The sequence below is a fragment of the Hyperolius riggenbachi genome, chromosome 5 (genome assembly GCF_040937935.1).
Source record: "Hyperolius riggenbachi isolate aHypRig1 chromosome 5, aHypRig1.pri, whole genome shotgun sequence".
NCBI lineage: Eukaryota > Metazoa > Chordata > Amphibia > Anura > Hyperoliidae > Hyperolius > Hyperolius riggenbachi.
The window spans coordinates 363,361,579-363,433,667 of NC_090650.1; the positions used below are offsets into that span (position 1 = coordinate 363,361,579).

General features: G+C 47.1%; 1 protein-coding gene across 1 annotated transcript; it reads left to right on the plus strand.

Moving 5' to 3' along the window:
- Nucleotides 1-2,371: 2,371 nt before the first annotated feature.
- Nucleotides 2,372-17,187, plus strand: GDAP1 (ganglioside induced differentiation associated protein 1). Its single transcript, XM_068234828.1, has 6 exons — nucleotides 2,372-2,524; nucleotides 6,038-6,230; nucleotides 8,142-8,315; nucleotides 10,400-10,494; nucleotides 12,143-12,257; nucleotides 16,612-17,187. Exons 1-6 carry the CDS (start codon nucleotides 2,423-2,425, stop codon nucleotides 16,995-16,997), a joined length of 1,065 nt encoding a protein of 354 aa, XP_068090929.1. The 5' UTR covers nucleotides 2,372-2,422; the 3' UTR covers nucleotides 16,998-17,187.
- Nucleotides 17,188-72,089: the final 54,902 nt, after the last annotated feature.

The following is a 72,089-nucleotide window of genomic DNA, read 5'->3' on the forward strand; positions in this document are numbered from 1 at the left end:
ACACTATCTCAATATAACATATTTACTGTTGTCAATAAATTATTATATCTTAGTCTGTAAAAATATAACGTGAAAGGTGGGAAACACTGGTATGGGGGCCCCATAATCTCCTAATGCCCGGGGGCCCCATGAGTTGTCAGTCCGCCCCTGTCTCAGTCCATATCCCTCAGTGTCCTCTAAATTACTCCCCCAGTTAACTTCAGTATTACATTAACAGAGGAGGTTAACCCAGGGCATACCAGGAGGCACTGTACCCACTATATGAAGTAAAGGATAGCAACAACCATGATCACAGATCTAGAGCATTATGCTACAGATTTGTGCATCAAAAGTCAATCTGTATTGCACTGCAGCAGTTTTGGGTTGGGCACTGTCTGTATATAACTTTGCTTTCTTAAAACAGAAGGTATTTGTGATAATTCAGCTTCAAAGTGTACCTTGGAGTTTGGAGTGGTGCAGGACATTGGATTTCTCCCCCATGCTGTGATAGTTTGTGGGGGGTGTGGATGGTTCCGGGCTGGACACTTTTTGCTCGGATGTGGTAGGGGTATTTTTATTTCCTCGTGCATCATCTTGTTGACGTTTGGTGGGTCCCTGACTGTGTCGGTTCTTGTCGGGAAGTTGCTAGCTGGTTGGATGGGGGTGACTTTGGGTTGGGGTTTGCCAGGGGTGTGGGTGATTGTGGGCAGCACTGTATGGGTGTGTGGATATGGGGTTTGCCAGGGGTGTGTGGATAGGGATGATGTGTAGAGTATTATTTATTCCAATATTTGGTATGAAAAGAGAGAATCTCTGTATCGCCTCATGTTGGCTGTTTTTCTTTTTCTTTGTTTTGTTGATTATCATTAACAAAACACGATTCTTCAAACTGTGATGCAATTTTACCTGACATAAGGAGCACTGCTGTGAAGCCTTAAAATGAGTTGGGCTATTCCCTGAAGGTATGCTGAGTTTGAAAAAATAAATAAATAAAGTGTACCTGAGACAATACAAGTCTCAGGTTTTATACTTACCTGCGGCTTCCTCCAGCCCCCTTGAGGCCGATCGGTCCCTCATCATCTCTCGAGCCTCTCTGGTTCCCACTGGACGACCGTATAAATTGGTCGGGTTGCGCTTCGTTGCACATAGCCGGGAGCATTGTGCGCCTGTGCAGTACTACACGGCTGGGCATGCGCAACAAAGAGCGACTCGGCCAGTATACCGGGGAGACAGCAAGGGACCGAGCGGCCTCGAGGGGGCTGGAGGAAGCCCCAGGTAAGTATAAAGCCTGAGACTTGTATTGTCTTAGGTTTCCTTTAAGTGTTTAAAAAAGTACTGTAACCTGCAAAAAAAAAAAAAAAGAAAGAGTTCAACTTACTTGGGGCTTCTACGCATCCCCCTTCCCCCCCCCCCCCCCGAAGTCCTGTGCCTGCGCCAGCCAAAACGATTCTTCAGTCCCTGCCGTGGCTCGCTTCTGGTTTTTGCGACTTTAATGTCGCAAACAACTGCTCCTGCGTGCGTCCTCGCTCCCGCTGATGTTGCTGTCACAATACTGATGAGCCTATTCACAATACATTTTACTGAGCCACACTAACCCATACCTCCCAACTTTTTGAAATGAGAAAAAGGGACACTTAAGCCACACCCCTGCCACATCCCTGATCACGGCTAGTCAGGCATACCATAAAGACTTCATAACAAAAATATGTTGTTTTATAATTCAAACCACATTGGTCCTTTCTATTCTGGTTCATTTTCCTTCATACCGTATTAACATTTTAAAATTAGCAATATATCAGTTTAAAGGATGGGAAAAAAGTTTAGAGTCAATCAAACACATTTTTTTAGTAGAGAAATATAAATATTTACATAGAAAGTGGGACAAAGTCCTGAAAGAGGGACAAATGAGGAAAGAGGGACAGTCCCTCCAAAAGAGGGACAGTTGGGAGCTATGCTAACCCAAAATGCATTCAGCCTGTTTGCTTGACACATTTATGCTTTATCAGAGATCACTGACAGGCATGTTGCCAAATAAAATGTGTAGTTTGGGCTGCTGTAGTCATCATGGTGTCAGATGCCATCCTGCAGACAGTGCTCGATAAGTCAGCTTGTCTCATGGCATACTTGAGGCTAAATACACCAAACAATTTCCAGCATAAAATGTATGCAACCTATGTATAAATATATGAGACATATGCATGCATACACCTTATATTTGCGTATATACATAGAATGCAGCGATGCTCCAGAAACTGCAATAATTGCAGCCAAAATTCAACAATATTGTCAGACCATCGATTATAACCCAATGATCAGACCAGACACCAAGCCCCTAGCCACGCTTTTCCTACACGGACCAGCTGATGTGCGCTCCCACAATGCTTTGCGGCAGCCAACAGCCCCAGTGACAGGCAGCAGCAGAGCATCCGTCCTCCCGGCAGAGATGGGTGATGATCTGCAGCTCGATGCTCTGGCCGCAGCCCGATCGCCCACAGACGACAAGCTGATCCTCTACCACTGGACGCACTCCTTCACTTCCCAGAAGGTGAGAGAGCGGAGCGGCTGCAGCGCTGCAGCTTCAGCACCGGGACAGCGCCGTACAGGGCCGCTATTATCAGCCATGCGGTTACAGTAACAGCACTGAGCATCCAGGGCTGTGCAATACGACCTGCTGCAAACGTTCACATTGCACTGGGTTGGGAGAACACTGATGCATAGGAAGTGGGATCCAAGGCAAGGCATTCGTTTCCCCTTATTGTCTTATTGGTAAACATAAAGGACTGCGGAAGCGAGAGGGCTATGGATGCTGCCATATTTGTCTTCTTTTAAACAATACCAGCTGCCTGGCAGCCCTGCTGATCTCTTTGGCTGCAGTAGTGTCTGAACCACTCACCTGTAACAAGCATGCAGCTAATCTTGTCAAATATTTGTCAGGAACATCTTATCTAAATGCTTGTTAGGGTGAATAGCTACAAGTATTAGAAGCAGTGGACCAGCAGGGCAGCCATGCAATGTGCATTTTTCAAAGGACAGAAATATGGCAGCCTCCATATAACTGTACCTTCAGTTGTCCTTTAAGTGGGAGAGTGGTCACAGAAGGTTGCAGCTGGGCCACTTGTCACCCACTAGGCCTAGGTTGTCTTGTGGAAGATTATGCTCTGCTAACGTACATCTGCTAAGAGTCCTTATCACTGATAGCTGATACTTGACATGGTGATTGTTTTCCCTTTTACTGTATCTCCTCACTCTCATCCTCGCCACTTCTCCAGACCTTCATGTTATTATTGTTTATGACTGGATCTGGTAATGCTGTGTGCATGGAGGATAGCCTTATCCTAATGACTTCTTTTTATATTAGCCCAAGTGCCACGATCTATAGCTAACCCTTCAGCCCAAAGACCCAGACACACTTGAAACAATGGTCTTCAAAACCATCTTTTTTAATCATTTTAAAATTGCCTTTTCCAGTCCAAACGTAACATTCATCCCTCTGCCAATCAGAATGTTTTGCACTTTTGAGCGGGAGGAAGGATGAGCAGGGGCAACATTTTTGCCCAGTGGAATCGCATAACAATAGCAATGGGGCATGGCTTGCCAGCATGTCAGTATACAGTTGGAAAAGGCACCGGAAATATACCCTAAACAATCATGTCAGCCGCCCTAAGGCTTTGTTCTCAGTCGGGGGCTGCTTATGCCCAGAATCTAGTGTGTTCAGTATAGCCCTGCCAAATCATCTCATCTGAGTGCATGCCGAGGCTGTTCTCCTCTTTACCCCACTCTTTCCATCGCGCTCTGCACTGCCATCCCTCTGCTCCTTCCATAGCAACAAGATGAGACACGAGTCTGTAGACTAGCATACCTTTTGTACATCACTCAGACGCAATCCATCCCACAAGGGATTAACTCCTGAGCCCTGCAGCTGACAGTCCTTGTACATAGTCCTTGCACATCTGTACGAGACTTGAGTTTCAAATATGTTCTGTCCTTTAGCTATAAACATATAGTAAACATTTTGTTGCCTTTGCAATTTGATAACAGATTGCCACTTAATCCTTACTCTTACAAATCTGATCACCACTGCCTGGCCCATTGACGGAAGCTGCATACTGCTGCTGGTACTTGGCATCAAGCTGGCAAAAAGGGCGTTTGGAACAAACCCTACCATTCTCTGTGATTTTGCTAAAATGAAAGGAGACAATGCAAATATACTAATCAGTTGAGTGCTGGTCAACCTGATCATGATTGCTACTAAAGTACTGCTAAAGCTCCCCTGCACACTCCTTCGTAACGGCCTGAGTCGGCGGTTCATGCGCGAGCATGTCACTTGTGGTTCTGCGCGAGCGGCGTGCTCATGCATGCACAGAAGTCACCAACCTGGCAGGGTTGATGGCTTTTACGGACCCCAGGACAGTAGCTGAGAGTGGAGTTGCGGCGAGGGACACATAGGCTTCTAGGAAAGCTGGAGGAAGCCCCAGGCAAGTAAACCTGCTATAGATAATTTCACCTCGTATCCTTTAAGAAAGGTCTAAGAAATTACTTCTGGTGTACAGTATATATTATAAAATGGTGTATGCCCCTCTTAAAGGATACTTGTATCCACCAAGGGAAGAAAAAGTTACATACTCGACGTAAGAAGAGGGAAGGCTTGGGATCCCTCAGAGCTTTCCTGGTCCTCTGTGCATCCTCTCGTTCCACCGCTGGGAACCACCTTTCCATCTTCTGACTTAAGTGTCGAAGTACATAAGCAGTATGCACTGTTCATGCGCGAGCGTGGGTTCATTAGTCTTTGGAAGTAATCGGAGACCCAAGTACATCCGAGGAGAACCGAAGATGCACCTGGCATGGGCTCTGTCCACTCCCTCTCCCTATAATTTTGTGCTCCTGTCCAGGTGCACGTGTATACTTGACAAGTACTGCTCATACACAAGCATCATGTCTCAAATATACATGCCCAGAACACTATCTGTTGCTGTGCCAATTCAGGAAGGAGCACACAATTACAGGGAGCATGAGTGAAAAGAGCATGCACTGCTTGTTTGCTGAATTGGGGGCAGAGCAGCACTTCAGAGGGGAACTACTTCAAACCAGTGATCACTGGTCAGGGCGTTGGACAGAATGGTGTTGGGTGGGGCGGTTGGTGACAGCAGGCCTTGGTTGCTGAAAAGTACCAATCTTATACCTCTCAATGGGCTGTCAATATGCCTGGTGTGGATCATGCTGTTTGGTTAATTTTGGGAAAGTTGTGCATGCACTTTAGTACAGTTTATAGATAAAGAAAAAAGTTACCTTATAAGTAGGGGTGGCAATACTTAGGAGAACTCAATCAGAACCTTACAAATCTATCAACTGATTAAATGGATAACATGTTTCTCCATGAGTTCTCCTAAGCATTACCATCCCTACTTATAAGGTAATCTTCTTTCTGTGGAGAAGCATGTGATCAGTTTGATCAGCTGATAGATTTGTAAGGTTCTGATTTGCTGGTCATGATCATGTGTTAAACCAGGAAGTCATCACTGCAAATCAGAACCTTCCAAATCTCTCAGCTGATCAAACTGATCACATGCTTCTCCAGAGAAAGAAGAAAATTACCTTATAAGTAGGGATGGCAAGGTTTAGGAGAACTCATGGAGAAGCATGTGATCAGTTTGATCAGCTGATAGATTTGTAAGGTTCTGATTTGCTGTAATGACTTCCTGGTTTAACATATGATCATGACCAGCAATTCAAACCATACAAATCTGTCAGCTGATGAAACTGATTACATGCGTCTCCATGAGTTCTCCTAAGCATTGCCATCCCTACTTATAAGGTGTTATGCCTAGGGTGCTGGAAATTTCTAGAAAGAGATAGACTGTCTTTAATGCTTGTCTGAAGGCAGCAGTAGCAAGCGGGGAAATCTGGGCAGTGTGGCCTGTGTAGCCATGGTCTACATCTAATAATCTTTTATCATCATGTTCAAGCACTGAATATGGTAATATGTCTACATGGCAAAAGTCCTAAATAGGATATAGAAGAATATTCTCTGTCTGAAATTCCCCTTGCTGATTCATTCCAGGTGCGGCTGGTGATTGCGGAGAAGGGTCTGAAATGTGAAGAGCATGACGTCAGTCTCCCTTTGAATGAGCACAATGAGCCCTGGTTTATGCGCCTGAATCCATCGGGGGAGGTACCAGTCCTTGTGCATGGAGAACATATCATCTGTGAAGCCACACAAATTATTGACTATCTGGAACAAACATTTCTTGATGGTAAAACCTTATATCTATGGCATAGATGAGTTATATAAAATCTCCTATTGTGATAAGAAGTTATTTAAAATTGTGAGTTTAAGCCTTTTGACCAATCTGCTTCCTCTCTGCCATGCCCCATTTTTCAGGAGGGCCTATAGAGGCACTTCTGTCTTCCTACTGATTTGGGAGTTGGGATACAGCTCCTTGTCCAATGGCATAGCAATAGGGAATGCAGAGGTAATGACCGTGCCAGTGCCCCAGGACCAGAGGTGCCCAGCAGGGACCCTCCTTCAACTTTATTACCTCTTTATTGGTGCTAAGCTGGTGATGATCACCTCTATATGATCTTTGATTAGTTGTACCCATTAATAGACTGTTCTCCTTCCCAGTCTACACCTCTCTGGCACTGCAGTTGTCCTTGGTAGGCTTTGGTGCTCCATATTAATTGCTGTGTATCGAGCGCTTGCGGGGTTTGGGGAATGTAAATCTTGCACTGGGACCCAGAGCTCCTAAGCTAGGCTACTGTCTTTGTCCATATAAGCTGCCTGTGCTGGAGAGAGAGGGTTCACAGGTCCAGCACAGAAGGCTGTGCTGGAATAGTAGTATGACTGCAATGTAAAGCAGATACCCAGGAATAGATTTTTTTTTACTGCAACCATCCGTCTCCCATGACCTGAGCTTAGCAATGCTTGAGTTTGTTTGAAACAGCCTATTAATGCCATTGTAATCTATTACTGACAGTCATGTCAGAGCCTCTGGTCTCTTTCTCCTGGAGTCATCCTCTTAGATCAAGAGTCATGCCATAACTTATAGAAAGGGGAATGGCTGCCACTCACCATCCCATTACAATAATTTTTAAAGCGGGACATGACTCAGACTTCCATGCTCTTATGGTGTTCAGTATTGGTCCTAATGGTCTAGGCATACGTGTCCATCATGCGATTGTTATTTACATTTTTTCTTAATTTTCAAAAAAGCCATACCATTGCTATGATGCCTGGGCATAGCCAGATCATCCTCAAGGCAAACCTAGCCAGTTGCCTAGGACCTGGAAAAGGTCTAGGGGCCTAATGGCTAGCCCCCACCAAATCTTACTAAAAAGCCAGGTGACCATCAGCAGGGTGCAAAAACTGCTATCCTGCCTAGAGCCCCATACCATACACGGGTCGATTTGCCATCACATCGACCAACAGATAGATCCCTCTCTGATCAAATCTGATCAGAGAGGGATTGTATGGCTGCCTTCACTGCAAACAGATTGGGACTTGATTTCACTATGAAACCGATTCACAATGTGTGGAGCTGCCGCCCCCCACCCACACATACATTACCTGATCCGGCCGGCCCAAGTCCCCTTGTCTCCGCTGGCTTCTTCTACGCTCTGGGCTCCAGCTTCACTTTTCTTCCTGCCGGGGGAAGTTTAAACAGTAGAGGGCGCTCTACAGTTTAAACTTCCTATCGGGACAGGAAGTAAGTGAAGCCAGCCGGAGAAGGGACAGCGGAGACCAGGGGACTGGCGCCGGCGGAGCAGGTAATGTATTGCCGCTAGCGTCGGTTGTCGGACATTTGAACGCCGCTAACGACGCACTCCCGACCCGCCGGCGATCGAGTCAAATCTTCTGCACGGTCGGATCGATGGGAACGATCGATTTCGGACAGAAATCGATCATTCGGTCAGCGTTTGTGCATCGATTTCACAGCAGATTCGATCACAGTGATCGAATCTGCTGTATATCGGCTGGAAAATTGTTAAGTGTATGGGCCCCTTTAATCCTTTTCTGTGTCTGGGCAATAGGGATGGAGGAAGGAACAAAATATATAACTCTGGAAATCAGTTTTAGGAATTATGGAAAGGTTTGCTGATTATGTAGAAAGCAGATAAGATCCTTCTGGTTTGCGTCTGTTTACATATTCATGTGCAATTTACAGAGAAAACACCAAAACTTGTACCAGAAGAACATAGTGCATACTACCTCAGGGTGCAGCACTACAGAGAGCTACTGGACTCATTGCCCATGGATGCCTATACTCACGGCTGTATCCTACACCCAGAGCTAACAGTGGACTCCCTGATTCCAGCATACGCCAGTTCCAGGATCCGCGGTATGTACAATATACAGACACAGAACATTTGTATATACATAGTACAGGATCAGCAGACAGTACCTCTGGTTTATAAAGCCCTGACAGAGCTGAGGTTTCAGGACTATCGTGTGAATCTGGCCATTCGTACATTAGTCAGAGAGACTGCAGGGCCAGAGAATATACTGTATGTAAGCTGGCAAGATCTTCGCTATTCTCAGTCGCATATCTCTTAAAGAGTAAAGCCAGTGAATCATATATAGTGCTTGTTTTTTTTAATGTAGACTGTATTGTCCCCTAACAGGCGATCAGCGATTATATGGGTGAATAACTCACCCGCTCACCATTAAATGGTAATTAATCTTAAACCCCACCCCGTCACTTTCCCCAAGTCTGCCAAGAAGTCTGGAGTTCTGAGGCCACACCCACCTGTTACCGTAGCCTGCCCCCAGCTCGGCAGCAGCCTATTAGACCACGGCTGCTGAGCTGGGGGTGGGCTATGGTGACACAGGTGGGGGTGGCCTCAGAACTCCAAACCTCTTGGAAGGCTTGGGGTAAGTGACGGGGTACGGTTTAAGATTAATTACCATTTAATGGTGAGCGGGCGAGTTATTCACCCATTTGATCACTGATCGCCTGTTAGAGGACATCTGAACTCAAGACTTTGGGCAAAAACCGCCCTGATTTTTTCAGCAGGGGGCGTGGTTTAAGATGACCATTTCAGGGCGAACTGGTGAGGGGGGGAAAGCAGGGTGGGCAGTCATTCAGCCCACGCTGTGCCCAGCTCACTGCGGCTCAAGTCTCTTTGTTAGACTTGGAGAAACAATGAGGCTGCTTTTACACTGGATTTTTGTGATGCGTTGCATGCTCTGCATCCCACCGCAGAAATGAGGCTTCATTTGACCCAGTACCATTGTGCGGCGAGAGGATCATATGCATAGTCCCACCCCCCTAGTGACGTACTCCAGGCTAGGCACGAAGTACGTCATTGGGATTCTCATCAGTCCTTTGCAATTGGCATTACGGTGATTTGGATACTTATGTCGCGCCGTGTTGCATTGCATGAACTGTGCAAGTCTCCACAGACATGCATGGCCCTTGCGGCAGGGAAAAGTACTGCGGCATGACACAGTGTGCAAGGGGCCTGCAACGTAAATGTATCATGCTTGATAGATAGTGACATTTTTTATTTATATTTTTTACATTAGCATGATGAAGATCAGTCATGCTGCAAAAAGAAATGTGTTACATCCACAAAAGATCATATATTCCTTCCATTTGGTCATTTGTCTAACCATCTTTTTTGCCCATAGTGGTGGTTGCAGAGACAGCGAGAGAGACAGAGATAGCAGAGAGAGAGACAGCGTGATGGCCGGTTTATATGTCCCAGATTTCTTTCATTTTCACTGGCATTTGAATCCACTCTGGCGTATTGTGTCGTCCCTGAGATAGGTTCTCAGGTGAGATGCATCTGCTCACCTGAGCACCTACAGTATCTCAGGGATGACACAATACGCCAGAGTGGATTCAAATGGCAGTGAAAATGAAAGAAATCTGGGACGCCATCTCTCTCTCTCTCTCTGAAATTGCCACTATGGGCAAAAAAGATGGTTTAAACAAATGACCAAATGGAAGGAATATATGATCTTTTGTGGATGTAACACATTTCTTTTTGCAGTATGACTCCAGCAGGATTTTAGCTGTTTGTCTTTAGAGGACTAATCAGCTGGGAGATAAAAGTCCAATAACCTCAGCCTGTTACAACCTGATCTTGGAGAAGCTCACAGGCTAGGTATGTTTAGACTGCACAGGTATTTTTATTTTGTGCTGAAAACGACTGTGAAATTTGAACTTGTTTGAACCAAGACAAATATTGTACTTCTCTTGCATAAAGTGGATATCTCAGTGTTTACGTTTAGTTAGTAGCTCGACTAGTAGCACTGATTGGTTATCTATTAAAAGTAATTATGGTACCTGTTTCTGCATTGCCTCAATTATTCTGTACATATATCTCAGATGGAACTATTTTACATGCAGCTCTGATGGCTATTCTAATGGTTTATTGCGAGAATAGAGTGGTCTTATCCAATTCAATTTTGATTTAGTTCAGATTGGAAACACGGAATCTGAACTCAAGAAACTTGCTCAAGAGAATCCAGATCTTGAAGATGCCTACAATGCAAAACAGAAACGCCTTAAAGTAAGTCTTATCAGGGTGACTTGTTTTAATTGTGATCATACAATGCTGCTTTTCATAAATTAAAGCAAGTGCATCTATGCAAAATCAGATTGACAAATTAGGAATGGTTGATTACGGTAATTATGATAGTTTTCAATCACATATGATGGATTTATCAAATGGGAGAGCCATAAAGTTTACATTACATGAAATCAAATTGTTTTTTTAAAGTGGTATTGTCATCTAATTTTTTTCCTCTGAAACATTAAACACAGTAAAAAATGAGTAAGAAACTCTATGAGACTGCTTTGATGTCTGCTGATTGCATATTTGCACCTCTCCGGAACTGACTGATATCATTGCCGGCTGCAGGACAAATTATACATCTAGCGATGATGGGCAGATTTGACCAAGAAACAAATCTCATCTTTCAGTTGCCCATACACCGCAGGCTGATTCCCGATCAATTCCAGCATGAAATATCTCGGGAATTAGCCGAGTCCGCCACGTCCACCGCAGCCCCTAGTGTATAAATGTGCCCCCTGGCTGTGTGTGCATTTATTCATTACCTGTCCTGTGTTGTGGTGCCCGTCTGTCTTCCGAATATGCTGCTCTTCCAATAGCTGCATACGTGCTGCTGGTGTGCTGTGCACCTGGGGCGTGTATGGGGGGGGGGGAGGAGTGGCTAATTCGGACTATAGACAGGAACCGCCACACAGTACAGGTAATGTTACTGCCTGTTCAGTAAGCTAGCACCTATTCAGTAGCAGACCTTGGGCAAGACTCCCTAACACTGCTACTGCCTATAGAGTGTGCCCTAGTGGCTGCAGGAGAAAAGCATGATATAAATGTTCTGTGTTTGTTTTTGTTTGTAATGTATAAACGCACACAGCACACACGTACATTTATACACTAGTGTTGCTCGTCCCGATATCGCTTAGCAAGTCAGCCCTACATCTTGCGGCATGTCCGATCGAGTCCTGCAACCAATTTGATGAAATCTGATGACAACATCACTCAGTACCAATAAAATTATTCAGATGTATAATAATTTTAACTTTTCTTTTTTTTTTTTTTTTTTTTTTTTTAGAAAATGAGATAAAAATAGTGCATATATATTTGAGTATGGCCAGCAATGGTATCAGATTATTAGAAATAATAGAGTCTAATGACTTGTTTGTTGTTCTTTCAGTAAAATGTACACCAACACAGTGAACTTCCTGCTAATGGCTACTGGTAGGCTTATCGTATGGCTAAAATAAACCTGGCATTAGACTTTGTTGCTCTCTAGAGAGATCTAACCTCATACTGTAGTTTAGCAAGCAGGGGTGTACCTTGAAGTAGGCGGACCCCCTTGTAAAATTCTGCCATCTGGGCCCCCCTACAAAACCCTCTCCACCCTACCTTCTCCTCCCCCACTCCCCCATCGCATTGTATTTGTGGGCCTTCTCCTGCCACCCCCCCATCTATAGAGAAGAGCAGAACGATACTTTATCTTCCACCAGCAAGCCTCACTCCTCCCTTCCCTGTACCCCTGTACAGTCACTCTCCCTGTGGCGAAGGTCTTTTGACACTGTAAAGTGAAATTAAAACAAAAGTCTTGCATATATTCATCATCACAGTTTGAGTCTATGTGTTAATCAATCTGTTTTTGTGTATGGCCATGTAGAGCAAACTGACAGAGCATGATAATATAAAGTACCTTACAAGAATATTGGATGAACTGGAAAAAGTCCTGGATCAGGTGGAAACAGAGCTACAGAGACGGAGCGAGGAAACTCCAGGTCAGGGTGCTGTATTCTCATAATGTGTGTTTATGAATGTGTGGCATTGCAAGAGCATGTTTCTGAATTGTCCATAGCCACTAGTCAGAATCCTGTAGTCATTTTGGCAGGCATAGAGACACATTTTGGCTCTGACTTGGGCTGTATGCTGCTATGTACTGCACTTATTTGTTTCACTTGTTAAATTTCACTGAGTGATGTCATATGTATTCCCCTGACGAAGCCTGTACCATCTATGGGTGAAACATGTTGGGTTTAATTGTTGGGTGTTCATTTTTGTTTTGTGGGGGTTGGTTGTGTTACCCACATACAGTATGTTATGCAGTGCTAACTGCCAAGATCACTAGAGGGCAGATGCACAGATTAACAGACTGATCAGGAGACATAATAAGGGATTGTGACTCTACACCTACCCTTGATTGCGGATTGACGTGACGACTAGGCTAGGCAGATGCACTTATTCAATCGGTTTGTGTTGAGTAGAACCCTTGTTTTTGTTCCATCTGTATTTGGCTCTAAAGAATTGGGCCTCTAGTGCATGGGTGTGTATATTGCTCTCTGACTCTGACTGCTCTTCTTTGCATTTATTTTGTACATATGCGGTTTCTGTCTAATGACCACATTTATATACGGTTACATATAATTGGGCAGTTAGCCAGGGTTGCCAGACTTGCAATTACCATTTTTCAGAAACCTATGGTTAAGTAGATCCGGATACAGCGCTGCTGTACTCCACAGCCACCACCCCTCCCAATTAGTGACGGGTGATGTTGTGCAATAATATGTATGTTGGTACAGCCTTGATTTTAATTTATATTTAAATAAAAGATATATTTATTGGGTGACCAAAACCTCATTCCTGAGAGGGGCTAGTCAAGGGGACAGGCCCTCAGCCCCAGTGTTGTGTTATACATTACCCCAGTCTTTAGTAGTTTTATGTGTTGTGATTTTGGTGCAGTGGAAGGTTTTATTTATGGCAACAGACGGTTCTTCTATTAGACATTTACAAACAACACAGAAATTTGCCTGCTTAAAACAGAAGGCATTTGCGATTATTCAGGTTGGAGTGTGCTCCTGAGGTATCCCACAATGCATCACTGCTGAATATGCAAATCATCCTTTTATGTCCCTGAAAGCTAAAGACCCCTCCAGAACCGCTGGAATGCAACGATGTGTCAGCTTGTTAAAGGAATACTATCGATTCACATATTTTTTTCAATTTTTTTCAATTGACACAGGAATTGTTTGGGAAGTGCTGCTAAGTACTGGTGTATACATTTTAGTAGCAACCTCTTTGTTTACTGTTATCAAAATACTTTCAAACTTTACTGACGCCAAAACTGATGGCAGACTGAGCCATGAGGAGAGGGGAAATTCCCCTCACACTTGATCAGTTAACTCTATATGTGTAGCTCGGTGTGTGACAGAGAGCGAGAGAGAGCTCCCAACAGCTGCAGCTTCTGTGCCCTGTGTTTCTGACTGAAGTGTCTGAAGAGAGCAGAGGAAATGTAACTAATTGTCACAGCTTTTCATACAGTTTTTGCTTTCAGAGTTTGATATGTTTGATATTTGCTTTCCGTAGTCTGATATGCAACTCTGGCTGTGCATTGAAGCAGACACCCCTTCTGCAATTGATTTGTCCCAATATAGCTAAATCCTACCCTCAATAAATTACAGCTTTTGCCTCTGATATTTAACATGCAAAGTAGGAAAATGTTTACACAGCTACTTAGACATTATTTGTACACTGTCATTTTAGAACACTTGGGTATTGATAGTATTCCTTTAATTGTACAGAGCCACACTAATCCAACATGCATATAGATTGTTTCAAACGGGTTGGTCCTCATCAGTGCTTGACATGGATTAATGTGGCTCTGTGGGGTAGGACTTGAATCACCCAGAGTTACAGATTGCCCAGCAAGCTCATGTTGAACCAGCACTCCTAGGAGTGTGTATGGGGCTACACTGGACCAAAAAAAACCTCTTACTAAAACACTTTTGCATGTTATTAAATGTATTTTCAATTTCAATTCGTAGCCACCTGTGACATTCCAAAATTATCTGCACTTTTTTGCCAGCATGGAATCTTTATTACTATTACTATTGTATATTTGTATAGTGCTGACATCTTCCTCAGGACTTTACAAAATCCATAGCAATGTCCCTTATGCTGGGGATACACGGTACATTTCCCCCTTATCAATCGAGCCGCTGATGGCTCGATTGATAATTTCCGACAGGTCCGATGACCCACCGGATCGATTCCCGGCTTGATCCCCGGGATCGAGCGGGAATCGGTCTGGACGGCGGTGGGGACGAGCGGGGATGCGCGGTGACACGACGGGAGTCGATCCGGCGGCTAATCGAGCCGCCGGGTCGACCCGTGTATCCCCAGCATTAGAGGAGCTCACAATCTAATCCCAGCCATAGCCATAGACTTGTGTCTTAATCCTAGTTTAAAAAGAACCTGAGCCGAAGTTCGGTTTAAGAAATGCTTACTTAGGGAGGGAAGCGTCCATGGAGTGGCAAGTGGTTTTCACACTTCTATCTGACAGTCTCTGTTAGCAATGCTGTGGAATGTTTGTGATTATAGTGCACCAAAAATGTAATCAAGCTAAAATGTACATTTTGTATGGTAATAGAAAACAAAGTTATTTACCTCATGGCCATTGCAGTGCTCCTAGCAGACTATCAGTGCCTGGCCTGTCACTGTGTGGCCCTGTGTTAGCATTATCCAAGCTGTAGTTCAGGCCCCCTATCAATTTGCGATCAAAACGCCGCCTTAAAAAAATCCTGAGTCTGCGCAGTTCTTAGCCGCTAGTGCTGCTGCGCAGGTTCTCTGGCCTGTCCCCGGCCCGTCCTGGCTCCCTTCACTCAGCTCTGTACATCATGTTGGCGTGCCCGCACGGCCGCCCACATGACTGATTGAGGGACAAGTCAGCCACGCCCCCTCAGCCGAGACAAGTAGCGCTGAGCGTGGGGAGACGTGACTTGTCCCTCAATCAGTCATGTGGGTTGATTGATAGGGCGACCCTGGGCAGGGTCGGGGCCTGAACTACAGCTTGGATAATGCTAACAGAGGGCCACACAGTGACAGGCCAGGCGCTGATAGTCTGCTAGGAGCACTGCAATGGCCATGAGGTAATTAACTTTTTTTTTTGTGTTCGCCTCGTAAGTCCTTTAATTACAAACCAGTAAGGTTTTGGAGCATATGGCAGCTATTAGACTTCAACCCATTGTATTTGTGAAAGTTATCTTTTTTTTTTTAAATTTATATGGCGCCAACATCTTCTGTAGCGTCGTACATAGTACAAAACAAATAGTTGGGAGCATAGATACATGAGACGTTCAAAACTCTATGCAACGAGGACCTCCAACAATACAAGTTCCTATACAGTACATACATAGTACGGTTTGAGTCATCACCAATTCTGGTGCATGTCATATGATAAATTGCATCAGAATAAGAAATACTAGGAGGAGGTCCCTGTCCTTTGAGTCCACCAGGAGAAAAGCGCAATATAAATGTTATTTGTCTTGTCTTGTATAATCTAGATGGTACTGGGAAACATTAGGGAGGGAGACACAGGGGTTAGGGGATGAGGCAGTAAACCTCCTATGCTACCTATAGCAAATGATAGGCTTCTGAACGGGTGTGATTTGAGAGTACGCTTGAGGGTTTCCAGGCTCGAAGCATGACGGACTGGTTGTGGGAGAGCATTCCAAAGTAGAGGTGATATTCATGAGAAGTCTGGGATGCATGAGTGAGAGGAGGTGACTAAGCTAGAGGACAAGAGAGTCTCCTGGGAGGAGCAAAGGTGGGAGGAGTGAAGGTTTCGGGCGGGATGGTATCTGGAGATTAGTAAGGAAATGTAGGGAGGTGACAACTTATGTTCATAGTTTAGAAGATCAGGAAAACTATATAAATGTGTAGTTTAGAAATTAATCTTTGTGTTATGAAGTTCCAGTAACTATAAGTAGAGACGTAGGTGAACAGCTCGCCTGCGAACAGCTATGGGCCTGTACTACATACGGGTCACGCTCTCTGAGTAGTATGCATACACTGGCCTGGGTGCATTCACTAGTACGCATGCCCTGGCCCAGCAGTGCGCGTCCGAAGTGTGCCCGACCACAGGCGCGCAATCAAGGACACGCACCGCTGGGCCAGGGCATGCGTATTATGGAATGCGTCTGGTCCAGGGCATGTGTACTACTCAGAGAGCATGAACCGGAAGTAGTACAGGCCCATAGCTGTTCGCCTACATCTCTAGCTATAAGTCTATTCTATTATATTTACATGTAAGAAATGGTCATTAGCAAGTTATCATTTCTTTTTTTTTCTCAACTACAGAGGAAGGCACAAATAATGAGTCCTGGCTATGTGGACAGTTCTTCAGTTTAGCAGATGTGTCGTTAGCTGTTACTCTTCACCGACTGAAGTTCCTGGGGTTCGCCAGACGAAATTGGGGGAACGGCAAGCGTCCACTCTTGGAAGCGTATTACGAACGGATCCTAGAGAGAAAGACTTTCAATGAAGTTCTTGGGAATGTCAATAATATTTTAATCTCTGCTGTATTGCCCACAGCTTTCCGTGTGGCCAAGAAGCGGGCCCCCTCTATCCTCGGGAGTACTCTGATCATGGGAGTACTAGCCGGGGCGGGCTACATCCTCTTCATGTGCATTAGAAAACGACTGTTTAATGTCTTTTCTTCCATTAAGACAAAGCACTTTTTCTAGTTCGTTTTGTTAATGTGTGAAGTGTAGGCCAGTATGTCATCAGTAGATCAATGAACACACAAGGATAAAAGGCCTTAACTTAGGATAGTTCATGTGTTTTGTCAATCTAGCCTTGCAAATGAACACAAGTGCTGCTTCATCCAATGCTGTTTCAACATATGGCACCTGTAATAAAGCTAAATAAAACCAAGTAGTGTATCCTGTATTAATATACTGTTTTAGCACAATAATGGCCTCAATTCACTAAGCAGTTTAGACTAGTCTACTGATGGATTTAGTCTACTGATGGTTTTAGTCTACTGATGGTTTTAGTCTACTGATATTTGGTGTAAACCAGCAATCAGTCGCATCAAAAGGGAATTCACTAATAATTACCGAATGTTTTAGACCTGTTTTTATAACTGGTCTAAAACATTCGGTAATTAGGTCTAATTACCATACGAGGTCTAAAGATACGAGCAGGGCCGGCCCGCCCATGAGGCGGGGTGAGGCGGGTTCCTCAGGCGGCAGGAAGTGGAGGGGCGGCACCAGATGAATGGCTGTGACTGAGCGGGGGGGGTGGGAGCCAGAGCCGCGGTGAGGGCAGCCCGACCTCTCCCTCCCTCTCCCCGGGCCGCCCTCCATGCTCCCCCCTCGGACTTCACTTTAGGCAGCAGAGTTAGCGCGCAGGGAAGCGCTGCTGTACACAGTCACAGCCTGTTACTCACCTCCCTGGATCCGATCGCCGCTCCCGCCCTGCTGGTCTCCTCTCTGCAATGTAGCCGCTGATACATTACACACGCGGCTGCTTCCTGTTTACACAGGAAGCAGCCGCGTGTGTAATGTATCAGCCGGCTAGGCAGAGAGGAGACCAGCAGGGCGGGAGCGGCGATCGGATCCAGGGAGGTGAGTAACAGGCTGTGACTGTGTACAGCAGCGCTTCCCTGCACGCTAACTCTGCTGCCTAAAGTGAAGTCCGAGGGGGGAGCATGGAGGGCGGCCCGGGGAGAGGGAGGGAGAGGTCGGGCTGCCCTCACCGCGGCTCCGGCTCCCCCCTCCGCCATTATGAGGGGGCACCTACCTGGGCAAGCTACCTATCTATCCTATACTGGGGGGCACCTACCTAATCTAACCTGTTTTGGGGGCAGCTACCTATCTATCCTATACTGGGGGGCTCCTACCTAATCTAACCTGTTTTGGGGGCAGCTACCTATCTATCCTATACTGGGGGGCACCTACCTAATCTAACCTATACTGGGGGCCAGCTACCTATCTATCCTATACTGGGGGGCACCTATCTAATCTAACCTGTACTGGGGCAGCTACCTATCTATCCTATACTGGGGGGCACCTACCTAATCTAACCTATACTGGGGGCCAGCTACCTATCTATCCTATACTGGGGGGCAGCTACCTATCTAACCTATACTGGGGGGCAGCTACCTATCTATCCTATACTGGGGGGCACCTACCTAATCTAACCTGTTTTGGGGGCAGCTACCTATCCTATACTGGGGGGCACCTACCTAATCTAACCTATACTGGGGGCCAGCTACCTATCTAACCTATACTGGAGGGCAGCTACCTATCTAACCTATACTGGGGGGCAGCTACCTATCTAACCTATACTGGGGGGCAGCTACCTATCTAACCTATACTGGGGGGCAGCTACCTATCTAACCTATACTGGGGGGCAGCTACCTATCTATCCTATACTGGGGGGCAGCTACCTATCTAACCTACACTGGGGGGCAGCTACCTATCTAACCTACACTGGGGGGCAGCTACCTATCTAACCTATACTGGGGGCAGCTACCTATCTATCCTATACTGGGGGGCACCTACCTAATCTAACCTGTACTGGGGGCAGCTACCTATCTATCCTATACTGGGGGGCACCTACCTAATCTAACCTGTACTGGAGGGCAGCTACCTATCTAACCTATACTGGGGGCAGCTACCTATCTATCCTATACTGGGGGGCACCTACCTAATCTAACCTGTACTGGGGGCAGCTACCTATCTATCCTATACTGGGGGGCACCTATCTAATCTAACCTGTACTGGGGGGCAGCTACCTATCTAACCTATGCTGGGGGGCAGCTACCTATCTAACCTATGCTGGGGGGCAGCTACCTGTCTAACCTATGCTGGGGGCAGCTACCTATCTAATCTATACTGGGGGCACCTACCTAATCTAACCTGTACTGGGGGCACCTACCTAATCTAACCTATACTGAAGGGCAGCGACCTAATCTAACCTATACTGGGGGGAAGCTACCTATCTAACCTATACTGGGGGCACTTATCTAACCTGTATTGGGGGCACCTACCTACCTAGCTAGCCTATACAGGTGGCAACTATACTGGCTACCTATACTGGGGGCACCTACCTAACTAACCTATACTGGGGGTACCTACCTATCTAACCTATGCTGGGGGCAACTATACTGGCTACCTATATTGGAGGCACCTACCTAGCTAACCTGTACTGGGGGCACCTACTTATCTAACTTATACCGGGGGGGGGGGGGGTGCCTGCCTATCTAACATACTGGGGGCAACTATACTGGCTACCTATACTGGAGGCAACTACCTGGCTAACCTATACTGGGGGCAACTTTACTGGCTCACCCATGCCTGGCCACCTATACTCTGGGGGGACCTATAGCTGGTTACCTATACCGGGGGGGGGGGGCGCAATTTTTACACCCTCGCCCTGGGTGCATTTTAGCCTAGAAACTGCACTGTTGCCGCCGGCCTCCGAGTCCGATGACTCTGAGCTCTGCGGCCTCTCCTGTCTCCTCCAAGGCTGCATGCTGGTGACGCTGCCTAGTGCCTAAGCCTGCTGATTTGCCGCCGCCCGCTCTGCTGCCCTGGCTGCGGCTGATTGTCACGGTCAGTCACTGAGCAGCGAGCGCCGCCGACGTGTCGATAATGATGATAAGGCTGGCTGGCTGCCGCAGTGCCGCCGGCCGCCGCTCATGTTTTGTAGAAATATTGGGGGGGGGGGGGGGGGCGCCTTTACGATCTTTGCCTCAGGCAGCAGAAAGTCCAGGACCGGCCCTGGATACGAGTAGCTATGACTGACAACCTTCTCCTTTGATGAGCTCTCCTCTGGATACAATTAAACTCCTGCATAATTAATTTAAAAGCTCCATCCTCACGTCTGAAATACACCAAACCATCAGTAGACTAAAACCATCAGTAGACTAGTCTAAACTGCTTAGTGAATTGAGGCCATAGTAGAATACTGATATAATCAGACATCCATTAAAGGGAACCAGAGGTGAGAGGGATATGGAGTCTGCCATATTTATTTCCTTTTAAACAACACCAGTTGCCCGGTTATCATGCTGATCCTGTGTCTCTAAAACTTTTGGCCGTAGACCCTGAACAAGCATGCAGTAGATCAGGTACTCTGACTCAGCTGACTCAGGTTTTACTCGGTTAGCCATATGCTTGTTCCAGAGTTTTGACTCAGACACTACTTATTCCAGAAGATCAACAGGGCTGCAAGGCCACTGGCATTGTTTACAAGGAAATAAATATGGCAGTCTCCATATCCCTCTCATCTCGGGTTCCCTTTAAGGTTGAGTCTGTCTTTGCTTTCACAGCTCTTTATGTGTTTAGTGGGCTCACTTACAAAGATGAAAGCAGTTCTTCATGCGGCCAAATAAAATACATTTATCATGTTGCCCCCACTTACCAGAAAAATCACACCAATTAAACCTTCTCCCATGTTGTAATGCATTTCCTGATACATTCAAATGATGCTACCCTTGGGAGGTTCCTAACTATCTCTGTCTCTTTTCTTAGTCACCAGTGGCAATCTGTCATGGAAGGAGGGAATGAGGGGCAGAGTAGCCGAAACTGGTAGGGAAGTTTTGCTCATTTTATATTTCTTTGCACAGCCTGACAACAAATATAATGTAAATTAAATCACCTAAAAGCAAAGTTGTGCAACTCCAATCTATGCCTGTATTTTGGGATGGACAGAATTATTTTATTTTATGAACTGTCCTATCTCAGTCACTCTCATCTGTTAATTAGAGATATATTTAAATTGTTTGTGGACCCTTGAGGACTGGGGTTAGAAACGTTGCAACGGACATAGATAATGGAATGGGAGTAGGTGTTACTACCCAGAGTGACGTATTTGCTGCAATTCATTCACATTATCATCAATTCTACAACAGATCTTATTTTTGCTAAGCAAAAAAAATGTTATACTCTCTCCCACGCCGCATCTTCTCCTCAGTTTCCCCAATCTGTCACAGAAGGAGGGAGTGGGTAAGGTGGGGAGAGGCTTTTGGGCAAGATATTGCTCATGCTAGATTAAGTAATGCCCACAGGACTTCATCACCATTTTCCTTAGTGAATTTTGCTGTTAGTTGGAGGACTCATTAGAAGGATATCATTCTGATATTGTTACTATGACCTGGGAAAATTGGGCACTGGGTGAAGCTGTACGTAGAATATCGGCAATGCTGAAAATATTCCACTGTTGGGTGCTGCTTAATTACAATAATACTGTAGAATATAAGTAATTTTCTATTACGGTACCACTTTAGCTAACCTTTTCACATTAACCCTCCGTCTACTCCTAACACTAACGCTGTCTAAGCTTAACACTAACCATCTTTAACACTAACAATAGCCGGACCTCGGATTATTATTATTATTATTGATTTATATAGCGCCAGCATCTTCTGTGGCGCTGTACAACAGCATACAGGGTATAACAATACAAAATAAACAATACAACAGTTAATACAAGACAAGAATGGATAACAAATAAATGCAGTGAACAAATGAACTACATATTTTTACACAGGGGTGAGAGGTGTGTGCACCCATTACACAGCATTGCGAGACAGCTCTGGCTAAAAGGCCTCACAGTCTAAAGGTATAAGACAATAGGTAGAGGGCAGAGAAGCTGTGTATAGGGTGGTAGAAATGGTGGGCAGTGTCCTAGGTAGGAGAGTATGCTTGCCCGAAGAGGTGAGTTTTTAGATTGCGCCTAAAAGGAGTAAGTGTGGGTGAGTGGCAGATGTGTTGAGGGAGAGTGTTCCAGAGGAGGGGAGAGGATTGAGAGAAGTCTTGTAAGCGGAAGTGGGAGGAGGTGATCAGGGAAGAGGACAGAAAGATATTGTTAGCAGAGCGGAGATTGCGTGTAGGATGATATCTGGAAATAAGTTGATTTAGATAGGAAGGAGCTATGTTGTGGAGAGCTTTGTAGGCCAGAGTAGGAGAATTTTAAATTGTATCCTTTGTGTAACTGGCAGCCAGTGAAGGGACTGACAGAGGGGGATTGGGCTGGAGAAGTGGGAGGAGAGGTGGATGAGTCGTGCAGCAGAGGTCATGATAGACTGTATCGGGGCTAAACGGTTGGCAGGGAGTCCGCAGAGCAGAGAGTTGCAATAGTCTAATTGGGAAATAATCAGGGCATGCATCAGAAGTTTTGTAGTGTCCTGTGTGAGAAAAGAATACATATATCCAGGCACATCGCCTCTAGTTAGGACATTATATAAGTTATTAAGGAAAGGGAGGTGCTGAAGGGGGTGTGGCTAGAAAACAGCAAAAATCTATTAACCCTTCGCACTCTCACATGCAAATGTGCTCAATCACAAGAAAATGTATGCGTGCTCTACACCAAGCTTAACCCTTTCAAGTCTAGCTGTGCAAATCTGGCTAAAATGGCTTACCATGAGACATGCTCACGCAGAAATGCATCTGCTTTCGCATGCCAAACTTTGCAGGGTCAAAAACCAATACCGCGAAGCGGTTGCCCTGCGGGAATTAGTTCATGCTATACAGCACTATCCACTATTCATGTTTTTAAATTTTTGGGAGGTGGGTGCGGATGGCCCCCCCCCGGCGCCGGCCACGCTTTGGGGGGGGGTCGTCTGCGCTACCCAGCCTCCACCTCCGGGGTGTTGCTGTGGTCCCTAGGCAGTGAGAGAGCCTGGGGCCCCGCAGCCCCCCCGGTTGTATGGGGGCAATGGGAAGCCTCCCCGAGGCGCTCCTGGATAGTGCTGTATAGCATGAACCAATTCCCGCAGGGCAACCGCTTCGCGGTATTGGTTTTTGACCCTGCAAAGTTTGGCATGCGAAAGCAGATGCATCTCTGCGTGAGCATGTTACATTTTCTTGTGATTGAGCATATTTGCATTCTGTCCTTTGGAGGCAGGTGGTGGATGGTTTGCTCTATGAGTGGGCTATCTGTGCCTGTCCTCCCCTCCCTTCTGGAGTGATGTGTGTGAGCCAGCCCTGAGCCCCACAGCTCGGGGTGACCCATGCATCACTCCTTTCCCATGCAGTGCCCCGAGTCGATGCGCAGCAGCAGAACGCAATGGACGTTCAGGTAAGTGCCTGTTTTTAAATTTTTGGGAGGTGGGTGCGGATGGCCCCCCCCGGCGCCGGCCACGCTTTGGGGGGGTCGTCTGCGCTACCCAGCCTCCACCTCCGGGGTGTTGCTGTGGTCCCTAGGCAGTGAGAGAGCCTGGGGCCCCGCAGCCCCCCCGGTTGTATGGGGGCAATGGGAAGCCTCCCCGAGACGCTCCTGGATAGTGCTGTACAGCATGAACTAATTCCCGCAGGGCAACCTGAGACTAGAAGGCATTTTAGCAATCGGTTATTGTATCTGATTACTCAGGTGAATTACATGGAATGCGGTATCATCCTATCAGCATTATCATTACAGACTGGGCTATTGTGTTACTAAACAGTGACCAAATCACAAAACATGGTTTGGGTTATAATCTAATAAAGTTTTTAAAAACTGTTTAGAAATCCAATCCTATATCAACATAATTTCCCCCAGGCCTAAGTGGTCCATATGGTTCACAACCTCTGATCCTGAACAGAGGTTAGATCAGGGCTGCCCAATGCCTCGATCTACTGGTAGATCATGAAGGACTACTGGGTAGATCGTGTAGTACTTTTGAAAATAGTGCTGCAGACGCTGACTGTGCAGCGCCAGCGTACCATCTAATTGTGCTGCTCTACGCAGAGCAGCACACAGCCTATCAGAGGAGGCAAAGGGAGAGCCGGGCGCAGACATTTTTAACTCGTTCCTTCCGGGCCCGCCCCACTTCCTCCCCAGCCGCTGCTCAGCCTCTCTCTTCCTCTCTCTAGAATCCTTCTCTCTGTTGCTGCATGCCGGGCTCGGAGACCTCAAATCAGCGGCAACCCGCAGTGGAGAGGAGAGCTGTAGCATAGCAATGGAGCATATACACGCTGTTGGGTCTCTGAGCCTGGCATGCTGCCCCAGCGAGCGGGATCCCAGTGTGTGGAGGAGAGCGGCGGCTGTAGAGGAAGGGGGCTGCCGTGGGTGGGGGGCAATACCTGGTTACCTATACAAGCGCACATATGCCTGGCTATCTGCACTGGCCACATATCCCTGGCTACCTATACTGGCCACATATCCCTGGCTACCTGTACTGGCCACATATGCCTGGCTACCTGTAGTGGCCACATATGCCTGGCTACCTGTACTGGCCACATATGCCTGGCTACCTGTACTGACCACATATCCCTGGCTACCTGTACTGGCCACATATCCCTGGATACCTGTACTGGCCACATATCCCTGGCTACCTATACTGGCCACATATGCCTGGCTACCTGTACTGGCCACATATCCCTGACTACCTATACTGGCCACATATGCCTGGCTACCTATACTGGACACATATCCCTGGCTACCTCTACTGACCACACATCCCTGTTTACCTATACTGGCCACATATGCCTAGCTACCTATACTAGGGGGGGGGGGGGAGGTTACCCGTGCCTTTTGAACCTATACTGTGGGCATCCGTGCCTGGCCAGCCTATATTGGGGCCACCTATGCCTGGCTACCTACGTACACACCTGAAGGGATCAGGAAGCAATCAGTCCAGTGACAGTTTGAGGGCCTTTTGCTGTACATATCCCTTGCTCTGCTTTACACGGGATCAGCAGATTTGTTTAGTTCTCTGTTAAAGCTTAAAGAGAACCCGTACTGAGTAAAAATATTTAAAATAAGCACATGAGGTAACTTCAAATGAACATTACCTAGTTACCTTGCCATCAGTTCCTCTCAGAAGCGCTCCATTTTCTTCTGACAATAATCCCTTCCAGTTCTGACAACATTTTGTCAGAGCTGAAATATATCAGTTGCTGTCAGTTATATATCAGTTGCTGTCAGTTATATATCAGTTGCTGCCAATTATATCTGAGAGGAAAACTGATGTACCAGGTAATGTCCATGTTTCCCTATGGCTCAAGTGGGCGATGTTACAGTTTAACTGTGTGCTGACCAGAAAGCTGTTATGGGTAATGGCCATTTTCAAAATGGAGGACGGAAAATTCCATTGATCACAGTGAACAAACAGGACGCGGGACAGGAGAAAGACACTGAGGAGTAGACTTTGTGGGAGGGAAGTATGACTTGTGTATGTTTATTTTGACTTTTAATTTTCAGTTCAGGTTTTCTTTAAAAGACAAGAATTGTACAATACAGGCAGTGGTGTAGCAATAGGCAGTGCAGGCACCTGGACCAAAGGGGCCCAATAGGGGCCCTCCTTCAATTGCTTTATTAGCTCTTTATTGGTACTAAGATGGCTTTCTTCTCCTCAGTCAACACCTCTTAGACATTTTAGCTCTCCTTGGCAGGCTTTGGTGCTCTACAGGGAGTGCAGAATTATTAGGCAAGTTGTATTTTTGAGGAATAATTTTATTATTGAACAACAACCATGTTCTCAATGAACCCAAAAAACTAATTAATATCAAAGCTGAATATTTTTGAAAATAGTTTTTAGTTTGTTTTTAGTTTTAGCTATTTTAGGGGGATATCTGTGTGTGCAGGTGACTATTACTGTGCATAATTATTAGGCAACTTAACAAAAAACAAATATATACCCATTTCCATTATTTATTTTTACCAGTGAAACCAATATAACATCTCAACATTCACAAATATACATTTCTGACATTCAAAAACAAAACAAAAACAAATCAGTGACCAATATAGCCACCTTTCTTTGCAAGGACACTCAAAAGCCTGCCATCTATGGATTCTGTCAGTGTTTTGATCTGTTCACCATCAACATTGCGTGCAGCAGCAACCACAGCCTCCCAGCCACTGTTCAGAGAGGTGTACTGTTTTCCCTCCTTGTAAATCTCACATTTTATGATGGACCACAGGTTCTCAATGGGGTTCAGATCAGGTGAAAAGGAGGCCATGTCATTAGTTTTTCTTTTTTTATACCATTTCTTGCCAGCCACGCTGTGGAGTACTTGGACGCGTGTGATGGAGCATTGTCCTGCATGAAAATCATGTTTTTCTTGAAGGATGCAGACTTCTTCCTGTACCACTGCTTGAAGAAGGTGTCTTCCAGAAACTGGCAGTAGGACTGGAAGTTGAGCTTGACTCCATCCTCAACCCGAAAAGGCCCCACAAGCTCATGTTTGATGATACCAGCCCAAACCAGTACTCCACCTCCACCTTGCTGGCGTCTGAATCGGACTGGAGCTCTCTGCCCTTTACCAATCCAGCCACGGGCCCATCCATCTGGTTCATTAAGACTCGCTCTCATTTCATTAGTCCATAAAACCTTAGAAAAATCAGTCTTGAGATATTTCTTGGCCCAGTCTTGACGTTTCAGCTTGTGTGTCTTGTTCAGTGGTGGTCGTGTTTCAGCCTTTCTTACCTTGGCCATGTCTCTGAGTATTGCACTCCTTGTGCTTTTGGGCACTCCAGTGATGTTGCAGCTCTGAAATATGGCCAAACTGGTGGCAAGTGGCATCTTGGCAGCTGCACGCTTGACTTTTCTCAGTTCATGGGCAGTTATTTTGCGCCTTGGTTTTTCCACACGCTTCTTGCGACCCTGTTGACTATTTTGAATGAAACGCTTGATTGTTCGATGATCACGCTTCAGAAGCTTTGCAATTTTAAGAGTGCTGCATCCCTCTGCAAGATATCTCACTATTTTTGACTTTTCTGAGCCTGTCAAGTCCTTCTTTTGACCCATTTTGCCAAAGGAAAGGAAGTTGCCTAATAATTATGCACACCTGATATAGGGTGTTGATGTCATTAGACCACACCCCTTCTCATTACAGAGATGCACATCACCTAATATGCTTAATTAGTAGTAGGCTTTCGAGCCTATACAGCTTGGAGTAAGACAACATGCATAAAGAGGATGATGTGGTCAAAGTACTCATTTGCCTAATAATTCTTCACTCCCTGTATATCAATTGCTCTGTATTGAGGGGGCCAAATGTAAAACTTGCACTGGGGTCCAGAGCTCCTAAGCTAGCTACTGAATACAGGTATTTTACACATTAACCTATTTTGGTTCCTGGACGTAGAAACTACGTCCAGGAACCATGCGCGCTCCCGCGGCCGATCGCGTGCGTGCACGCGCGCTCCCAGCCTGCGGTTCGTTAGCCAGGCAATCAGTGAATCGGGCTATGGTGCCCGATCACTGATTCCTCTCCCACGCTGAAAAAGCGACAGCTTCTCTCGGAAGCTGCACTTTTTCTGGCTGCTGCCTCCCCCATGCGTCGCTCTAAGCGTGTGTTACGCTTAGAGTGACATCATGTAAACAAACTCATGGCCGCCATCTTGTGGCCAAAAAGTAAAACTACAACTAAAAGTATAAAAAATTAAAATCAACACACAATTACATTATAAAACTATGGTTTACATCCCACCCTCCCAAAAATACCCAAATAAAATGTTTAATATAAAAAAAAAACAACATTACAATAAAAAACAAACAAACATGTAAATATTTACCTAAGGGTCTAAACTTTTTAAATATCAATGTAAAGATGAAATATTTCTATACTTTTTTTTATTTTAAACTTGTAAATAGTGATAGATGCAAAACGGAAAAAATGCACCTTTATTTCCAAATAAAATATTGTCGCCATACATTGTGATACAGACATAATTTTAATGGCGTAATAACCGGGACATATGGGCAAATACAATACGTGAGTTTTAATTATGGAGGCATGTATTATTTTAAAACTATAATGGCTGAAAACTGAGAAATAATGATTTTTTTCCTTTTTTTTTTTTATTATTCTTCCTGTTAAAATGCATTTACAGTAAAGTGGCTCTTAGCAAAATGTACCCCCCAAAGAAAGCCTAATTGGTGGCGGAAAAAAACAAGATATAGATCAGTTCATTGTGATAAGTAGTGATAAAGTTATAGGCTAATCAATGGGAGGTGAACATTGCTCAAGTGAAAACGACGGAACGCGAATGGGTTAAACATAGCTTGTAACCATCTCTGTTATTTAGAAAAAAAAACAAAATAACCAAGAAGACATAAGTATTACAGTTGCATTTTTTAATATTTACTAACAGGAAATAGCTTGCAGAGCATTGTCAGTCGATATGTTGGAAAAAGATTCCACAACACACCACCAGGTGACAGCAGTGTACCACTTCTGAAAAATCTCACATTATACACCAGTGAACTGCAAAACAAAACTTGCACATCTCTACTGGTAGTGAGAGAATTCAGTTTAGCCTATCAACACTTCTAGCTGCTGGTTAAATAACTACTTATCAGGTAATTGATAAGCAGCTACTAGCATTGATTGACTATATTCGTTTCCCTCCCTGGGGCAGTGGAAAGTTGCTTGTTAGGACAATTGTTTTGCTCATCACCAATATATATATTGAAAGCTGTGCTGCCTTCCTAATTAGCTGTTGTACCGATCTTCTGCCTTTAAAGTGTATCTCAATTCACAAAATATTACTTTTTATGTGGCTAGGCAGAAACAGAACAGCATATTTAATGGTGTATACTGTGTTGATTATATCTGTAATGGCCCTTTTCCACTTGCAATCGCTAGCGTTCACGCTGAACGCTAGCGATTGCTGAATCGCAAAGCCGGTGATTTCCCGACGTTTGCGGCCGCGATTTTGCTATGCTATGCACTGCATAGCAAAATCGCGGCAAATATCGCTCCGCCGCGCGTTCGCGTTGCCTTAAAAAACGAATCGCGGTAGTGGAAATGACCTACCGCGATTCCTATGTTAAAAAGCAAACCGTAGCGATTGTAAATTCGCTAGCGGTTTGCGACTTTGCGATTCAGCCAGCGCAAACGCGCTGGTGGAAAAGGGCCCTAAGGGCTGTTTCACACTGCAAGGGCTTTTTCTTAGCGTTTGTGATTTTAAAAGCTCTTTCTAATGTAATGCTATGCATGTGTTCTCACTGGAGCAATGGGATTTTATAAGCATTGCATTAGCAAGAGCTTTTTAAATCACTAACGCTAAAAAAAAGCTCTTGCAGTGTGAACCAGGCCTTAGAAACACACCTAGCCAGCATTCCAGTGACGCATCCGGCTCTTCCAAGAGCTTGCCCAAACAGCTGACTTCCTCCCTTGGACAGCATGGCATCTCTAGTGGCTGATGTGCTCCTTGACAGGCACACATGGCCACACATCTGTCTTGTACCCTTCTAAACAGGCCTGGATTTACCTCACAGGAGCCTATAGGCACAGAGAGGGCCGGCCCTAGACTTTTTGCCGCCTGAGGCAAATTTATAAAGTGACGCTCCACTGACGTCACTTCCTGCATCGCCGCCCACTGTATTGTAAGTGGACGGCGATGCAGGAAGTGACGTCAGTGGAGCGCACGCTGGAACGCGGATAAGGTGAGTCCTCCCCGCCCGAGCCTCTTACGATTGGGCATCGGCTGCTTCCTATTACAGCTGGAGGGGAGCACAGATCGGGGGACCCAGGCGAGGGAGGGGGGGTCCGACCCCCCTCCCCACCGCTAGGCCCAATACCCCCGTCCTGCCCGCTACCCCTCCGGCTCGGCGGCCGCCCTCCCCCCCCCCCCCGCGGACGGGCGGGTGCCGCCCCTAGAAGTTTGCCGCCTGAGGCAAACGTTTCACCCCGCCTCATGAGCGGGCCAGCCCTAGATGTCCTGGCACCTTAAAGTTCATCCTCTGAATCTAGAAACCCCCACCGAACCGCACCACAAGTGTGCTCTCTGTCTCAACTGTCACTTGTCCCTTACTTCCCTTGTCCATCATAAGTAGCTACAGGTGCCCCTTAGTATTAGGTAGCCAGAAGTACCCTCAATGTTAAGTAGGTAGAGGTGGCCCCAGGTATTAGGTAACTAGAAGAACCTCAGTATTAAGTAGCTACAGGTGCCCCTTAGTATTAGGTAGCCAGTAGTAGCCAATATTAATTAACTAGAGGTGCACTATAGTATTAGGTAGCCAGAGGAACCTCAGTATTAAGTAAGTAGAGATGCCCCTGACTGAAGGGAGATCTAGTCAGTGGAAGACCGAAAGCTGGGTGTGTAACTTCTCATTTACACTCTCATCAGGACTCTGCATAGGGAAGGAGGGAGGTGCTCAGGGAGGGGAGTGAGCCGCCTTCCCTTCATCATGCACTTGTAGGCACGTGCCTACAGTGCCTTATGGTAAATCCAGCCCTGCTTCTAAAGCACCACTAGCAGCTGGAGGGGAACTGTTAATCAGCAATTAGGTGAGTGGCCAGCCATACACGTATAGATTGCCACCTGATGTGGCAAGGCTATAGTTTCCTTTCTGATCAGAATAATTTAGAGGGGAATTGAAATATATCACCATGACCGGTACAAGGTTATTCATCGGTATATCCTCAGTAGAGTTGGGCCGAATGGTTCGCCTGTGAACGGTTCCATGCGAACTTCCGTGGTTCGCGTCCCGCAGGCGAACGTTTGCGGAAGTTCGGTTCGCCCCATAATGCACCATGGAGGGTCAACTTTGACCCTCTACATCACAGTCAGCAGCCCAGTGTAGCCAATTAGGCTACACTAGCCCCTGTAGTCCCACCCCCTTATATAAGGCAGGCAGCGGCGGCCATTACGGTCACTCGTGTGCCTGCATTAGTGAGAGTAGGGCGAGCTGCTGCAGACTGTCTCTCATAGGGAAAGATTAGTTAGGCTTAGCTTGTTCCTGGCTGCATACCTGTTCTGTTCAGTGAGCCCACTGCATACCTGTTCAGTGAACCTGCCACTGCATACCTGTTCTGTGAACCCACCACTGCATACCTGTACTGTGAACCCACCACTGCATACCTGTTCAGTGAACCCACCACTGCATACCTGTTCAGTGAACCCACCACTGCATACCTGTTCAGTGAACCTGCCACTGCATACCTGTTCTGTGAACCCACCACTGCATACCTGTTCTGTGAACCCACCACTGCATACCTGTTCAGTGAACCCAGCACTGCATACCTGTTGTGTTCAGTGAACCCGCCACTGCATACCTGTTCTGTTCAGTGGACCCGCCACTGTATACCTGTTCAGTGAACCCGCCACTGCATACCTGTTGTGTTCAGTGAACCTGCCACTGCATACTTGTTCTGTGAACCCGCCATTGCATACCTGTTCTGTTCAGTGAACCCGCCACTGTATTCCTGTTCAGTGAACCCGCCACTGCACTCTCGCCATGGTGCGCACCAGTCCAGCACGGCCGTCACTACACAAACAGCTGTTTGCGGTGCGTTACACGGTGAGTTTGGTGTGTCAGTGTGAAGCAGTACCTTAATTACACTACCTGATTGATGTATACACATGCAAGATGTTTTAAAGCACTTTAGGCCTGTCATTTAGCATTCAATGTGATTTCTGCCCTTAAAACGCTGCTTTGCGTCAAATCCAGATTTTTCCCGGGGACTTTTGGCGTGTATCCCACTCCGCCATGCCCCCCTCCAGGTGTTAGACCCCTTGAAACATCTTTTCTATCACTTTTGTGGCCAGCAGAATTTTTTTTTCCAAAGTTCGCCTCCCCATTGAAGTCTATTGCGGTTCGCGAACTTTTCCGCGAACCGAACGTTCCGCGGAAGTTCGCGAACCTAAAATCGGAGGTTCGGCCCAACTCTAATCCTCAGCATCAACCTTGGCCTAGCCCTGCCTACCACACACAAAACAATGCCTTTCCTCTGTTTGCCCTACATCATCCATCTTCTCCAATACAAAATCGGTCACATGAACATTTTAGGGGAATCGTTTCAGATTTCCGCTTTGGTTCCGTCATAAGAATAATAATGCGAGCTGAGCTAAGTGCTAACGGACATCAGGCATGCGGCAAATGAATGGTGATGAGGTTCCATGCATCAGGACACACGTTACGGAAAGCTGCTAATTGTGAAATCTGTTGCGCTGTGAATGGGGAACAATGTGAACGCACCCTAAGTATACGTTCATACTGGGACGTTGCGATGTATTGGATCAGACAATATAATCGCATTGCTAATTCGAAATAATGATATATTGTAATGTTACATACACATTAGCAGTGAGGTGCGACAGATCAGTGGGCATGACGTGAGGCAAGCTGTGCAGTACCGGACAATGTTCACATGTACAGTTGCAGTGAAGCATACTTTTCAGTAACTGTATTCTTTAGTGTATGTGTCGCAAAGCAGCGCAATACCACTTTTCACTTCCATTACGGTCCTTTATTTTGCAAGGTATGCAACCAGGGGTGTAACTAGAGGGGAGCCGTCCCCACGACTGCAGGGGGTGCAAAGTTGTAAGAGGGCCCCAACTACTACTTCACTCCCTCCGATAAATGGGTCCATCCTTCAGATAAGGTGTTTCTGTGGCTACAGTCATTATGGGTGTGAAGATCATGATGGCCACGCTTGTTTTATGACCCTTGTGAGGGGGTCCCCAGGCTGTGAGGGTCACAAGCGGTAGGCACGTAAAAGGGTGTAAACATTGGGGGGGCCACATCAAAGTTTTGCTGGGGGGCCCAATGATTTATAGTTACGCCGCTGTTTACAACCCAACTCTCCACCAAGTGATTATGATAATCTCTAGCCTAGTTGTCAATAGCCCTGCTGATAGATTGAGGACCTGTCAGATGCTGATTTATAGGAGTGGCACGGTGTCACGGTTGTCACTGTTGTGGTCCTTTAAAGTGAATGGGAACCGCATTTTTTAAAAAAATTAAGCAAATACTTACCTAAGGAGAGGGAAGGCTCTGGGTTGTATAGAGCCTTCTGTCTCCTCTCTCAGTGCCCTCTATCCTGTGCTGGCTCCCCCCATTTCAATCCCACGCCGAAAGGGTATTTGGAAGTCTTTAGGAGCTGTGTCCTCCCGAAGATGTGCGGCTCCATATTGCACAGGCGTGAGCGTGCAAGAGAGCATGCTTGCGTAGGCGCAGTACAGGGCCGCCCTTCTTCAGGAGCACTCGGGCTTCCTGAAGACTTCTGAAGCCTCCTACGGCCAGGTAAAGCAGTATTTGACTAATTTAGTCAAATACTGCTACCGGGCGAGCCAGCACCGGAACGAGGGGACCAGGAGAGGAGCGGGAAGGCTCTATAAGACCCAGAGCCTTCCCTCTCCTTGGGTAAGTATCTGTCTCATTTTTTTAAATGCGTTTCCCATTCACTTTAAGATCTTTTAATGGTAATTAAAAATGAAAGCTCTTTCTTGCAACAGGTGATCAGCTGTTTCAGACAACCTTAAATATTGTGTTGGTATGTTTCTCAAAGGAGACCCTTACCTCGGTAGGTGGAAGCCTCTGGATCCTAAAGAGGCTTCTCCCGTCCTCCTCACCAGAGGAGATCCAGAGCTGGGATGCCAGCAAGGGAAGTGCACACAGGCGCAGTAGAGGCTTTCTGATGGGCTCCGGTGATAATAGCTGAGCCTGATTGAGTCCGTTCTACTGCATAGGCGCAGATGGTTTGTGCCTGCGCAGTAGAGCAGACATGCTTGGGTGCAGCTATTTCCTGGCACAGGAGGTCGCGGGACTCTAACTAGGATCCAGAGGCTTCACCCTCCTGAGGTAAGTACAGCCAGGGGCACCTTTTTTCCCTACAGGTTTACTTTAGGTCACCAGCAAGCAAGACAATGTGAAATGTCTGTACATGCATGAAGGAAAAAGCTGTGCTTTATTCTACTGGGCATGCGCGGACCATACTTGCCCATGCTGAGAATGGAGATGTTCGTACATGGACCTTGATGCAGTTTCCAGGTATACCCATTTCAGCCCGCGGGGATTGTTCACCTTATGCATCAGAGCAATTTTCACCATCAATTATTCGCTAATAACTTTATCACTACTTATCACAATTTATTGATCTATATTTTTTCCGCCACTAATTAAGCTTTCTTTGGGTTGTACATTTTGCTAAGAATTATATTTTTATAAATGCATTTAAACAGGATTAATAAGAAAAAAATTGAAAAAATTCATGATTTCTCAGTTTTTGGTCATTATAGCTCTAAAATAATGCACGCTACCATAATTAAAACCTATGTATTTTATTGTCCATCACTATTTCGAAGCTTATAATTTAAAAAATGTTCGTAGTATACCCCCTTCAAATCCATATTTAAAAAGTTCAGACCCTTAGGTAACTATTTATGTCTTTTTTATTTTTCAATTGTAATTTTTTTTTCCCATTGAAAATTTTATTTGGGTAATATTTTGGTGTAGGAAATAAACAGTTAATTTTTAATGTTATTATATGTGTAAATTGTAATGTAAAAATATGTAGATATAGTTTTACTATTTGGCCACAAGATGGCCACCTTGAATTTTTTTCCCCTCCTTGTGCTTCTCGCTAAGCGGAAGTACAAGGAGGATGCGGAAATTTTTCCGGGCAGAAAAACTGAAGCCGCTTGTAAGAGTGCTTTGGTTTTTCTGCTGGGGAGACGGATCGGTGATCGGGAACCATGTTCCCGTTCACTGATCCCAGGGCTACCGGTGGACAACTCGGGGGCACGGGGGTGCGAAGCACGGCACTGCAGCAGAGCAGCCGCCTGGACGTGAGTTTAACGTCCGGGCATCAGAAATAGATACACAGCCACGGTTGCATAGAGACATGACACGGCAACCTCCAGATTTTTCTGATGAAATCTCCCAGAATGCATCTCTGAGGCATAAGCACCAGCCTGTAGAAATCATTTTTACATTAAATATGAATAAACTGCAGCGTCTAATTTGAGTCCTCACATCAGCAGAATGCAGGCAGACTTGCTTAGTTTGTATGTCCCTATAGTTCTGCTCTGCCTTAATAATAAAAAAAATTTGGCAGAGCTTTATTAACAAGAACAGATTGAACTATCTACATGTTCAAGAGTATTTAATTAACCCAGTTTAGCTTTTTTTTTGTTTTTGTTTTTACAAGATCATTGCCAACATTTCCCTTTCCCTGCTGCGAATGATGATTCACTAAATCAATTTACATTAGGTTCTCCCTACTGGCCCTTATAATAATACCCTTATAATAATACATTTCTTTAACAGCAGTATAGAAGTTAGAGAGGCTGTTGTAACCATTTTAGGTAATGTCAGTTGCTGCAGACCACTCTTTGGACATTAATGATTTGGGCCCGGAGAGGGATACTTGTGTGTTGTGAGGAGCTGTGCTGATCAGGAATACGGATCTTGTGCTATTGAGCATCTGTTTTTGTTCAGCAGACCTAGGAACATCCACTTGCAGTGGAAATGGCTTGAAATTTGAATGTTTGGTTTGTATAACACAGCTGAATTACCTTAGAATAAAAAAAGGGGGAACGTGGTGTACAGAAACTAGCGACAATAGAAACAGAGCGCATTTTGTAGGGAAACATGATAAATGGTAGCGTAGTAGTGGGAGGAATTTCTAGGCTAATTTCACTTCAAACCTAGCAGATCTGAAGTTATATGATTGAGGCAGCCTTAAGTGAAAGCCAACGGCAATATTTGTGCCAGATACCACCCACAACTATAGAAGAGGAGATTGTTTAACACAAGTTCCACGTATACTTGTAGAAAAAAAAATATAATAATTGAATGCATGCATCAACTTTGCTTATATAGTAATGTAAAACCTAACAGCAAATATATGTGTGTGCATGTGCATGCGCGTGCGTGCGTTTGCGCATGTGTGTATGTAAAAGAATCATTTAATGCAGTTACAGAAATGGATCAGTACAACTTTCAAGCTCCTTTTACTCTTGCCGTGCAAGTGTGCGTTCCGTTACCCTGTTTTGCCGCAGAGTAACGCAACGACAATGCAAGGCATTGGGGCCTAGTACACTTACTGCGTCGCGTCATGGCAGAAGTTCCCAATCGTCTGTCGACCCGCCGCAAAGCCAACATTGCGTTACCATCAAACTTCTCTGGTGACGCAATGAATGCATGTAAGACAATGAGCAACACAGAAAACTTAAAAACGTTGGCGGAGGCGGTGCAGTACACATGTGCAGAACTGCATGATTACCACGGGGAAACCAGGGAACCCCAATGACGTACTTCCTGTCCAGCAGGGAGTATGTCACTGGACGGGGGCGCTATGCATATGACCCTGTCGGGGCAAACTGCTGCAGAGTCATATGAATGTAGTTTTTGGTCTTGTAGTGCGATGGGGGTGAAGCAACGCAACACTACGGCCAATTATAAAACCAGCCTCAATGTGGATTTGGATAAACTGAAATCCAATTGGCTAAAATTCCTATCTTGTTAATCCAAATAGTTCAAAAAATGTAGTCTTCCTATAACATCCTGTGCTGCCTAACTGTAGTACAAAGCTATGTACAAGACTATATTAATCTTGGCTGATGCGACCAATAAAGGTCATCTTGTGTGAAATCCTGCACACATTTAGTGTGTGTACAGTGTCCACCCAAGGTTGCTTAAGGAACTGGCATGCCAAATAGAGATGTCGCGAACATCAAATTTTCATTCGCGAACAGCGAATCCGAACCTACAAAGACTGTTTCTGGTCACAAAAGTGATGGAAAACTTGTTTCAAAGGGTCTAACACTGGATAGGGGCATGCCGGAGGGGGATCCATGCTAAAAGTCCCACCAAAAATTATGGAGTTGATGCAGAGTTGGGTTTTAAACCCCAAAGGGGAGAAATCACAGTACATTCCTACATTTGAGGAATAAAGGGGTGCTTTTAAATGTCCAGGGTGGTAATGTAAGAGTTATGCCCACTTCACACCGCCAGACCAAACGCTGCGTTTACCTGACAGGTCTGTAAGGCCCTTAGGTGCACGGGTGCTGAATGCGCGCTCAATTGAACCGGCCAACGTGGCATATAACAGATGCCAGGATGGGTAGTTAATAATAGAGCTATATGATGAAAACAAACTGACCGGCTCAGTGTACAGCCTAAATTTATTTTAAGCCTATTTGTGAACTCCTCCATGCCAACTAGTTACCAAGCAGCCACGCTAGATTGAGTGTAACTGGTCTATAAGGCCCTTAGATGTGCGGGTGCTGCCAGTGCGCTCAACTGAAGCAGACACGAGACAGGCTCGAACCTATTTTCTTAAAGTGAACCTGAGGTGAGAGGGATATGGAGGCTGCCATATTTATTTCCTTTTAAACAATACCTGTTGCCTGGCAGTCCGCTGATCTATTTGGCTATATTAGTGTCTGAATAACAACAGAAACAAGCTTGCAGTTAATCTAGTCAGATCTGACAATATTGTCAGAAACACCTAATCTGCAAATGCTTGTTCAGGGTCAGTGGCTGAAAATATAGAGGCAGAGGATTGGCAGGACAGCCAGGCAACTTGTATTGCTTAAAAGGAAATAAATATGCAGCGTCCATATATAGTGATGCTCATCCGAGCTAGGATATCCGAGATACTCGGATATCCTAGCTCTTTTTTTACTATTCGAGCTCGAATACCGAGCTCGAATAGTATTAGCTATCCGGGCTGTGCTATCCGAGCGCATTCGGATAGCAATCAGCTATCCGGAGATATCCGAGCTATCCGAGCTCGAATACGGAGCTCGGATAGCGTCATCAGCGGGTGACGTCACCTCGAGTCCTCACAAGCGAATCAGAGGGCTCCCAGCCCTCTGACTGCAGCCAATCACAGAGGGGGAGCCTGGCCAAGCCCCCCTCTATAAATAGCGGACGCCATCTTGCCTCACTCGTCCTGCTTGCGACTTACTGACTGACTGTACTGAGAGACTGCTCCAGTGCTTTTTGTCTGTGCAAGTAGTGCATTTATTGCTCAAAACACCAAGTGTTTTTACACTCCAACACTTGATATTCACCTGTATTGCTTTGTATTGTAGATAGATTGTATTTTAGGCAGTTTAGTTTGTGTGATTAGGGACTAGGGAGGGAGAGTGACACTGGTGCTGCTGCAGCTGCAGCAGCTAGGCCCTGTGCCTAGGCAAGGCAGTCTGCCCTGCTCTGTGCTCTAGTCTCTAGTTACCTGTGCTCTCACCTGTCCTACTCTACTGTACTACTTCTGTGTTAGATAGATTATTGTACTATTTTGTAGTTAGCAAGGCCCAGCTTTACTGCTATACCTGTCCTGTATCTGCTCTCTGTAATCTAGTCACACCTGTTCTATTGTTTAGCTAGATTCTTCTATTGTTTAGTTAGTACTGTAGTGTACTCTAGTCTTTGTATAGGGACCGTCCGTCACTGTGTTACCTAGGGTCTTTGTGTGCGCAGTGCACGTCTGCGCTGTCCGCACCCTCTCGTTACTGCTACACCCGTCCTATTGTTTATATTACTTGTATTGTGTATTCGCTGCATTGTACTGTAGTCTGTGTATAGGGACACCGTCAGTCAGCGTCAGCTACGATCTTTGTGTGCGCACTGCGCACTCTCTCGTTAGCGCTACACCGATCTCTGCTGTAGAGTACACCTGTCCGTCACCTCACACACCTACCACCACCAGTCCCACCCCATTAAAGTACCCCACTTGTCCCACCCGCCTTTACATACATAACTTTTTTTTTTCATTTGTATAATCTTAAAATATACGATGTCTGGCACTGGCAGCGGCGGTTTGGGCAGGGGCAGCAAGGGCAGCAAGGGCATCGGCAAGAGAGGAGGTCGTGGCAGCCGCGCCACCACCACCACCATGCGCAGTTCTGCGTCTGCACCAGTGGCTATTCCGCCATTAGCCACTGGCCGTGGACGCCTTGGCCGCCCAACAGCTAGGAGTCACACTACAGAGACACAGCCGCAGCGTGTGGCGCAGATGTTCCTCCCACCGCCAGGTCGTAGCCGTCCTATTGAGGAGAAGGACGCAGACTCTGTGGTGGAACTGATGGTGGATGAGCAGGCCACCATTAGCTCTGGAACCGAGTCCTCCACCCCCGCCACCACTCCTGTTCGCAAGAGCAGCAGCAGCCACCCAGCACTGCCTGGGGAGGAGGAGGAGGAGTGCAGTTCTCCAGCCCCAGCGGGCAACACCAGCACCCTGTCACTCAGCACCTTCTTATCCCCAAGCACAGCGAGGGTATGGAGTGCTGTTGCGGCAGAATTGGAGGAGGAAGAAATGCTGATGGGCACTTTGGGGGATGAACTTTGGACAGTCAGACAGTGGTGAGTGTCCATCAGCCCATGCATGCAGAAGGGGAGTTTGTGGGGTCATCCCAGCAGGACATGTTTGCAGAGGGGGAGGATGATGATGACAGGGTGAAAGACAGACTGGGTGGCAGATCCTGGGGATGTCATCAGCTCTGAGGAAGAGGAGGAGGATGCGTCTGCGGGCCTTGCTAGAAGGATCAGCATCGCAGACATAGGCAGGATCAGAAGTGGGCGTCGTATGCAGGCCACACAGTGTGCTGATCCGGAGAGTTCTGCCAGTGCCACCAGCCGCACCAAGAACCCCCCCCCCCAACCACCACAGGGAGACCAGCAGCAGCAGCACCTTCGAGCCGAAGTGGAAACTTCACCTCCCCAATTTGGAATTTTTTCACCCTGCCATATGTGGATTGCAAGTATGCCACCTGCAACCAGTGCCGCCAGCAGCTCAGCAGAGGGAAGGACCACTCTGCGTATGGCACCACCTCTCTGGTGACCCATCTGGCAGGGAAACACTTTCATGAGCATGAGGAGTTCATGAAGTTGAAGGAAGCTGGCAGTGGCAGACCCGCCCTCCTCCTCCTCCAGCAGCACCAGCAGGAGTGCGTCAGAAACGCACTGCTCCTCCTCCCTCTGAAACTCCTGCCGCCGACACTGAGGCCTGTTCTGGCAGCCAGTCCTCAGTGGCCTCCTCTGCTCCCTCCAGTGATTCCCGTGACAGCAAAAGGTGTCGCCAGACCCTGCTCAGCGACACCTTCCAGGGGGTGGTCAGGGTTCTGCCTCCCAGCAGCCGTCGTGTGCATCAGCTGAACGGCTTGCTGGCACGGGCCATGTGCTCCCAACTCCTGCCTTATTCCCTTGTGCAGGAGGGCAGCGACATGCGTGAACTCCTGATGTGTGTGTGGAGCCCCCGATTGGCCAATCCCCAGCCAACATTTTTTTGCACGCACGGCCATCCCTGCACTTCACCGCTCTGTGATGGCCAATGTCGGGAGAGGGCTGGATCACGCGGTGGGTCAACGGGTCCATGTCACCATGGACTCGTGGAGCAGCCGGTTTGGGACAGGCCGCTATCTGTCCTTTGCCACGCATTGGGTCAGCTTGGTGGAAGGGGGTGAGGAGGGGGAAGCAGCATCGGGCACTGTCAGAGCAGCAGCAGCAGCAACAACGCAGTGGGTGGTGCCACCATGCAGGGTCAGCGAAATTGCAGCAGGTTCCTCTGATCCGCGTCCATCCTCCGGCACACCAGCCCAACCCCCCGTCTCAGCAGCAGCGTGAAGCCCCGCCACTGCCAAGCGCTGCTGGAATTGGTCAGCCTGGGGAAGACCAAACTGACGGCGAACCATGTCCTGGCCAAATTCTGAGAGCAGGAGAGGAATTGGCTGACCCCCAGAGGCCTCAGAGTCGGAGAGGTGGTGTCCGACAATGGGGCAAACCTGGTTGCTGCAATCAGCAGGGGAGACCTGACCCACATCCCCTGCCTGGCGCACGTCCTGAACCTGGTAGTCCAAAAGTTCCTGCGGACCTACTAGGGGATGGACCGACTCCTTGAGGCGGCAAGGAAGGTTGTGCGTCATTTCCGGCACTCGGCTGCAGCCGTAGCGAGCCTGGAAGAGGTGCAGAAGGAGCTGCACCTGCCACAGCACTGGCTCATGATCGATGTTCCAACTCGCTGGAACTCCACCCTGGCGATGTTGGAGCGTCTGGTTGAACAGAGGCAGGCTGTCAGCCAGTACGTTGCACGAGCAACAGTTGCCGCCATCACTGCAACTGGGTGTGCCGCCACCAACCTCCTGTCCATCATCTCCACGGAGGACTGGGGGCACATGCAGCAGGTGTGCTCAGTGCTGGCACCCTTCCTGCAGGCCACCAACATGGTAAGCAGGGACCATGCAATGGTGTGCGAGTGGGTCCCCATGGTGTGTGTGCTGGACAGGGCCCTGTATGCACTGCTGGAAGAGGGAGCGGCAGCCTTGGACCAGCAGGAGCTGCAGGCAGCTTCATAAGCCACCTCTGAGGAGGAGGGCTTGGAGTTGGTGGAGGTCCCTGACCTTGCTGCTGATGAGGGGGAGCAGCAGAGCGCAGCTGGAGTGGTGCGGGGTGGAGAGAGGATGAGGTGGAGGAGGCAGAGGATGAGGAGGACAGCACTGTCGGCTCTGGGGCTGCCGATGATGTGCCAGCAGACGTGGCCAGACTCTTCCCAATGGCAGCACACATGCTGAGGTGCCTGCGCAAGGACCCACGGGTCATCCAGATGAAGCAGAGGGAGGACATCTGGATCTGCATGATGCTGGACCCACGTCTGAACGGGAAGCTCAGCCAGTTCCTGCCTGCAGGAGGAGACTGTGCGCAACAAATGAGGGATTTGCAGCTGTCCCTTGTTGAGCGCTTGGAGGAAGCCTTCCCTCAGCCATCCACCCCCACTGTCCAGCCACCACAGAGGCAGCAGCAGGTGCCTGCCTCCACCAGCAGCAAGCGCACGTGCACCACAGACCTGCTGTCTCTGACCAACGAGCTCTACATGAGTGTAGAGCTGCCCGGGACTAGAGAGGAGGTGCCTGCAGCAGCATCCTTCTCCAGTCACAGACAGCACTTGACCCGCATGGTGGCTGACTACATGGGGTCCTTCAGCAGGCTTGACAGCGTTGCCCCTGTTGATCCCATGGAGTATTGGGTCAAGCACCTGCCGATCTGGAGCGAGCTTGCGCAGTACGCCCTGGAAGTCCTCTCCTGCCCACCTTCCAGTGTACTGTCATAGCGTTGCTTCAGTGCAGCCGGTGGAGTCGTCACTGAGAAGCGATCTCGTCTGTTTCACAAGTCTGTGGACAGACTGACGTTTCTCAAAATGAACCAGGCTTGGGTGGAAGGCGAATTCCTGGCCCCTGTTGTCGGCGAGAGGGGGACATGAAGTGGCACACAGCCACACACACATTACCCCGCTGCTGCAGCTGTATTTCTTCCTGCTGTCTGTATGTTTCCACTGCCAGGGAACACATTACAAGGTGCTGCTGCCCATGCCCATGGCATTTACGCTCAAAAATAGCTGCATTATTTTGAAAAAAAAAATTAAATTATTTTAGAGGTGTCCGGGTTGAAAACTGTGCTGTCCCAATTGTGTATTGGACACAATGTAGGCTTCACAACTGCTGTCTGGAACCTCATGGTGTTTATTTATGGCCCTGGTACCACCGCTAGGACCCAGGGCCTATTATGTCTCGCTGCCTGCCCTCCTGCCTGCTGCCAGTCTGCCAAGCACTCAACCTCCTCACGCTGCCTGCTGCTGTATTTCCTCCTGCTGTCTGTATGTTTCCACTGCCAGGGAACACATTACAAGGTGCTGCTGCCCATGCGCCACCAGCTATTTACGCTCAAAAATAGCTGCATTATTTTGAAAAAAAAAAATGTAATTATTTTAGAGGTGTCCGGGTTGAAAACTGTGCTGTCCCAATTGTTTATTGGACACAATGTGGGCTTCACGACCGCTGTCTGGAACCTCATGGTGTTTATTTACAGCCCTGGTACCACCGCTAGGACCCAGGGCCTATTATGTCTCGCTGCCTGCCCTCCTGCCTGCTGCCAGTCTGACACACACTCAACCTCCTCACGCTGCCTGCTGCTGTATTTCCTCCTGCTGTCTGTATGTTTCCACTACCAGGGAACACATTACAAGGTGCTGCTGCCCATGCGCCACCAGCTATTTACGCTCAAAAATAGCTGCATTATTTTGAAAAAAAAAATTACATTATTTTAGAGGTGTCCGGGTTGTAAACTGTGCTGTCCCAATTGTGTATTGGACACAGTGTGGGCTTCACGACCGCTGTCTGGAACCTCATGGTGTTTATTTACGGCCCTGGTACCACCGCTAGGACCCAGGGCCTATTATGTCTCGCTGCCTGCCCTCCTGCCTGCTGCCTGCTGCCAGTCTGCCACACACTCAACCTAGGAACCAGGGCCTATTATGTCAGTCACATCACACTACTTGACACACACTACTCCTCCTCCTGTAGCTGCATTGAGCTTCTGCTTTCTGTGTGCTGCTACCACTGCCAGGGAGAACAGAAGAAGAACTATTTTCTGCTGCCACCCACTCTCCTACCAGCTATTACCACACTACAATAGCTGCTGCAACTACTTCCTCCTCCTGCTGATGTCTGTGTTTTACCACCGGCAGGGTACACAGAAAAAGGCACTGTGGCTTGCAATGTGCCACTAGTACCTATTATGCCATCAACACAAATATAACTATGGTGTTATTGAAATAAAATATTTCCACAAATGAATTAAAAAAAAATATTACAAAAGAAAGGAAAACCAAGACACATAATATAATGATAGAGAAGAAGAGGAAGAAGAAGAAGAAAGAAGAAGAAGATATAGAAGAAGAAGATATAGAAGAAGAAGAAGATATAGAAGAAGAAGATGATATAGAAGAAGAAGAAGAAGATATAGAAGAAGAAGAAGATATAGAAGAAGAAGAAGAAGAAGATATAAAAGAAGAAGAAGAAGAAGATATAGAAGAAGAAGATATAGAAGAAGAAGAAGATATAGAAGAAGAAGATTGTAACGATCGGTGTCAATACACAGAGAGAATCTGATTATTGGTGATCTGCAGTATCACCAAGAATACAGATATATACCTGATTATTAATGATCTGCAGAATCACCAATAATACAAGTATAACTAACCTCTGGACACCTGACAAGTGTAAGTGTTTGGTGCGACAGTATATGAGCCAGTGATTCCTTGACTGTAGGAATCAGACTCTACTGCAGTCAAAGGACTCCTTTGAGATGGAGTCCTTGACTGGATTGCAGAGAGGTCCCTTTAGGAGATAGGGCGACTCTGCAGCTACTGGACACCCCAGGAGGGGGTATCAGTTAAAGAGGTCGGCCAGGCCGGGTAGGCAACACACGAGCAGATTAGGTACAAAGACAGAAGGCTGATTCGGTAACCAGGGACAGGCAGGGTTGGCAACAAGTAATCAGATAGGCGTAGGTACCGAATCAGAGAGCAGAAGGAAGGTCAGGAGAGCAATAGGTCATAACAGATATTAAACGGATGCCTAGTCTAGAGTGTGAGGTCCGTGGTCTCAACACCCAGGGACTGGTCTAAGATATACACAATGATGATACAGTATCCCTAGTCTTGGGTGTGAGGTCCGTGGTCTCGACACCCTGGAACTAGTCTTAAGTATAACACAATAATAACACAGTATTCTGGCTAAGTGTGGATTCCCAGGTCCACCTGGTTCCACCACACTGGAGGATCTGACTAAGGTCTGAGTGCTAACACATAAGCATTCGCAACGGCAGACAACTGGCAACTGACAGAGAGGAAGTATATATAGCAAGGTGTTTCTCAGCACCACCCAGTCCCAGTCAGCCAATCACCCGCTGTTCTGGGATCAGCTGATCATCCAGATCAGCTGATCCTTCTCCTATTGGCATAAAGGGCTTGCCTGGTAGCTCTCCATCTGTGTGCACTACTAGGTTCAGACAAACCAGGCGCATGTTGTTGCGGAGAAACCGCCGGTCTGAACGCGGCACCAGCCGCCTCATTGTCAGACTGCACGGCGATGTCTCTGGACTCCGTTACAATCCCTCTCCTATTGGCATGAAGGGCTTGCCTGTTAGTGCGTGCGCGCGTAGCTCTCCATCTGTGTGCACTACTAGGCTCAGACAACCCAAGCGCATGTTGCTGCGGAGAAACCGCCGGTCTGAACGCGGCACCAGCCGCCTCGCTGTCAGACCATGCTGCGAAATCTCTGCACTCCATTACAGTACCCCCCCCCCCCCACCCCCCGAGGAGTGGACTCCGGACACTTGCCACCGGGCTTCCCAGGATGTAAGTCATGAAACGCCTTCTTTAACTCCTCCGCATGAATGTGGGAATCTGGCACCCAAGATCTTTCCTCTATGCCATATTTCTTCCAGTGGACCAGATACTGCACGGAGTTCTTCACTAAGCGAGAGTCAATAATCTTTTCAATTTCATACTCTGGTTAGTCATCCACCAACACAGGGGGGGGGGAGGAATCCCACGTGCACTGCTGGCTTCAAGATAGACACATGGAATGATCTCACACCTCTCATACCGGCTGGGAGATCAATAGTGTAAGTGACATTATTGATTTTCTTGGCCACTGGAAATGGTCCTAAAAATCTAGGGCCCAATTTAGGTGACAGTTGTTTCAAGGCCAGATGTCGAGTGGATACCCACACCAAATCTCCTGGAGAGAACTTCCACTCTACGGACCGTCTTTTATCTGCCTGTCTTTTCTGGGATTGGAAGGATTTAATCCAGATTTCTCTTAACCATTCCCCAGATCTCCCTTAGAGCCGTGTGCCAATCTTCCAGAGCTGGGAATGGTGTAGATGCGACCGGCAAAGGAGCAAACTTAGGTGTCCTTCCTGACACTACCTGAAATGGGGAAAACCCAGAAGAGGAGCTTTTCAGATTGTTGTGCACAAATTCCGCAAATAACAAGAATTTTACCCACTCGGATTGCGCATCTGCAACATAGCACCTGAGGAATTGTTCCAGGGATTGGTTAACTCTCTCAGTCTGGCCGTTGGTCTGTGGGTGGTAGCCTGATGAAAATGCGAGATCCATTTCTAACTGATGGTAGAAGGCTTTCCAAAACTTTGAAACAAATTGCACTCCCAGATCTGACACTACATTCTCCGGAAAGCCATGCAGCCGGAAAATGTGCTGGATGAAGAGATCAGCCAATTCCTGGGCCAAGGGGAGTCCTTTCAAAGGAACAAAATGAGCCATCTTACTGAACCTGTCCACTACCACCCAAATGACCGTCTTGCCCTCAGACCAAGGGAGTTCACCTACAAAATCCATGGAGACATGGGTCCATGGTTCACTTGGAACTGGCAAAGGTTGTAAGGTGCCAACAGGGGCCAGACGAGAGGGTTTACTCCTTGCACACACTGCACACTCTCTTACAAATTCCTTACAATCTGTTGCTAATGTAGGCCACCATGCACATCTAGCTAGTAACTCCTGAGTTCTGGTGGCCCCGGGATGACCAGCATTCTTGTGAGAATGAAACAGTTGTAAGAGTTGTAAACGGAAGGGCAGTGGTACGAACATGACCCCATCAGGCTTCCCCTCTGGAACGTCCTGTTGGTAAGGACTTAGAGTGACTGACCAATCCCTCCAGGTCTCAGTGGCTGCCAGGACTACCTTCTTAGGTAGAATGGTCTCAGGGGCTGAGGGCTGTACTGTCTCAGGTTTAAAACATCTGGATAAAGCATCAGCTTTGATGTTTTTACTACCAGGAGTATACGTAATTACAAATCTGAATCTTGCGAAAAAGAGTGACCAGCGGGCCTGGCGAGGACTAAGTCTCTTAGCCCCCTCTATGTACTCCAGATTCTTATGATCTGTGTAAACTGTGATAGTGTGTTCTGCACCTTCTAGCCAGTGTCGCCATTCCTCAAAGGCTAACTTGATGGCCAAAAGCTCCCGGTTGCCTATGTCGTAGTTTTTCTCTGCGGGTGAAAATTTACGGGAAAAGCAGGCGCATGGGTGGAGTTTGCCCTGCAAGCCCGATCTCTGAGACAATACAGCTCCCACCCCCACTTCCGAAGCATCAACCTCTACAATGAATGGAAAGGTGATATCGACATGTCTCAAAATAGGTGCGAAACAGAACAGTTTTTTCAGTGTGGAAAAGGCCGTCTGAGCCTCTGTTGACCAGTGATGAGTATCAGCCCCTCTTTTGGTGAGACTGGTAAGGGGCGAGATAATGGTGGAGTACCCCTTTATGAACCTTCTGTAGTAGTTAGCGAAGCCCAGAAATCTCTGGAGTGCCTTCAGTCCCACAGGCTGAGGCCACTCAAGGACAGCAGAAACCTTCCCTGGATCCATTGAGAGACCAGAGGTGGAGATAATGTACCCCAAGAAGGCCACTGAGGTTACTTCGAAGAGGCATTTCTCCAGTTTGGCGTAAAGTTGATTCTGTCTCAATTTCTCTAGCACAAACTTAACATGTCTGCGATGTTCAGAAAGATTGGATGAAAAGATCAGTATATCATCCAGATAGACTAGGACGAACTTCCCCAACACCTCCCTGAACACCTCGTTAATTAACTCCTGGAAGACAGCCGGAGCGTTACACAACCCAAAGGGCATCACTAGGTACTCGTAATGCCCGTCGGGCGTGTTAAAGGCCGTCTTCCATTCGTCACCATCTCTGATACGCACCAGGTTGTATGCACCTCTCAGATCTAGCTTTGAGAAAATCTTGGCGTTGGTCACCTGAGTGAATAAATCGTCAATTAAAGGTAGAGGGTAGCGATTTTTCGCCGTGATCTTATTCAGGCCTCTATAATCAATGCAAGGGCGAAGGCCTCTATCTTTTTTCTTTACAAAAAAGAATCCTGCCCCTGCTGGTGAACGGGAGGGGCGGATGAACCCTTTAGCCAAGTTTTCTCTGATGTATTCCTGCATAGCTAGTTTCTCAGGCCCAGACAGATTATAGAGATGGCCCCTGGGTGGCATACAACCAGATCTCAAATCAATGGGACAATCAAAGGTACAATGGGGAGGAAGTTTATCTGCCAACTTGGGACAGAAAACGTCAGCAAATTCTGCGTATTGTCTTAGCACACCTGCAACCTGAATGCTGGTATTACCCATGGTTACTTTCGCTAAACAATGATGATAACAATGGGTCGACCAGCTCGTTAGCTGACCTGAAACCCAGTCTATCTGAGGGGAGTGAAGTTGTAACCAGGGCATGCCAAGAATGACGGTGGAGGTTGCCATACGCAAGACCAGAAATTGCAGATTCTCCTCATGCAGTACCCCAACACGGAATTTTAAATTCGGAGTACGAGACAGAGGATTTTACTGTGCAGAGGAGAGTCATCTACAGCAGTGACCAATATTGGTTGGTCCAATGGGAGAATCGGAATACCCAATTTCTTTGCAAACTCGTAATCTATAAAGTTAGCCGCTGAACCAGAGTCAACGAAAGCCTCAGCGGTAACAGTCTGACCCTTCCATGTGACAGAACAAGGAAGGAGCAAACAATTGTTGTCTAGGGGTAAAGACTGCATGCCTAGGGTATTACCCCTGACTACACCTAGGCGGCAGCGTTTCCCGACTTCTTGGGACAATTCTGCACTCTATGGCCTTCCTCTGCACAGTACAAACAGAGCTGTTCTGCTTTCCTGCGACTCCTCTCTGTCCGTGTCAGCCTGGAGTGATCAATTTGCATTGGTTCTGGCGGAGGTGAGATGGGTGGAGGAGAGGCGTAATAGACATATCTGACCGTGTTCCTACTACGGGTTTGCTTTTGATACCGTAAACGGCGATCAACCCGTACTGCTAAGGAGATTGCCTCATCGATAGTTTTAGGTTCAGGGTGTCCCAACATCAATTCAGAAACTGCGTCTGACAACCCTTATAGAAAACAATCTAACAGTGCGAACAGGCCCCACCTAGCTGAGACTAGTGTTGGGCGAACAGTGTTCGCCACTGTTCGGGGTTCTGCAGAACATCACCCTGTTCGGGTGATGTTCGCGTTCGGCCGAACACCTGATGGTGTTCGGCCTTTTAAGTTCGGGTTCGCCCCGAACTTCTAATGGCCGCCGAACAGGGCCGAACAGGGCCCCTGTTCGGCCGAACAGGGCCCTGTTCGGCCGAATACTGCCCCCCTATGGGGTCGCAGGCATAAGGGGGGAGCATGCCCCGATCGCGGGGGGGGTCGGAAATTCCCCCCACCCCCTCCGCTAGCGCTCCCCCCTCTGCCCGCTTCCCCATTCAAAAGTTTAAGCAAAGTACCTGTAGTGGATGGCCTGGCAGTGGGCGGCACTGTGGAGTGAGGAGGAGGAGTCCGGAGAGTGACAAGTTGAGGGAGGCCGGGCAGCGGGCGTGAGGTCAGAGAAAGGGCGGAAGTACCACAAGGGTACTTCCGCTGAACCGCCCGCTGCCCGGCCTCCCTCAACTCGTCACTCTCCGGACTCCTCCTCCTCACTCCACAGTGCCGCCCACTGCCAGGCCATCCACTACAGGTACTTTGCTTAAACTTTTGAATGGGGAAGCGGGCAGAGGGGGGAGCGCTAGCGGAGGGGGTGGGGGGAATTTCCGACCCCCCCCCGCGATCGGGGCATGCTCCCCCCTTATGCCTGCGACCCCATATGGCCCCCAAAAGCTGGATGTTCGGAAAGTTCGGGGTTCGGCCCGAACATGCCGAACATCTCGGCCATGTTCGGCGAACTTTCCCGAACCCGAACATCCAGGTGTTCGCCCATCACTAGCTGAGACAGACCACTTCCTGAATTCAGCTGCATAGACTTCTACAGGATCCCTGCCTTGACGCAAGGTCTTTAGCTTCCGCTCAGCAGTAGAGGCAATATCCGGATCGTCATAAATTATGGCCATAGACTTAAAAAACTCCTCTACTGATGGCTATAGGCCCAAGTTTGAGCACCCCCTGACAGCAGGGTCTTAATAAAGGTAATTCTCTGTGCCTCTGTTCCTGACAAGTTAAGTCTTAGTTCAAAATATGACATTATACGATTCTTGAAATTCTGAAAGTCAGATCTATGACCAGAAAACCTTTCTGGTACAGACATACGTAAGTCTGTAACTGGAGGAGATCGCACTGAATTTACAGCCGTCTGAAGGACCTGCAGCGACCCAGATAAAGCAGAGATCTGGGCCTGCTGACCATCCAACACTCTGATGAAATTCTCCACCGAGGTGGTGAGTGTATCAAGACAGCTGTTAAGTGCGTCCATTTTTTTTTTCTGGTTTGCCGTTCTGTAACGATCAGTGTCAACACACAGAGAGAATCTGATTACTGGTGATCTGCAGTATCAAGAATATCAAGAATACAGATATATACCCGATTATTAATGATCTGCAGAATCACCAATAATACAAATATAACTAACCTCTGGACACCTGACAAGTGTAAGTGTTTGGTGCGACAGTATATGAGCCAGTGATTCCTTGACTGTAGGAATCAGACTCTACTGCAGTCAAAGGACTCCTTTGAGATGGAGTCCCTGACTGGATTGCAGAGAGGTCCCTTTGGGAGATAGGGAGTCTCTGCAGCTACTGGACACCCCAGGAGGGGGTATCAGTTAGAGAGGTCGGCCAGGCCGGGTAGGCAACACACGAGCAGATTAGGTACAAAGACAGAAGGCTGATTCGGTAACCAGGGACAGGCAGGGTTGGCAACAAGTAACTAGGTAGAAAAAGGCACTCCACAGGCATGGACACATACATGTTACGGGTCACCTGACCCTTCCTCAATTTGAGGAAGGGTCAGGTGACCCGTAACATGTATGTGTCCATGCTCGAATAAATCCCAAACGAAAGTTTAAAGCCTGTGGAGTGCCTTTTTCTACCTAGTTGCTTGTTGCCAACCCTGCCTGTCCCTGGTTACCGAATCAGCCTTCTGTCTTTGTACCTAATCTGCTCGTGTGTTGACGACCCGGCCTGGCCAACCTCTCTAACTGATACCCCCTCCTGGGGTGTCCAGTAGCTGCATAGACAGCAGGAGTGGTGGGCCTGCAGGAAAAGAGCACCGGCAAGTGCTGCCTAATCCAGGTAGCCATGACTGAATTTCCAAGGGGAATATTAAATTGGCAACAAGTAATCAGATAGGCGTAGGTACCGAATCAGAGAGCAGAAGGAAGGTCAGCAGAGCAATAGGTCATAACAGATATCAAACAGATGCCTAGTCTAGAGTGTGAGGTCCGTGGTCTCAACACCCAGGGACTGGTCTAAGATATACACAATGATGATACAGTATCCCTAGTCTTGGGTGTGAGGTCAGTGGTCTCGACACCCTGGAACTAGTCTTAAGTATAACATAATAATAACACAGTGTTCTGGCTAAGTGTGGATTCCCAGGTCCACCTGGTTCCACCACACTGGAGGATCTGACTAAGGTCTGAGTGCTAACACATAAGCATTCGCAACGGCAGACAACTGGCAACTGACAGAGAGGAAGTATATATAGCAAGGTGTTCCTCAGCACCACCCAGTCCCAGTCAGCCAATCACCCGCTGTTCTGGGATCAGCTGATCATCCAGATCAGCTGATCCTTCTCCTATTGGCATAAAGGGCTTGCCTGTTAGCGCGCGTAGCTCTCCATCTGTGTGCACTACTAGGTTCAGACAAACCAGGCGCATGTTGTTGCAGAGAAACCGCCGGTCTGAACGCGGCACCAGCCGTATCATTGTCAGACTGCACGGCGATGTCTCTGGACTCCGTTACAATCCCTCTCCTATTGGCATGAAGGGCTTGCCTGTTAGTGCGTGCGCGCGTAGCTCTCCATCTGTGTGCACTACTAGGCTCAGACAACCCAAGCGCATGTTGCTGCGGAGAAACCGCCGGTCTGAACGCGGCACCAGCCGCCTCGCTGTCAGACCGTGCGGCAAAATCTCCACACTCCATTACAAAGATATAGAAGAAGAAAAAGATAATTGAAGAAGATACAAGAAGTAGAAGATGAAGAAGATTCGAGTAGAAGAAGATATAGAAGAAGAAGAAAAAGAAGAAGATATAGAAGAAGAAGAAGAAGAAGATGAAGACGACGTAAATGAAGACTTCCAACTTACAACCATTTTGGACACACCTTCTCATGCAAACACTTTTCATGAAGTTAATTTACTATTTTTGATACCTTTTTTATAACTCCTACATCACCACATAATCACTTGATGTTTTTCTTCATAAAAAAGGTGGTTTCATGCATCATTGACCTCCAATACAAGTTTTAAAAGCTATTTAAGGCCAGCTCGAATATTTTACTCGAATACAGACTCGGATAGTGACGTCGGATATCCGAGTTCGAATCGGATATTCGATTAACTTGAATATCGAACTTCGAGTGAATTCGGATAGTTTACTATCCGAATTCGACCAAACTCGAATAGGATAATGAGGTATCCGATCAACACTGTCCATATAACACTCACCTCGGGTTCACTTTAAAGCATATGTGTCAAATTTATTTAAAAATAGAATATTTAGATTTTTTTTTAATGAAAACAATTAATAAAAACAAGACAAATACAAGGTTATTTTTGAACAAAAATTACAATGTTATTTAAATTTCAAATTTCATCCATATTACCAGGGCCGGCCCGCTCATGAGGCGGGGTGAAACATTTGCCTCAGGCGGCAAACTTCAAAGGGCGGCACCCGCCCGGGGGGGACGGCCGCCGAGCCGGAGGGGTAGCGGGCAGGTCGGGGGTATTGTGCCTAGCGGTGGGGAGGGGGGTCGGACCCCCCCCTCCCTCGCCTGGGTCCCCCGATCTGCGCTCCCCTCCAGCCTGTAATTAGTAAGCTGCTGCCAGAAGAGGCACGGGCGGGGAGGACTCACCTTTTCCGCGTTCCAGTGAGCGCTCCACTGACGTCACTTCCTGCATCGCCGCCCACTGTATTGTAAGTGGACGGCGATGCAGGAGGTGACGTCAATGGAGCGCACGATGGAACGCGGAAAAGGTGAGTCCTCCCCGCCCGTGGCTCTTACGATCTGGCAGCAGCTTACTGCCGCGGCAGCAGCTCTGCCAAATTTGCCTCAGGCGGCAAAAAGTGACGGGCCGGCCCTGCATATTACAGATGCATCACTAGCCTGCAGGCTAGCAACGAGTTTGTATGGTACTCTCTGTCCACAAACTGTAATCTGAGGGCCGAGCCCTGATCCCTGCCGAGTGACAAGAGTTGCATATCTGTACGTTCTTTGATTGGAACAAGTGAGAGAAGCACTATCTAGATTCGATGCTGTTATATCTTCTGTGTCTGTTCTTATTTCTTGGACTTTATTTACATACAATTACCTTTTGAGTAGGGCTGTTGAGGAACATTCCCCTGTTTCCTAAATATTAAGTCATAAACATGTTTGACTTCCGATGCAAAAACAGTGGAATGGGAATTGAGGGTTATTTATAAAAAAGGAGGGCAGGCAGGTGATTTACATGTGAATTCCATAGTTTTGAAATACAACCAAACATTGCAGGCAATTAAAACCAGCTGTGTGCATTATTTTCTCTTCTTTCTAGCTGAGTAACAAAGTTCAGGTAGTCCACCCAGATCCTGTTGACTGACCATGGGGCGAGTATACAATGATATAGTTACTATTATTTTGCCATTGCCTGTGATCCAGCTCCCATTTTTGACACAAAACTTTAATTTTGCTATCTTCAATTTTTCTGTGATGTCAACACTGTGTGCAGAACATGTGTTTTAAGTCTGCTCTGCACAGATAGATGTTAGTTCTGTGTATTAATCCGCCACCAGCTCCCAAGGTGAGCACCCATTTGGGATAATGTTTTCCCTCACAGATTTACTTTAACAACATCAATCAAGAGATTCACCAACTCCCTCTCCACACTTAAGGTTCCCACACCTTATATGGTGATAGCTTACTGTTATAAACTGTTCTTTATCACCTTGCTTCGACACCATCGTCTCACAGACTGTGAGATCACTTGACTCTCCACACCGCAAACAGGATATAGACTTTCTCAGGCTTCTTCAATGTTTACGTTATTTATTCAGGAAACAGGAATACAGATAGATACATTCATCATATCCTAGCCATGCCAATCTTCATGTTGCGTTACAAGCTCGTGATTAGACTCCCTGCTGGAGTCTATTAGGTACCTTCTTCCTAACTACGTTACACTAAACTACCTATGTACAGCATACATTATATCAGATTACAGAAAGGAAGAACATGCTTAGAAGTTGTCCCAGTCAGCCTTGCTAGCTAGTGCGGAAGGAAGAAGCAGAAGTGAGCTCTCATAGCTCCCTCAGCCTTTAATACCAACTAGGAAAGAGTTAAATATGACATCATCTTCGCCACCCCCTAGACCAGATTATTGGTGGACCCACTCGTGGTGTCATCATACACACCTACTTGATTAATAATCAATGAGGCATTTGACCCATATGCAGGAATGTGGATGTTTAGTAAATATGGCCAATGTTTTCTGTTCCTGTGGTGTAGTGTTAAGGTCAGAGTAGTCCGATGGCCTTCTTTTAGGAACATGTTCTCAGTATCTGCGTGTATCCTCTGCTACACGCAGACCCTGAGATGCCTCTGCCTGCATCACAAAACCTCTATTTATTTTAAAGGCATACACTGCGGACAAGCCTTTTACATAAAACTCAGGCCAAGTAACTGAGGCCTACTTAAATTATAACAATCCCCCCTAAAACGGCTTGACCCGCAGATCCCAGCATCTGAACCTCCCAGTACCTGGTTTCTTTTCTTTTATGTTTCACTTTTCGATGTTCGTGCCCACACAACTTCTCTGCTCTAGGTGATTACCCCTGGAAGAGAGAGAGCAAGACCTCTTGGTCTTCCTATAACCAGGCTCTCTGGGGAGGCCCTACTTCTAAGTCCCTCTATACCACTTGCTCAGCATTTGCGTCACTTACGTATCACTCACAAACTTGCATGACCACAGAAAAGTGAAACTCGTTTGGTTGTTACAAAACGGAGCAGTGCCAGGTGCCTTCTAAAAGAGCGCCTTTATACAATCAGCTCCATCACAGGTACTACTAAACCTATACCCGTAACCCTGTATATCCCTTAATTTAAACTATTGGTTCAGGAGATTGTTTATGAGGCACCAATCTCTGGACCAGGTTAATTTGTTTTACGTAATTTTAACACGCAACCTCACCTGGATAATGATGCCTAACGTTGTCATCCCCATCCAGACGACCAGTGGGTGTAGAAAGAACTTTGGAACTGCAGAGGCCCAGTCCGAGTGTCCCTGGAATATCACCGGAACCTTTGTCCACCAGGTCAGACTGGAACTCACCTGCTCATTTTTGTGTTCTACCTCGTGAAGATCACCTGTATCATGGTGAAATCATACCTCTAACTTAGTGTACTGTTTGTTTAACCTTTGTAACAAATTGTGGTCGTCTTGGATCAAAACCTGTTCCCCTTTGTCCCATGTCGTGTTCTCTTTCAGGACGGGAACTACCCGTGAAACTTTGAATTTTAGATTTTTCTTACCAATTTGAAAAGCAACGTCATCCAACCTGGATGACAGGATCCATATGGGATCTCCACTCACCCAATATGTTCCCCTTGGAAACTCCCCCTTATCGGAACAATTATGAGAATATACCTTGAATGTATCATTAGACCTTATGTTAAAAAACCAAACCTTTCCTTCAGCCACCGGAACTATCGGTTTGGCTTCAGGGTGGATCTTTTGAATGGTATCCTCGCATTCTGCGTTCTTGAGCCTGCAGGCTTCTTCACTAAATTTGACTTGCCCCGGCCAACGCAGGTACTTCTGCAAGAATTGCCCGCATGAGGACAACTCGACTTGCTTCACCTCCCCGTCTAGCACCAAAAAAGGTTGACCTCTCAGGTCCTGGTGTAAGACCCGGGTTGAGGTGGGAACTAAGGAAGTGGCGGTGCCGAAAGGAATCTTGCACCGTTTACCTTTGTTCACCCAAACATCTCGAAGCTGCCATGCAAAAGATCCTTCTCCAGAAAAATTAATATACCTCCCCTTGTCCAATCTCTCACTGACAAAATATGTCCCCAGCTGTCCTGATTGGACCTCTTCCCCCCTTATGTCCTGAGGCACACTATGTACCTGAGGTCGGGAAGACTGTACTCTCTGCAATCGTTCGATTAAGAGTACCTCTTCACTTACCCAACTATCATGAGGATAAGCTGTTGCATATGGACTGTGTAATATCGTCCCCTGTTGTGACCCGTGTGGTGTGAATGGGGTTCCCTGTGTGGGCTTTCCCTCCCCCGGGACCGCTCTCCCCACCCTCTTTGTCACCTGGAAATGTGGCTTGATCTCGATTTTTACTTCTTGTTTCGAGAACCACCCACCCTCGGCTTTCCAGCCTTTACGTGTGTATAGTTGTTTCAGAGGCACTCTCTGTTGGTAGCTCCAGAGTGTGATGTTGTCCCCTGCGTCTCTCTGGTAAGAGAATTGACGCCTCCTGCTCGTGCCTCTCCAATCTGGAACCACCTCACTCTGCATAACCAAGACAAGGTACCCCTGAATCACACACTCCACCTTTTGCATGTACCCATTGTACTGCAATGTACCTTTTAACAAACCTTTGGATCGGTGCATCGATTCTAGGAGTGTGGTATTAAATAGCAGATTTACACTGCCATTCAATCCCCACTGCCCGCACACCTGACCCTTCAGACCTTTCACCCACATTGTGCCATGAAATTTTAATTCTCCTGGCACAAGTGCTCTCTTCCTCCATCCCTGCATGGTCCATCTGTGCCAATCAGAGGGAGGTGTGAAAGGATCAGTACCTTTGTCACCCAACATCAACATGTTTGGGCCTTGCATTCTCATTAACCCCTTATTATACATGAGAATGTCCTCTCTTCGTTCTCCTCGGACGGAATGGCAACCTAGGATCACCATCAGCACGGTACTCTTCATTATAAAAGCACCACCTTGGGAAAGAAAAACATTAGCACTTTGCATTATGCTTTGCTCAGACAGTTTTGTTAGTCTCTTTCCGATCTCCGAAATCTCGTGTTTTAGTCTCTTTCCAATTTCAGGAATCTCGTGTTTTAATCTCTTTCCAATCTCAGGAATCTCGTGTTTTAGTCTCTTTCCGATTTCAGGAATCTCGTGTTCCTCCAAGCTTAGATTGGCATCTGGAACCTTTCGCTTATCCGACTGACATCTCCATCTTTGCTGCCAGCACTGCAGCTGTCTCAATTCCATATTGCCAAACACCTGAAATCGAAATACAAACAAATCAATTCTTATTAATGATTTGGGATTCGCCCTGCGGCTTGTACTCTGTACACTTTAAATTGATCAATATATATCGTAATTGATCTCGTTGCGTTATGGTTCTCATCTCATGAACTCTGTTTACTCTTTTTGGTAGATTGGAGTTAAACTTCACCACCCTACCTCAGTACTATCCTCAGTACTTACCTGTTTAAAATATGCTCCCGCGGACTTCACCTTTGGAAGCTCTCACCTCATTGCAGCTCACTCCACATCCCCCCTTATCTGTCCATGCGCGGCCGTCGCATGCACAGATTACGGATGCCACACCTGATGCTGCTTTGCAGGTGAGCCTGCAATGCTCTTACTCATTATCACATTTACTTATCTAGAACTTCATCGCGATACCAGCTCTGCTAGAAGTTCTGTGTGTTGTACCCTCTGATCAATGTTTGCCGTGCCACCACCTAGACTACCCAAAAAAAAAACGGCTGCCTCCCTGTAGGAAGGGGCACTTTACACTTAAACTACACAGGGTGCAGGGCTAAGCATACCAGCGTCACATGCCTGTATGCAGATCCCTCAATGCCCACATGGTAGGTAGTCACATGGCAAACATCGTACTGGTACACTATCACTCTGTACATGGCAATTCTATCATCTGTATAATTGTCCCATGAAATGGCAAGTCAGTTTTTGTTCTTTGTGCTACAATTGATAGGAGCTGGAAAAAACATATTTGACCAATCAGTGGACAAAAAAAACGCACAAAAAAAACAGCCCCAGCCCAGCATAGACCTCTCAGTCAAGCTCTGGCCCTGTCCACGACAAAAACCGGAAAAAAACGTTACCGCTCTGCAGCAGCGGCGACGCCCTTTTTTCCACCTCCGGCACCCCCCTGATGCACTGTCCCCCCCTATACTCTATTGGGAACTCATGCTGCACCACCCATTACGGTGCCCCACTTACAGGAATAATCCCGTAAGCAACTCAGTACAGACACTTTCCTGACCTGCACTGCTACGTGTGTCCCTGCACCTAGCTGGGACACTTTTCCTATCCGTGCTCCTGCTAATCTTACAGTAATAGCTTGGCGCACGTATCCTGGCATTCCTTTCCATGGACTCAGGGAAAAGCCTCTGGGGAAATACTTCGAGAACCGAGACACTCAGTAGACTGTCTCTGTATTTCTACCCCCCTCCCTTTCAGCTGCTCTGCCCGGAGCCGCGAGCACAGCCTGACGTGACGTTGATCCCCCAGCGCCTCCTCCCCCCTGCCATGACGTGTGGGGGCCATGACTCTCGGGGGCGGGCTCTCTCCACTGCCGCCATTTTGAGTCCTGGACTGCCAGCTAAGATGGCTGCTCCCATAGCAGCCTCTCGTTTCCTATATCTTAGGAGAGAAAACAAAATACACACAGAACAAACATTTTTATGCATAGTTACACACAGCATCGATACATTTTACCGAGAGTCAGCCTTCCGCTACCTATACTCTCTGGGATGCTTGCCAAACTTGAGACCAACCGCGTCACAGCTGCAATGCTAAATATATTACCTCTTAGCATCACCCAGGAACGTAGAAACCTCTCTCTCCTCACAAATCATCTGCAGTTTATCTCTGCCATAACTCAAACCTACTCAAGCGCGCAGCATAACTCTAAACCATATTAACAGCTATTACTGCTGAAATGCACAACAGACAAACTGGCTAAACAACATAACAGATACAGATATTTACAAGCATGTTAGCAGCTCTGACTGGAAACGCACGGAGGAAAAACAAACAAAAACCTCACCCATTATCTCAGCTGCAACTATAACTTACTTAGAAAAAAAACCAGCTCACCGAAGAAAAACTTACTTCTAAGTTTTACAACTGTCTCAACTCCCCTCTCCTGTCTACTCAGCTATCTCTCTCTTTCTTCTCTCCCCTCCACCTGCTCGACAGCCGCCCCCCCCTATCTCTTCCGTGGGGCGCTCTCTGCTAGGCTAAAACGCAGCTGGCATCACTCCCAGTCTCTGGACGGGGAGAAAGAAAAACAAAACCAACATAGAAGGAGGAACAAAAAAAAATGGAGCACGCAGCCTCCACGCTGCAATTAACACAGAATATAACAACATCAATCAAACTTGCCTGAGCAGCAGATTCTTGGCAATTCACCAGCATTCCCGCAACTTCACCTGCGAAACTTCCATGGACTCCGGAACTTTCTGAGCGTTTAACCACCGTCATCTCCGTCCCCACACTGGACTGGCTCAGTGGATCGACATCTCCCACAGCGAGTTGCAAGCTGGCCCCGGAGTGTCCCGTCCGACCCATATTTCGGCTGGTGACTACAGTGCACAATGCAGTCACAGTGTAACGTCCAAGAGTTTCGCCGCTGATTTCTCGAATTGCTGCCGTGTGCTTGGCTCCCGCACACTTTCCACACCACTTATCAGTATCAGCTTGATAAGCTTTACCGTCCGCTTCCGTCTATTCCGCTTGTTTTGCTGTGGACTATCTTGAAAACACCTTCTTCGGCCCCGGCCCCGTCTGCCTGTTTTGCTAGGCAGGGAAGGGTTTCAGCGCCACTGTTATAAACTGTTCTTTATCACCTTGCTTCGACACCATCGTCTCACAGACTGTGAGATCACTTGACTCTCCACACCGCAAACAGGATATAGACTTTCTCAGGCTTCTTCAATGTTTACGTTATTTATTTAGGAAACAGGAATACAGATAGATACATTCATCATATCCTAGCCATGCCAATCTTCATGTTGCGTTACAAGCTCGTGATTATACTCCCTGCTGGAGTCTATCAGGTACCTTCTTCCTAACTACGTTACACTAAACTACCTATGTACAGCATACATTATATCAGATTACAGAAAGGAAGAACATGCTTAGAAGTTGTCCCAGTCAGCCTTGCTAGCTAGTGCGGAAGGAAGAAGCAGAAGTGAGCTCTCATAGCTCCCTCAGCCTTTAATACCGACTAGGAAAGAGTTAAATATGACATCATCTTCGCCACCCCTTAGACCAGATTATTGGTGGACCCACTCATGGTGTCATCATACACACCTACTTGATTAATAATCAATGAGGCATTTGACCCATATGCAGGAACGTGGATGTTTAGTAAATATGGCCAATGTTTTCTGTTCCTGTGGTGTAGTGTTAAGGTCAGAGTAGTCCGATGGCCTTCTTTTAGGAACATGTTCTCAGTATCTGCGTGTATCCTCTGCTACACGCAGACCCTGAGATGCCTCTGCCTGCATCACAAAACCTCTATTTATTTTAAAGGCATACACTGCAGACAAGCCTTTTACATAAAACTCAGGCCAAGTAACTGAGGCCTACTTAAATTATAACACTTACCTGTCCCCGATAATAAAAGGGGCTCCCCAGAATCTCTGGTCTTCTCTCCATTTCAGCAGTGACAGCAGTGACAGATCTTAACCTCTCTGGACCCCACCTGGCACAATGTGACCAGAGGTAAACAGCCATGTATCTACATCCAAAGCTGTATACAAAAAACACAATGACCTCAGTTCACTAAGCATTACCTCATGCGGTAATGCAGAAAAAAATAGATTTTAGTGATCAACTTGCCAAATGCCAATTCATTAAACCTATTACTGCACTGAAAAGTAAAATTACCAACTAATGAGGTAAATTACCAACTTGTGCGGTAAATACCTCCAGAAATGTCAAGAAATTGCAATTCAAAACGATGAAAGGATTCAGTAAATGAAGTAAAAGTGTTAAGTGTTTACCTCCAGCTCTGACCAGCCGGAAAGATGTAGAAGACAGTCAATAGGAAGAGCCAGACAGCCAATGGGTAGAGCCATCCAGCCCTGTTTTTCACCCGATTTGATCCAATACTCTAGAGGGCGGGGCTTCAGAACGGCAGAGCAGGAGAAGGAGACATTTAAAAGGGCTTTTCTGTATCCCTTTAGATGTGCATATCGGTATACTGGTATACAAAAGAGCTCCCTCTAGTGACAGCTGAGCATCTAAAGGGGTGTCGGGGTTGCACTGGACAGAAAATGCTGTATTATTTTTCCAAACTTCTCTTACCCTAATAGAGGACAGTTCGGAAAAGGCTCAATTTTTTAGCCCATCTGGCAGCCAGGCCCCATAGTAGCTGCTACACCCGCTAACGCAGTTTCTACACCAATGGCTAACAGTATATATCTTGCAGCCTCTATGGAAGTATACTAGCTACAGTTATGGCCAAAATTGTTTGCACCCCTGAAATTTTCCAGAAATTTAAGTATCTCTACTTTTTTTGCAGCATGTTTTTAGGGATGCACAACCTTCCCTCTTTTCATAATTTTGCTAGTATGTAACTACCAGGTTAGCTGCTCCCAGTCTGTATTCCTGAGTTTCCTGTTTGCATGGTAAGTAATAGTAGTTATGCATATGATTTGCATCTGAATTGAATGCGAAGCGTGCAGATAGCTTATTAGAGGTGCTGCACATGAGAGCTGTTGGTTATTTCAGATGCAGCCTTTGTGGTATGCGCTGGCCCTCTCCTCGCTGTCCATTAACCTCCTTAGCGGTAACCCCGTGTGTGACACGGGGTAAGCCGCTGGAGGGTGCCGCTTAGTCCCTGCTGGGCCGATTTACATAATTTTTTTTTTGCTGGACGCAGCTAGCACTTTGCTAGCTGCGCCAGCACACTGATCGCCGCCGGCCCACGCCCGATCGCCGCTATCCGTTGCGGCGTGCGGGCCCCAGACCCCGTGCGCTGCCTGGCCAATCAGTGCCAGGCAGCGCCGAGGGGTGGATCGGGACTCCCAATGACGTCATGGCCATGGCGACGGGGGAAGCCCTCCAGGAAATCCCGTTCTTTGAACGGGATCTCCTGATCGGAGATCGCCGAAGGGCTCGCTACATGATTTAAAGAAATAAAAAAATAAAAAAAACTGCTGCGCTGTCCCCTGGTGGAATTTTTCATACCGCCAGGGGGGTTAAAATGTAGGTTACACATTTTTGCTTAGCTGCTCCCAAGGTTATACATATGTTGTTTTTAATTTAGGTTAGGCCACTTGTCCGGAGGTCTGCCTCACCATGGCGCAAGTGTCCAGTATATTAGACTTTGCATGCAAACTATAGTGGAAGCCAAAGTTCCTCCATAGTATAATAAATGTAGCATTTGTTTTGGATGCAGGGCATGCATTTTCAGCCTAATAGAGGTGGTGCATGCCTGAGCGATTAACCAGTCAATTGCAGCATGCTTTTAGGGATGTGCAACCTCCCCCCTTTTCATAGGGTGCTAAATAATTTGCACATCCAAAGCTGTTACTGATTGCGCATTAAGTTGGTTCGCCCGAAACGTCGCACCAGTGCATGCGAAATGTTGCACTGTTCGTATGTAAAATAGCTTTTCAGGCTATTTAGTGCGCAAACGGTTCGCCGTTTCGCACGTACCGGTGTGATGTTTCACAAACGCCGCTAACCTTTGCGAGCACAAACCCTTGCGCGCATATTAGCGCAAGAGGCGGCCGTTTTCGCGTCCTAGGTGCCTTTTCACTAGCGTGCTAACACTTAGCACCCTTTAGTGAATCGAGACCAATGTCACACAAAACTCCAAAAATTTGCTGGACAAAATTATTGGCACCCTTAGCTTAATATTTGGTTGCACACCCTCTGGAAAAAATTACTAAAAGTCGCTTCCTACAACCGTCAATTAGCTACTTACACCTCTCACCTGGAATTTTGGACCACTCTTTGCAAACTGCTCCAGGTCTCTCTTACTGGAAGGGCACCTTTTCCCAACAACAATTTTAAGATATCTCCACAGTTGTTCAATGGGATTTAGATCTGGACTCATTGCTGGCCATTTCAGAACTCTCCAGCGCTTTGTTGACATCCATTTCTGGGTGCTTTTTGAGATATGTTTGTCATTGTCCTGCTGGAAACCCAATATCTTGAACGCAAACCTAAAATTTGCAGTGTGACCCCAAATCCTTTGGTAATCCTCAGATTTCATGATGCCTTGCACACATTCAAGGCACCCAGTGCCAGAGGCAGCAAAGCAACCCCAAAACATCATTGTTCTTTTCTTTGTAGGCCTCATTCCATTTTCGGTAAACAGTAGAATGATGTGCATCACCAAGAAAAAAAATCTTGTTCTCATCTGTCCAGAAGACATTTTCCCAGAAGGATTTTGGCTCACTCAAATACATTTTGGCAAACTGAAGTCGTGCTTTTTTATGTGTCTCTGTGTCAGCAGTGGGGTCCTCCTGGGCCTCATGCCATAGTGTTTAATTTTATTTAAATGTCGACGAATAGTTTGCGCTGACACTGATACTTCCTGAGCCTGCAGGACAGCATGAATTTCTTTGGAACTTTAAGCTGTTTATCCACCATCCAGACTATCCTGTGTGGCATTCTTTCATCAATTTTTCCCTTCAATCCACACCCAGGGAGATTAGCTACCGTGCCTTGGGTTGCAAACTTCTTGATAATGTTATGCACTGTGGACAAAAGCAAATCTAGATCTCTGGAGATGGACTTGTAACCTTGAGATTGTTGATATTTTACAGTTCTCTTCTCCTTTTTCAGTTGTCCATGCTTAGTGTGGCACACACAGACACACAATGCAAAGACTAAGTGAACTTCTCTCCTTTTAATCTGCTTTCAGGTGTAATTTTTAAATTGCCCACACCTGTTACTTGCCCCAGGTGAATTTAAAGAAGCATAACATGCTTGAAACTATTTTATTATTTATCCACAATTTTGAAAGGGTGCCAATAATTTTGTCCAGCCCATTTTTGGAGTTTTGTGTGACGTTATATCCAATTTGTTTAGCTTTTTTTCCTTCTTTTTTCGTTTTGTTCCAATGCACACAAAGGAAATAAAGATGTATATAGCAAAACGTGTTACTGCAATACTTTTCTGTGAGAAATACTTGATTTTATGGAAAATTTCTGGGGTGCCAATAATTTCATCCATAACTGTATGTCTAAACATACATATACAGTATTGTCATTTATTGAAAATAGATTTGCTTTAAAATGGTGATTTTTGCTTGTCACATTTCCCTTGTCCTTCAACATTAACCACTTCAATCAAAAGTAAAAATGTTCCCATGTGCCATCAGCACTTCATGTACTTTACAGTGGCTGAGTGTGTAAATTGCCATGGTAACTTAATACTACATTTAAAATATTATGTCTTCTGTTAAGTAATGACCTGGTGCTTACATAACCCGCAGCTCAAATAACTGAAAGTCTCCAAATGTTTGTTGTCCAATTTGTTCACTAACAGAAGCAGAGCAGCATGTTCCGTACAGCTCGCCTCTGGATTCTGCAATCGGATCTTCTGCTAGTAGATGTTCTTCAGGTGGTTGGTCCTGAGAACGCCCGCTTGTCTCACACCTCCTGTAGTGGAGAATGCTGCATGTTGAAGAGAATCTTGAGCTGTATTAAAAACTGGAATAACCTCGTAGTGATTATTTTGTGATTGAATGCTACTACCAGAGCCGATGTCAAGTTTTAGCTGCAAAGAAAAAACATTTTAGATTTAGAATTTCCCTGAATTGGAAGAGCATTTCTAGTTCTTACAGTGTCTGAGTGGGTTTATAAATGTTCCCCACCACCCCAAAAACCTCTGAATGTCATGCTTTGTATCAAAGGCAGAGATAAAAGGAGACTTACCTTTATGCATTTTATTGGCTAAGATTCATCCATAGTTCATTGCTTCAGTACCGTAAGTGGAATCATGCAAATCACTCTTTTTTTCTCTCTTTGGGTTTGATTCACAAAGCTTACTTATTATTCACCTAAGAGAACTAGCTAATGCCTGGTGCACACTATGCGAGTTCCCATCAAATAGGAGGTTTGTAACGAACGGTGAAGCACAGAGAGGATCTGATTACCGGTGATCTGCAGTATCACTGGGAATACAGATGTATACCAGATTATAAGTGATCTGCAGTATCACCGATAATCCGATATACCAGCTAACCTCTGTTCACCTGAGTAGAGTGTAGTGTTTGGTGTAACAGTAACACTTAGAGGACTAGGCCTCAGTGCAGTAAGGAGTCCTGCACAGATTCCTTCCGAAGACCTGAACTCTCCAATGCGGGAGGAGTCAGGCCGACAGTAGGAAGGATAGTCTGAAAGTGACACTCAGGAGGAAGGACGAAGGACGAGCCGGGGTACGGCAACAGAGTATCAGAAAGGCAAGGTACAAGATCAGAGTTCAGGAGGATAGTCAGGCAGGCAGGGTCATAACAGATAATCACAATCAAACTAGTACTTTAAGCTATCAACAGAATCTAGCTAAGTGTAGGATTACAGCTCCAGCTGGTCCCGGCACACTTAAGGATCTGACTACAGGTCTGAGTGCTCCCACGTATGTGTTCGCAACGCCAGACACCCAGCAACTGCACGGCCAGCATTATATATACACAGGGATCTCTCCAGCACCTCCCTAAGTGCTGGACCAATGAGAGGAGGCAGGGATGTCAGCTGACCAGCCTGGTCAGCTGACCTGATTCTGACTGCCATATAGGTCCTGCCTCTCCGCGCGCACACGCGTCCTTCTAAACCTAAACGGACTACGAGTCCCAGCCACAGCAGCCCCGCTCTGCGGTGTCTCCGCAGCGGGGATATGCGCGCTAACCGCCGCGTCTGAAGCGGCGGTTTCACCGCGCTCCGCCATGCCGTTATGGGAAGCAGCCGCCTCACGCTGAGTGGAGGCGGCTGCTTTCCCGCGATGCCTCACAGTACCCCCCCCCCTCCCCGAGGAGTGGACTCCGGACAACTCCTACCAGGTTTCTCGGGATGTAAGGCGTGAAACTCCTTCCTTAATTCGTCCGCATGCATGCGACTCCCCGGTACCCATTGTCTCTCTTCAATGCCGTACCCTTTCCAATGCACCAGATATTGTACAATGCGCGAGTCTAATATTTTCTCCACTTCATACTCGGGTTGGGCATCTACCATTACAGGAGGAGGAGGAGTGGGACCCACCTGGACTGCTGGTTTGAGCAGGGATACGTGAAAGGACCGTACCCCACACATGCTGGTGGGAAGATCAACGGTATAAGTAACATTGTTGATCTTCCTGGCTACCGGGAATGGACCCACAAACCTGGGACCAAGCTTGTCAGAGGGTTGTCTCAGGGTCAAGTGACGTGTGGACACCCAGACCAGGTCTCCTGGTTGGAACCTCCACTCCAATGACCGTCTCTTGTCAGCTTGACCCTTCTGACTCTGAAAGGCCTTTTCCAAGTTACTTCTCACTGTCCCCCAAAGGTCCTTAAATGACCTTTGCCAGGCCAGCAGGGCTGGGAACGGAGTGGAGGCTACAGGCAATGGGGAAAATTTGGGTTATCTCCCCGTCACCATCTGAAAAGGAGAAAATCCGGAGGAAGAATTTTTCAAATTATTTTGAGCAAATTCTGCGAAGGGCAGGAATCTGACCCAGTCATCTTGCGCCTCCGCAACATAACATCTCAAGAATTGTTCTAAGGACTGAGTTATCCTCTCAGTCTGGCCATTTGTCTGTGGGTGGTAGCCCGACGAGAATGACAGCTTCATGCCCATTAGATGGCAAAAAGCCTTCCAAAATCTGGAAATAAATTGGACTCCCCTGTCTGAGACTATGTTTTCTGGAATGCCGTGTAATCGGAAAATGTGAATGATGAATAACTCGGCCAATTCCTGAGCCGAGGGGAGTCCTTTCAAGGGCACAAAATGAGCCATTTTGCTAAAGCGGTCGACAACCACCCAAATGACCGACATGCCTTCAGATCTGGGGAGCTCACCCACAAAATCCATGGACAGGAGGGTCCACGGCTCAGTCGGGGTGGGCAAAGGCTGCAAGGTACCGACAGGTGCCAGCCGGGAGGGTTTGCTTTTCGCACATATCGCACACTCCCTAACATATTCTTTGCAATCCGCTGCCAAGGAAGGCCACCAGGCACATCTGGCCACCAGATCTTGTGTTCTAGATGCCCCAGGATGCCCGGCATTTTTGTGCACATGGAACATCTCTAGAACCTGGAGACGAAAAGGTAGAGGAATGAACATAACCCCTGCGGGCTTCCCTTCCGGGATGTCTTGTTGAAAGGGAACCAAAGTCTCCTTCCAATCTTCCCAAGTTCCAGTTGCTGCTAGTACCAACTTCTGGGGAACAATGGTCTCTGGAACGGAGGGCTGTGCTGTCTCTGACTCGAAGTACCTGGATAAAGCATCCGCTTTAACATTTTTGCTACCCGGAGGGTATGTAATAATGAAACTGAACCTAGAGAAAAATAACGACCATCGAGCCTGACGGGGGCTCAACCTCTTAGCCCCCTCGATGTATTCTACGTTTTTGTGATCAGTGTAAACCGTGATCGTATGCTCTGCTCCCTCTAACCAATGTCGCCATTCCTCAAAAGCCAATTTAATGGCCAGGAGCTCCCTGTTGCCTATATCGTAGTTCCTCTCTGCTGGGGAGAACCTACGAGAGAAGTAAGCACACGGGTGCATTCTACCCTGCAAGCCTGACCGCTGAGACAGCACAGCCCCCACTCCGACCTCTGAAGCATCTACTTCAACAATAAATGGGAAAGAAGTATCCACATGTCTGAGGATGGGTGCCGAACAGAATAGCTCCTTCAGGGTGGAAAAAGCATGTAAAGCCTCAGGAGACCAGTGAGTGGTATCTGCCCCTTTTTTAGTGAGACTAGTAAGGGGAGAAATGACCGTGGAGTACCCTTTATGAACCTTCTATAGTAGTTAGCAAAGCCGAGAAACCGCTGAAGAGACTTCAACCCAACCGGCTGAGGCCATTCCAAAACAGCGGAGACTTTGACAGGGTCCATAGACAGGCCCGTGGTGGAAATTATGTACCCCAGGAAGGCGACAGACGTTACTTCAAAAATACACTTTTCAATTTTAGCGTACAAAGAGTTTTGCCTTAGTTTATTCAAAACAAATTTCACATGGGTCCTATGTTCAGAGAGGTTGTTGGAGAAAATAAGTATATCATCTAGGTAGACTAGAACAAATCTCCCCAACACCTCCCTGAAGACCTCGTTGATGAGTTCCTGGAAAACGGCCGGAGCATTACATAGCCCGAAGGGCATCACCAAGTACTCGTAATGCCCGTCCGGTGTATTAAAGGCCGTTTTCCACTCATCGCCCTTTCTTATGCGTATCAGGTTATACGCGCCCCGCAAATCCAGCTTTGAAAAGATCTTAGCGTCTGTGATCTGTGTGAATAAATCGTCTATCAGAGGCAGCGGATAGCGATTCTTCACCGTAATCTTATTAAGGCCCCGGTAATCAATGCAGGGCCGCAGGCCTCCGTCTTTTTTTTTAACAAAAAAGAAACCGGCCCCAGCAGGCGACCGGGACGGGCGAATAAAACCCTTGGCCAAATTTTCACGGATGTAATCTTGCATGGCCAATTTTTCGGGCCCCGACAAATTGTACAAATGGCCCCGGGGGGGGGGGGCACACAACCTGAACGGAGATCGATGGGACAGTCGAAAGGGCGATGTGGGGGTAACTTATCAGCTGCATTGGGACAAAATACGTCAGAATATTCCAAATACTGCTCAGGAACCCCCTCCACCTGAACCCTGGTTTGGCCCAAAGTCACCCTCCCCAAACATTGCTGAAAACAACGATCTAACCAGGAAATTAGTTGACCAGTGGCCCAATCAATGTGTGGGGAGTGCAGGTGTAGCCATGGCATGCCGAGTATAATTGTGGAGGTGGTCATATGTAACACAAAAAACTGTAACGTCTCCCAATGTAATACACCTATGGTAACTCCTACCTCTGGTGTCAGAGACAGGGAATGATTCCTCTGCAGAGGGGAATCATCCACTGCCGTAACCTGCACGGGCGGATCCACCGGCGTGAGCGGAACCCCCAATTTCTTAGCGAACTCAAAATCCATGAAATTTGCCGCGGAGCCTGAATCAATAAAGGCTTCCGTGACCTCGGTTTTATCTTCCCATGAAACTGTACAGGGAAGAAGCAACCGTCTTTCTTTTAGGGGCGTGAGTTGGGCGCCTAGGGTGTCACCCCTTACAACTCCTAGGCGGTAGCGTTTCCCGGCTTATCTTTATTCGGCTTAACGGGACAGTCTCGTACCCTATGCCCCCCTTCACCACAGTACAAACATAACTGTTCAGACATTCTCCGACTTCTCTCCACTTGGGTTAAATTAGACCGACCGATCTGCATCGGCTCAGGTGGAGGTACGGCCGGAGACAATGAGACAGGGGGAGATGGAGTTACTAGGGGTGCAGCAGGAGGCGCTGCGTAGGAAGTCAACCTGACACGATGACTGCCCCTAGTCTGTCTCTGATGGCGTAGCCTACGGTCGATTCGAATGGCCGATGAGATGGCCTCATCGACTGTTTTGGGCTCGGGTAGACTTAACATTAGGTCGGAGACCTCATCCGACAACCCAGACAGAAAGTAATCTAGCAGGGCATAGGTGTCAAACCTGGCTGTAACCGACCACCTACGAAATTCGGCCGCATACTCTTCGACTGGACCCTTGCCTTGCCGTAAAAGCTTGAGCTTCCGCTCAGAGGTCGCAGCAAGGTCTGGGTCGTCGAATATTACTGCCATGGCTTTAAAGAATTCCTCTACTGAGGTCAGAGCTGTGTCTCTAGGGGGCAGGTTATATGCCCAGGTCTGAGAGTCACCGGCCAGTAAAGTTTTGATGAACGTGACTCTCTGGGCCTCAGTACCAGAGGATCGGGGTCTTAATTCAAAATATGATAACACTCTACTCCTAAAATTGCGGAAGTCAGATCTGTGGCCAGAGAACCGTTCAGGAACGGGCATGCGTATGTCTGCGCTAGGAGGGGATCGCACTTCATCCACTGACATCTGGAGGGTTTGAATGGACCCTGTCAAAGCCTCAATCAATGCTTTGTGTTCACCCAGCACACGATTGACATTATCCACCGAAGTGGCAAGTTCACCCAGAGGACCAGTGCGTGCGTCCATTTTGTATTTGGTCTGGCGTTCTGTAACAAACGGTGAAGCACAGAGAGGATCTGATTACCGGTGATCTGCAGTATCACTGGGAATACAGATGTATACCAGATTATAAGTGATCTGCAGTATCACCGATAATCCGATATACCAGCTAACCTCTGTTCACCTGAGTAGAGTGTAGTGTTTGGTGTAACAGTAACACTTAGAGGACTAGGCCTCAGTGCAGTAAGGAGTCCTGCACAGATTCCTTCCGAAGACCTGAACTCTCCAATGCGGGAGGAGTCAGGCCGACAGTAGGAAGGATAGTCTGAAAGTGACACTCAGGAGGAAGTGTCACTAACAGGACGGGGAACCGCCTCCAATAGTAAGGTCGGTTCTCGAGGTCGGACAAGCCAGGTCGTAACCACACGGACAGATAAAGTACAGATTCAGAAGGCAGAGGCGGAGTCTAGGTACAGGCAGGGTTCGGCAACAGGGTATCAGAAATATCGAGGTACAAAATCAGGAGGCGGAAACAGAGTCAAAGGACGAGCCGGGGTACGGCAACAGAGTATCAGAAAGGCAAGGTACAAGATCAGAATTCAGGAGGATAGTCAGGCAGGCAGGGTCATATAACAGATAATCACAATCAAACTAGTACTTTAAGCTATCAACAGAATCTAGCTAAGTGTAGGATTACAGCTCCAGCTGGTCCCGGCACACTTAAGGATCTGACTACAGGTCTGAGTGCTCCCACGTATGTGTTCGCAACGCCAGACACCCAGCAACTGCACGGCCAGCAGTATATATACACAGGGATCTCTCCAGCACCTCCCTAAGTGCTGGACCAATGAGAGGAGGCAGGGATGTCAGCTGACCAGCCTGGTCAGCTGACCTGATTCTGGCTGCCATATAGGTCCTGCCTCTCCGCGCGCACGCGCGTCCTTCTAAACCTAAACGGACTACGAGTCCCAGCCACAGCAGCCCCGCTCTGCGGTGTCTCCGCAGCGGGGACATGCGCGCTAACCGCCGCGTCTGAAGCGGCGGTTTCACCGCGCTCCGCCATGCCGTTATGGGAAGCAGCCGCCTCACGCTGAGTGGAGGCGGCTGCTTTCCCGCGATGCCTCACAAGGTTTGAATTGATTATTTTCAATAGGTCCGATCTGATTGCCTATCGTTTTTCTGATCGATTTTCCGATTACTTCTATACAAACATCGATCAGAAAAATCAGATGTGACCTGTCGCAAATAATCTATTCAACCCATCTACCTGATGGAAAATTGCATGGTGTGTACCAGGCATAATGCATGAGATAAACAAATGAGGAGAGATAATTCATGAGATAAATAGATAAGTAGAAATAAATCATGTGTTAAATCAAGAGTTAAGTCAAATAAGGAGAGATACACCATGAGTTAAGTCATTTAAGGAGAGATAAATTGTGAGTTAACCTCCTTGGCGGTAACCCCGAACATAGTTCGGGGTAAGCCGCCGGAGGGTGCCGCTCAGGCCCTGCTGGGCCGATTTTTTTTTTTTTTTTGCTGGACGCAGCTAGCACTTTGCTAGCTGCGCCAGCACCCCGATCGCCGCCGCCGCGTGCCCGATCGCCGCTATCCGGTGCGGCGCGCACCCCCCCCCAGACCCCGTGCGCTGCCTGGCCAATCAGTGCCAGGCAGCGCCGAGGGGTGGCCCGGGACTCCCAATGACGTCCCGACTTCAGTGACATCGGTGACGTCATCCCGCCCGTCGCCATGGCGACGGGGGAAGCCCTCCAGGAAATCAACAGAAAAGCTTTGTGGATCAGCCCCATTGAGAGCTAAGCCTGCATCCAGAACTACTGGTGTAGAGCAGAGTTCTTGCCATTAATTTCCCAAACTCATTTATATACCTTGTATACAGCTACATAGAGAGAACCTGACTCATAGCAGAACATACAAAACTATTCAGGATATTTTATGTTAATTATGCTTGTTTCAGCATCATAAATGATTCTAATATCTTTATATTGCTGTATATTGGTATGTAACTCCACCTTCCCAGTGACGTTTACCCTAGGCTATGATGTCACCCAGCCTTCAGCTCCAGAGCACTATGGGAGATCAAATGACATAAAGTTCACTACAGTGAGAGAGAAAAAAGC

Coding starts and splice junctions, on each gene's coding strand:
- GDAP1 (XM_068234828.1), top strand. CDS start 2,423: ATGGGTGATGATCTGCAGCTCGATGCTCTGGCCGCAGCCCGATCGCCC. Junction 8,316..10,399: donor CGCCAGTTCCAGGATCCGCG/GTATGTACAATA, acceptor ATTTTGATTTAG/TTCAGATTGGAAACACGGAA. Junction 12,258..16,611: donor ACGGAGCGAGGAAACTCCAG/GTCAGGGTGCTG, acceptor TCTCAACTACAG/AGGAAGGCACAAATAATGAG.